The 57,900-nt window shown below is 34.1% G+C and overlaps 1 protein-coding gene across 1 annotated transcript; it reads left to right on the plus strand.

The window, feature by feature from the left end:
* Positions 1-17,051: 17,051 nt before the first annotated feature.
* On the plus strand, positions 17,052-50,569 carry LOC131150740 (uncharacterized). Its single transcript, XM_058101662.1, has 12 exons — positions 17,052-17,289; positions 17,370-17,497; positions 40,054-40,116; positions 42,776-42,897; positions 43,399-43,514; positions 43,607-44,414; positions 45,878-46,606; positions 47,497-47,718; positions 47,799-47,894; positions 48,008-48,202; positions 48,381-48,494; positions 50,034-50,569. The coding sequence occupies exons 1-12, from the start codon at positions 17,186-17,188 to the stop codon at positions 50,292-50,294; spliced, it is 2,958 nt and encodes a 985-aa protein (XP_057957645.1). The 5' UTR covers positions 17,052-17,185; the 3' UTR covers positions 50,295-50,569.
* The last annotated feature ends 7,331 nt before the right edge of the window (positions 50,570-57,900 follow it).

The raw sequence follows: 57,900 nt of genomic DNA on the forward strand, positions 1-57,900 counted from the left end.
GCAATCCACTGTCTAAATGGTACAATCGTGATGAAAGTTTGCGATTTAACTTTGGAACCACTAGTCATTCCATTAAATGATGCTGACAATTGAAGAATTGGGTTCAATACCTCAAGTACATGGGGTTATTGCTTTTTCAATTTGACAATCAACCAAATGAGGTTGAGAATCCACTGTCACAACACCAAAGTTAAGGAAGGTTTCTCACTGTTTTTAGTTTTACTCTATTAAGCCAAATATGCTCATGACAATGAAAAAAGAGTAAAAAAACCATGAAATGAATGTCAAATTTGAAAAGGCAGTTCAAAAGCAATATTTCAACAAAATATAGACTCAAACAACGTCAGGACCCAATCCCATGCTAAGTACGTAGGTAATTTGTTTCTAAAACAAGTTTAGTTCAAATTTTGTTGCCTTTAAATGTTAAACTACTAATAATAATGTTATGGCCAAATGGTGAATGATTGGGTGTTTTTGCCTCAGTTTCCATCATTTCATTTTACCTAACAAGCCTGCATTTCATCCTGAGTTTGGAAGTCAACCTCAAGGTCTCAAATCCTAATGTGATGCATGAAAAGTTTGTTCATGACTAATGACAAAAGAAAGAAGAAAGAGGAAAGAGAAAAATTTTGCAAAAATAGAATTCCTAGGCTAAAAATCGCAAGGGTGGCCTAAGCAAAAGTTAGAGTATAAAAGAATACCATTATTTAAAAGCCCTATTCTAAGAAGCAATATGACATATGTGGATGAAACAGTTAAAGATTTCATGAATGCAACTAACAATAGAGATCCTTGGTCATTTGTTACCCTTATACACAATATATTTTTGTGCCAAATGTATCCCTTCTTTTATGACCCTAAGCTTAGACTTACATGCTTTAAAAGTCCATTCGGACCAAAGAGTGATTGCTTATGATGTAGTATAGGGTTGAGCATAATTTGGGTTTAACCAAATTAACCAACCGAGTTCGGTCGGTTCGGTTCGGTTAATATAGAGGTTCGATTACAGATTTAGATAATTTCGGGTATTCAGCTTTCGGTTCAGTTATAGGAAATTTTAATTCGATTAACCGAATTACCCAAATTACTAATTAGTTTAACATTAAATATAAATTAGTAATATTAAATATAACTGATATACTATATATTATATAATTGTTCGATTTTCTTAATTTATTTATTAAATCAATGTCATTCTCCTAATTCAACTCTTACAATAAAAAGAAAGGATAAACATTAATTTTATAATTAATTTTAAAACTTGCAATCATATTTTGTTTTTATGATTATTTTTAAATTATTTCAGTCAAATTCGGTTAACTAAATTACTCAAAAAGTTGGTTCGGTTGGATACAGCTTGGCTACAACACCTAATTTTGTTGGTTCGATTAGAGATTATTGTTAACTGAAAATTTCGGTTAATTCAGTTAATCAACCAAATTAGATCAAACTAACCGTTTGCACACTCCTAATGTGGAGGATTAATCTCAAGCTATGCAAGGGAACATCACCGTCATTACACCATTACTTTGAAATTATGACCTAAGTACATGTTGTTTATTACTTTGTGGGCCCGGAGACTGAGATGTTACCAATCGCAAAATCACTTACATCTCAACCTTACTTGGAGTAATCTTCACCATTTACTCCACTATCATTCCACCCCAACATTCACTTTCGGATAATCTCTCTATCCCCTTTCTCTTAATTATTATTTTTTGTTATGCATGCTTTAATTTTTTATAGTGATGGTTGGAATTTAGAGTGTAGCATGGAGTCGGCAAAACCCTATGATCACAAGACATGGGGGTAGGTATCCTGTACTATAGGTGGGTTCAAATATCTTGATTGAATTACAATAGGATTCTTATGCATGTAATGAGGTTTGGAGCTAAGTATCTTGGAGGGCTTGAAGTTTCTTTTGCAAAAGACTTAATTGGATAGCCTTGAGACTATCATAGAAGGCTTTGGTGCAAAACAATTTTAGAAGAGCTAAACTTTGGTTGGGGGGGGGGGGGGTCATTTCTATTAAGTGTGTTTTTCTTTAATAAAAGCATCATTCCAAGAGTTTTATCATTCCTTGCATCCAACATCATTTTAAGCATATATATATATATATATATATATATATATATATATATATATATGTCTTTTGCTCACAAACTTTGGGGGGAGGGGGTTATGGCTTCCCTAGGTTGTCATTTCTTAACATAATAGGTCATACACTTGCACCATTACATGATTACCATCTTATGTGTGGTCCCATTGGTTGTGATCCTCTATCAAATCAATACTTTTATTTTATTTTTTTCTACATGATTACTAGACTATGTGTGGTATTCTGGTTGTGATCTTCATGTCACACCAACACTTTTTTTTTTTCTTTCTTTTTTACATGATTACATACCACACTATATGTGGTCTCTTTGGTTGTGATTATTTATTACACCAACAATTTACATGATTACCACACTATGTACTGTCCCTTTGCTTGTGATCATTAGTTATAACAACAATTTTTTTTTTTCTTGTTTAACATGAATACCATGCTATCCATGGTCCCGATAGTTATACAACTGTGTGCATGGTCTCACTAGTTGTGATCATCTATCACACTAACACACTTTTTTTTTTTTTTGCTCTTTTTTAACATGAATACCATGTTATATGTGGTTCCATTGGTTGTGATCATCAGTCACACACAACATTTTTTTTTGCCTTTTTTGACATGATTACCACACTATGTGTGATCATGTTGGTTGTGATCTTCTATAACACCAACACCTTTTTTTTTTTTTTCCTTTTTTACATGATTACTACCTTATGTTTGATCCCATTGGTTGTGTTCTTTTGTCACGCTAACACTTTTTTTTCCCTTTTTTCTATATGATTACCACCTTATGTGTGGTCTCGCTGGTTGTGACCTCTATTGCCCCAACACTTAACCTTTTTTCCTTTTCATATGCTAAGTTGGCAATTGGATACATTGTCATAACATCTTCTTTCTATTACGATGCATTTTGGAAATATTTTGATTCTTATGCTTATTTGACTATTTGAAATTAATCCTGAATAAAATTGAAAATTTTAACGTTATTGCACTCTTCTAGACTAACGAGGTCAACAAAGGGGGTTGATGTTGTTATCCATTTTTGTCCAGCTAATTTTGAACCACAATTTTTTGAGTTTCAAGAGGTTGATATATTTTTATAAGTTTCTAAAATCCAAATTTTGTTAATTTTGGGTTTAATTTCACTATTACAACAATTTGGTGAAAAGAAGGCCTTTGCAGGGGCATTTTAAGAAAGCATAGGTTCTTAGGATCAAACGTTAATCCTTTGCTTATAAAAGCTTGGGAAAGGGGACACATGTTAAATATATTGAGAGCATAAGGCACACTTATAGGTTCAACCTTAATGATACACTTTAAATTGGAGGTTCAATTGGAGAGAGAGGCCACATGTCCACATAAAATGAAATATTCTCTAGAAAACCAAAATAAATTGTTTTGCTGGGCATTTATTATTATTATTATTATTATTTGTTGTTGTTGTTGTTGTTGTTGTTATTATTATTATTATTATTATTATTATTATTATTATTACTATTGCTGCCGTTGCTACTGCTACTACTACTGCTGCTAAATACTATTATTATTTTGATTTTGATTGTTTTTTTAATAATTTTAAATAAAAAATAATAAAGTTGTTGAAATTTTGTTTAAAAAGAATTAGGATATTTTTTTTGGTTTTATTAGACTCTCTATGATTTATTTATTATAAATTAGGTTTTCAAACTTGCCAAAAATCACAAAATAAAAATCAAAGAAAATTGAAAAAAAAAATGAAATTCCTTGTACATAAAGTTTTGACTTTTGTTTGGTTTCTTAATTTAGAAAATTAGAGTCCTTTAATTTAGCAAAGTTGTGCTCTTAATTTCTTTCTGCAATTTGAATTATTTTGCAAAAATTTAAGTTGGTTTCTTTAGTTTAAAAGTAATATTTGATTTACTTTTTAAAGCATTATTGCCTTGAAATTCATTTTGAATATTTTAAAATAAATTATTGTGCTTGATGCTTCACGTATTTTATTTCCTTTGTGAATGTGTTCTTGTGTAGTTGTATTTGAATTAAATTCAAAGAAACCCTAATTTCATTAATCCGATGATGGATCCTTGGAAAGAAACAATGACCTTATCTAATGGTTTCTTGACTTTAGGGAAGTCTTGCACTCTATATGAGAATACCATGTAATGCTAAGTGGAATGATATCAAATGAGAGGTAATAATATCTAATTAAAAGGACAAGTGACGTATTGGTAATTATACATGGTTTAGTTGGTATTGTTTGAAAGGAAGATGTGTGTAGAGGTGCTAGTACCTACCCCCATGGTCTTAAATTTCCACGAAATTATCGAAATTTCCATAGAAATTTCCGATTTCTGTCACCCTTGAAATCAAAATGGCAGTCGATTTCCGTCTTACATACTTTCCATCGAAATCTCAACGAATCATCCAAAATTTATCGAAATCTCGAAATTTTAGCGAAACTTGTCAAAATTTTAACTATACAATGAAATTTCGTCAGAATTCAAATGAGAAATTTAGGAGTGAAGTGAAATTTCTATATTAATTTATTTTATTCATTTTATCGAAACAAAAGATTATTACAAGTGCTTTTGAAATTATATGAAAAAATAAACTTACATTAACATTTTATTTAATCATTAGTGTCTATATTATCATTATTTGTATAATAAATGATATTTAAATGATTTATGAATTTCATTTGTATTAACTAAATATATTTAATGTACATTATCTTACAAATATGTTTGATACGCATACTATTTTACAACTTTTCCACCTCATACAAAACATAAATGTATTTAATTTGTAAAATATTAGTCCTAAAACTTATATTATTATGTTTGCTAACCATTTCTAAAGTTCCACAAAAAATTTCATGCTTTATTACAAATTTCCATTATTTTTTCAAATCAAAATCAAAATTTCCTTTGAAATTTTCATACTTTTGGAGCTTCGAAATTTGAGTCGAAATCAAAATTTAAGACCTTGCCTACCCCTCGCATAATTATACTCTCGAGCTGAACTCTGATTAGTAGACCACATTGTTGGTTGCCACCTTAGAGACCAATCGATCACTAATAATTAGGTGAACTTAACCACACCTAAGTAAATAAAAGGTTAGTAGCGACTCCATCGAATTCTTAAGATGATTAAATCCCACTCATCATTTTTAGGGTCACCATCTCAATCAATGCATTGGACCCTGGTGTGCATATGTTGCCACAACGATCTAGACAATAGGAGATTATAAAGTGAGCAACACTTGCCCCTCAATTTCTACCTAACAAAGAGCAACCCTCCCTTCACCCACATATCACTATAATTGTGAATGTTACTTCACCCCACACCCATGTAAAAATTAAGCCAAACTACAATAAAAACTTTCATGGTTGCTTATGTTGTGGTTTGTAAATCACTAAATATGTCTTTCTACATGTTCTCCATCTAAGATCTCATTTCGACCTTAAATAGTGAAGCACAACTCCATTGTAATCATTACATGAGAGATGTGAGAAGTCGTATGAAGACTTTCTTCCACAATTTATCATGGAATAACCACCAAATAAACATTAGTGAGTCTTATTGGCACCTACAACATATCTATTGATAATCTATATTGCACCTCCAATAATAAGTGGCATGAAGGGTCATATCAAGTGTGTCATAATGATATTTATCAATTTCTAAAAATACCTTTTAAATGGTAATGAAATAAAAATGGGAGGATGGTAATATGGGAATCTTATGCCTGCTTTCTCAAAGATGTAGAGTTCCTTACAACATAAAGGAGTACCCCATTAGATAAAGGTAATAGGGAATTTGGATTTGTAGATATGTAAAATTTGTCAAAGAGAGAAAGGAGGGAGGTGATAGAAAATAGATTAGAAGAGTAAGAAAGGAAGAAAGGAAAAGATTGAGAGAATTGTGGATGTTGTCAGTTATGGAACCAATTTTATAATTGTTTCTTCCATAAAGCAATGAAATACTAAATGACTTTTTTTTGGGTTATCCTATTTTGTTATGTTCTTTCTTTATTTTTATTATTATTTTTTAAATTGTAGTGATTGCCAAGCTTATAAGTTGCCCATCACTTGAAACTCTATGTATTGTCTTCTCATGTGGCTTTTGGGACTTTAGTTTTCGTCAAGAAGTAATCAAACTAACCATGATTTATCGAAATAAAGTGGAAACTTTATCGTACGTGTGTAGTGAGGTTTATTGCTTTTCATGCTTCCTTTGAGCATTGCTAGCCACATTAGGCTCTTGTATTCCCCATTGAAACATTGTATGAGCCTGATCAAGTTGTTACCCTTATTTATATGATGCTTAAAAATTTTTGCTTGTTATATTGTAAGAATTGTCTTTCGATTTAGCTGATTGTTTAATCTATTGTTTCCCTACTTTTCTTATATGCTAAGCCAAATGCTCCTCACTTTCACCATGCACCTAATGTGGTGACCCGGAAAATTTCATTCAATTTCTCTAATACCACTTGTAATAACTTGAATATTTCATATTATAGTAATCACTGAAACAGAAAGCCGAAGACCTTAAATGCAAATTACCAGAGTACTAAACTATTCCAATATAACAATATCAATCTCATTATTGCAATAAAGATCTAAATTCATTACAACATAAATAAAATAATATAATTCTAAACATGACCTTTTATCCCACCCACGCTTCACTGTGCTACTCAGATCACTGTTATACTCCATATAGCATCTGAATCTGAAAAATATTGGATAATCATGGGGTGAGACATCTCTTAGTAAGATGAAGTAGATTATTATCAGTGTGTGGTAACATGAGTTTTAGTATATAAAAAACACATCCATTAAATAATTAACTTTAACTTGAGAAATCATGTAGAACTGTACTCACACCTGTATATATATATATATATATATATATATATATATATATATATTGATAATACATACTTTTCTCAAATACATGCTTTTGGTTTAATAAATTTCTCTGTGTTCATAAATCAACATATATAATTATAAAGAACCTCCCTGAATGGACAATCATATAACCATCATGTAATAACCCCACATGATCGGATTGTACTTCCTGAAGGCTGGACTTAGCATTAGCTGGCCTACCAAGTTAAGTTAAACTATACACGTCTATAAGTACAATTGGCTTACCCAACCTTGTAACAACCTGCTATTTAACTGGGAGTTTTTTTTTTCCAACCATCAACCTAAGCAGCAAGAAGCAGAAGTCAAATAAACATAACCATATATAATTATACAATACCAGAGTATCTAAATATTCCACAAATATTACATATTTCACTGTACTCTTAAGAACTACTCTTACTACTACCAGGACTAACAAAATTGAATCCCAAAAACACTCATCCTCAAAAAGGGCAGACTAATAGCTCCTCAACTTGCGAGCCTGCTCCGCTCGCCCAACTGGCTCACCTGAAAAACAATTCAACACTGGGATGAGCCAAAACTCAGTAAGACGAAACATGCTATCACTAGTGTGTGGCCACTGAGATGTGGATCTGTAAAAATTAATCCGAGTTAAGAGTAGTACAAATAACTAAAATTGAAAATGCTGATACTACATAACATATTATAAAACCTTTAACTACATAATTTAACATGTCAAACTGTATGAAATTACTTTTCATAATAATAATACTATTTCAAAAAATCTGATAATATCACAATATCTGAGAATATTTCCCTAGATGGTTGTATGTCATGATTTAACCCCTCATGACAGGGTTATGCGGCCCGAAGGCTGGATCTATCCTGGCTGGCCGACCAGGGTAAACCATTCTACTCCTCGGTTAGATCGGCCCTCCTCAATCTATATCTGATGGGGAGCCTATCCACAACTAGGCACAATCGACCTCATACCACTTACTATCTGAGTTAAGTGGTTGCACTCTGAACTGAATATCTGTATATCTGTAGCTACGGTACCGTGTTCTGCTGTCTGATCCATCAGGGTCTAATACCATATAATACGTTTCTATATACACTAACTGTTTTACCATGATTCTGTAATAACTGTATAAACCATGATATTGTAATATTCTGTAACTATATCAACTATATTTCTTTGAGATAAACTGTAAATCTACCTGTTATGGTGCTGTAAAACTGTAAAATCATGGTATTCTGAAAGATACTGTAAACGCATTTCACTGTCTGTATATTCTGTAAAATAAATTCCTGAAAATACTGTAAAAACATGTTTCTATACTGTTTTCATACTTTCGTGCCACACCATAATTTAAAATATTATTAGAATTGGTGTATTCCCAAGTGGGGGGTGAATTAGAATTTAAAACTTTTTCACCTAGGTTAATTTATCCAACAACAGTACACAAACTAGGGTCAGTCTATACAATTTCCAAATGCGTAGATAAGTATAGTGTGGAAATTAAGTCATATACATCATTCACCCATAACATACATGTGCGGTAAGTATAAACTGCAGAAATATAAATAAACACACAATATGTTATCAGGGTTCGGCCAACTGTGCCTACATCCCTGCCTCTAGCTCGCAAGCCAGAGGATTCCACTAATAGCTTACTTAAGGGTGGAGCGGCACCGTTTACAACTAGGTCAAATTAACATAGGACTGACCTCAACCTTAACCAGGTCAATTAGCAGGGATGACCTCAACCTACACGCCTTAACAGGACGACGTACCTAACTTTCCTAACTGAGTCTAAGCCAATTTGGGACTATTCCAGGGCTAGTCTCCCTCTTCAGGCCCGTGCCTGGATATACAACAAATGTGTATATAATCAGGTGATACAGTGATTGTGCTTTCGTGTAAGCAGATATGTACCCAAATGCGTGCAATAACATACACCATAATATGATTTAATATGTAAGCTCAATGTGGTCCAAATGGTTCAACTTTCAAAGGTATTTTCTATCAATGTAATGCATACGTGAGAGTGTCAAACAAGTAATCTTTGTATCACAAGATATTCAACAAATAAGTTCACACAAAGATGTCAAGTCTCCAGTATTTCAATCAGCAAGATATCTCAAGCATGTTGGTATTAAATGATGTATATGCTTGGTTTGCAAAAGATATTCAATCTTTGTATTCAGCAAAGGATATGTGAGTTGATGAATATTGCCACAAAGATCACTATCACAAACACAAATATCTTTTCACAAATATATCAATATAAATCACACAAGATATTTGAGTATGTTTTGAAAATGATTTTGCAACCCAAAGACAAATACAAGCTTCCTAAGAAATTGCAACACAAATGCAATACTCAGAAGCTTAAGCAAGTCTTCTTAGGATAGGCTTATTAGCAAAAGCCCCCTAAGAATCCTTAGGTTTGGCTCTCACGAAAATCGTGTCAAACAAATACAACCAAGAGAGCAAACCTTCCCAAACACACACTCAATCCACTTACAAATGATGTAGGCAACAATAGAAGGCAAGTATGAGTGATTTGAGTAAGAAAATGAGTAGTATAGGGTTTTTATTTTTCAAAGAATTCTTAACTAATCAAAGTGGCTAGTCACCCCTAATTTTCTCAAATGAACTCATATATATAAACATAGGAGAAAATATGACCGTTAGGGACCTATTAGGTAATTTTAGGAAAGTTTAATGATGTTTAAAGCATTTTAACCCTGTTTAAAAACTATTAACTGCGATAAAAAAATCAGGGCAACCCGAGAGGTCCAGTCGACCAAAATAGGTTCGGTCGACCAAGTCTCAAATGGTTTGGTTGACCAGGGAACTTTTGAACTAAGGTCTCAGTCGACCAGGAGAAGAAGATTTCTCAATTTTCCAAGGTTCAGTCGACCAAGCCATTTTGAACTGGCTGGTTTGGTTGACCAGACTGCTGGGAATTCTCCCGAGGACCCTCTAATCGACCAGGTAGTTGGAGAACAAAAGTTCTCGGTTGACCAGATGGCCAAATGTTGACAATGGAGGGTTTCGGTTGACCAGGTCTCTTTGAACAACATGGTTTGGTCGACCAGGTGATCAAACTTTTGACCCAGGGAGGTTTCGGTCGACCAGGGCTTTTTGAACTATCTGGTTCGGTCGAAAGATGGTCAAACTTTTGATTCAGGGAGGTTTCGGTCGACCAGGGCCTTTTGAACTACCTTGACTAATCGACCGAGAGTGCACCTTGTGTGCATTTCGGTCCCGTTTCGAAACAGACACACCCTATTCAAGTGCCTAACAAACAAATGTGTAAATGTGTGTGTCCTAGGGTCACTTTGGGTCCAATTTGAAGACACCAAAAAAGTCTGGTGTCGGTCGACCAAAATCCTAAGGTCTTTTTAAGGTCCTTTCTCATTCATGGTTTGTTTGAGCTTACGTAATAAATCATACATGTGATGTGTGTGAGCTTATTACAAACCAAATAGCCCTAATTAATATTACAGACCAATTAAATATATTACAATACTGAATTATAAATTGGTCTTCAGGCTTTGTTTGCTTTGTGCACATCTTGATCTTAAGAGTCTTAGCTCCTGCACAAAAACTCAAACACTCATTAGATACAATAAGTATTTGTCATAATCAAAACCGGGCATAACCAATAAGGTCAACAAATATTTTAACGTCAATAATAAATTACATAAATTTCTACTTTGAATAATAATCTGGTACAACATAAACTTCATACTGAAATCATACTAGGTTTTCCTAGCATAGCATGTTTCCCTTACCAAACTGTCGAAAAGTCCTTATCGTATATTGGTCCTACACCCACAGGGCTTCCTATTCCACACCTTGAAAAGCACATTTTCTAGAACCAAATATCAATATTTCCTGGCCTACATCACTTCCTACAACTGCCAAAAGGTCAAAAACTGAATAAAATACGTTACCCTGATTCTAGGGAGAAACTTGACTCAATCCCACCGATGATCCGCCCCAGCAGACTTGAAGAGAACTCCGCCAGGAGCGTCGTGGTAGCCTCAGATCGTCGATCCGGCAACTAACGGGGCTGAAATCGAAGAGAGATAGAGGGGAGGCCGTAGGAGAGAGAGAAAGGAGAAGGTTTGCTGTCATTTTTTCTGCGATTAACTCAGTTTAGGGCTATTTATACTGCAGGATTCGTCGACGAGTCACGTCACCTCGTCGACGAGTTTTATAGAAAGTTTGTCGACAAACCTGCCCCCTCGTCGACGAATTTCAGATATCCTAATAATTCTTTCTCGGTATCTTCTCGTCGACGAGAAGAACCCTCGTCGACGAAACCCCTGTGTTCGTCGACGAGTGCTTGGAAAATTTCTGGGGTTATTATATCCAAAATGCAATGTCGTCGACGAAGTTTGCTGCCTCCTTCTGTTACTGCTTCCATTTCCCTCCCTCTTAATTATTTGAATAACATTATTCTTCGGGTCACTACAAACCTAGTCCGAACTTCCAAGGAGGTACTCCACACTCCTCTGGACTAAATCGATTATCCAATGACCAACACTCTTGTTATAGTGTGGTTGCACTGATATAACATACTAGCAACGGTACCATGCTCTGAACATAATTAGTCCACCAGGGTTCTCATTTTCATAAGTCTGTATAAAATCTGACATGTTCATGATTATGTATAAAAATGTCATATCATGGTTATGTATAATACTGTCATACCATGATTCTGAATAATATTGTCATATCATGAATTTGAATAACACTGTCATATTATAAATCTGAATAATACTATCATATTATAAATTTGAATAATTCTGTCATATTATAAATCTAAATAATACTACCACATTTCATATCATAACTCTGTATAAATTTGTCATATATACTTTGTTGTACATTTTCACAAAATATTCTAATAGATTTACTTATGCAGAAATATATTCATTACTCATGCCACACAATTTGAGTAAATATTTCATAATATAATAATCTGCTTGGGAAAAATATATTTTTATCGAAAACAGGGGTATGATTAATTTCACCTATTTAATTTAATTCCAAAATATTCCCAAAAATCTGATATAATCAAATCCTTGTAGTTTAATTTAACTCAGACATATTTTTAAAATAAAACATGAAGATAAATATAATTAATTTCACATGCTCAATTAAAATTGGGCATATTTTAATTAACATAAATCTAATTAAATTCACGTTCCCAAATTTAATCGGAAATATTTTAAAAATAAACTAACATAATCTATTCCCCTTACCTTAGCCCTGGAGTGGTGTCTATGATGTAAAAACGACGAATCTACTCTGGTTAAAATGTTTAGGAGTGGAGTTAGGACCTGGATATAATGTTCATTTTTCGATTGGGTCGAAAAATAGCTAAGAAATTGAAGAGAGAGAGAGAGAGAGAGAGAGAGAGAGAGAGAGAGAGAGAGAGAGATAGAGAGCTTGATGAGAGAGACAGCCAGGGAGAGTTTGAGAGAGAGAGAGAGAGCACGACTGAAATTGAAATGTCCTCCAGAAGTCTCAGGAAGGTCCTAGACTTCCATTATGTAAATATATATTATTACTATATTATATTAATATTATATATATATATATATATATCTTATTCCAATAAGTTTTTATTATCATTATTATACTATTCATTTTATTTAATTTTTTATTTAATTGATTTAATATAATATTAATTATTTATTTTTTTTACACTTCCATGCATATTATTTTCTGAGGCGTTACATTCTCCTCTCCTTATAAAAATGTCATCCTCGAAATTTGCTACATATAACTTTAAATAAAATCCTTGTGAACCCAGCAAGTTTGAGTTGATCTCATGGACAATTCTATTAAAACTAGTAACTAATATGAATCGATGGATTATACATCCTATCCTAATATTCCTTGCTTCAGCACCAACAATCAACGACTTTAGTTCTCATCTCCAGTTGTCCAAAGATCTAATACCGACATCACTTTTCTTTCTCAACAGATAATATATTCTGGATCCTTCTTTAAAAAAAATGATGCCTATAAAGTTCAGTAACCAAATTACAATACGGTTAAAATCCCTAGTAACGACCCCCTTATCATCCTCTAACTCTAAAATAAAATTTCTTCTGAATAAAGAGGTATTTAAGGCTTTTATCATCTAAATATAGTTCAAATTTGTTTCCATATAGGTATGAACACTAAAATTTTAATGAAAACATAATAGCAGCTAATTTCAGGTCATGGGTTGGATAATTGCACTTGTAAGGCTTTAAGTGTCATGATTCATAGGCAATCACCTTTTCCTTTTGCATCAATACATATCCCAATCCATTCAAGGAAGCATCTATAAATACAACATAACGATCCTCATTAGTTGGAAGAGTTACTATTGGAACTATTGTTAATTGATGTTTTAATTACTAAAACTCTCATTCTCGTTCTTCACTCCACACAAATTTCTTTCCTTTCCTTGTCAACTTAATTAGTGGCACAAACATTCTAGAAAAATTCCGCACAAACCTGTGATAATATCCTGCCAAACTCAGAAAGCTATGAATTTAAGCCACATTTTTAGGGGTTTTCCAACTCAATACAACATCATCATTAGAAGAATCAATAGATAACTATTTTTTTATTTATTATGACATGACCCAAAAATTTCGCACTAGTTGTCCAAAACTCACATTCCCTGTTTAGCATATAATTGATGCTCCCATAATATTTGTAAAATTAATCACAAATGTTGTTCATGCAGCTTCTTGAGTCTTTGAATATATCAAAAATCATCTATAAAAACTATAATAAATTGATCCAAGAATGGTTAAATAACTTGATTCATCATATCCATGAAAATGTAAGGTGCATTGGTAACCCCAAATGGTAACACAAGAAACTTATAGTGATCATACTATGTATTAAATTCCATCTTTGGGATGTTTAATTCCCAAAACTCAATTGGAGATAATTTGATTGCAAATCAATCTTCAAAAATTTTGGGATTTTGCCAATTGATCAAATAATCTACCAATTCCTGGAAGTCGATACCAATTCTTAATGTAACGTGATTCAACTTCCAATAATCAATGCATAGCCTTAAAGACCCATTATGTTTCTTAGTAAATAACACAGGTGCAACTCATGGTGATGCACTAGATCGAATAAATTCCTTGTTGAGGAGATCTTTTAGTTGCACTCTAAGTTGCCTTAGTTCAGCTAATGTCATTCTATATAAAGTAGTTGATATAAGCTTTGTTCCTAATATCAAATCAATATTAAATTCAATCTCCTTTTGGAGGCAGCCTTGATAAACCATCTAGAAAAATGTCTAAAATTTCATCACCTATGGATAAAGAAGTTTGGGTTTCATTAACTTGTGTATTTTCTTTCATTGCTGTTACAAAACCTTGGCATGTGCCCAAATTCTATCCTTTCACAAGCACTCAAGATATCAAACATGAGAGCTTGTTAGTTGGAAGGAAATTGTCACTCCATTTTGATCTCCGAGTACTACTTTCTTTTGGAAACAACCAACTAAGTGTATGGTAAATAGATTACCCCTCCATCTATAGGATTACATCATAATCCGCAATATTCTTGTTAATAAGTCAACTGGAAGTCATTTCCACCAATATTTAAAATGCATGTCTGCATATTCTGTCCACATATATAGTCTTCCCCAGTACAATTGGTTTATCTGCAAAATAACTTTGAACCAAACCTTATCATCGACTTTCAGTTCAACTTCTGGAACACAAGAAAATGGTGCACCACCATGACCTTCATTTTCTCTATTTATGCATTTTAAGTTTGAATACATTCTTTCATAAATATTTTATAAAAAAAAAAAAGTAAAATTTTTAAATATGAATTTCACAAAAAAATTGCCTTCTTAATATATTCAAGTATAAATACTATTTACTATACACATTTTCTAAAAAATATAAAACTTAAATTAATTCATACAACTTCTAACTTGTTAATATTCAATTATTGATGCTATTCATTATACATGTTTTGTTAACAAAACAAAAATTCAAATTTAATATCTATTGTACATCAATTTTTTTTATTTAATTAATATTTATGTGTGTTTCATATAAACTGTTCTTTATGTGTTATGATCCATAATGAGTGCGTAGTATAGAGATCTTGGCAATACAATATAGAGTATGTTTCTAAAGGTGCCTTTTGTCTGTAAAACTGGTAGGCCAACCAAAATAGACATGCCAAACAATACTTCGTGGGGATAGACAAGATCATTACATTTAATATAAAAGCCACCCCGAAGGGATTGTCAAATGGGTTTGTTATGCATAGAGTTGTGTACCACTTTAACAAGAGCATTAATGATCAGCGAATATGAAGAGTCTTTATAGGACTAAACTGGGAGGCTTTAATAAGCTAACATGGACAATATATGATAAAAACTAATGGTACTATCAAGTAAGTATGCTACACAAAGTGATGCATCTCCCTCCCTAATAAGGGCATCAGAGATCACTCTAAAGGTGAGACTCAAAAGGGCAAAATGAAGAATACCTCATCAAATTGCAAAGTATTATAACGTGAATATATTACATGAACTATGTGTCACTCTAACAAAGTATAAGAGATAAAAAGGGGTTTGAAATGTTTATTGTAAGACAAAATTGCAACAATTTGCTTATATAGGCAAAGATTTGACATTTTTCATAATCCTTATGTAAGGAGTTAATTTGCTTTAAAGAAAAATATGAATTAGGAAGGATTGGTTGATGAAATATAAATAAAAAATTGAACCTTGATATACCTTAAAATAATAAATTTTTATTACTGCGATATATAATAAATAAAAAGAAAAATAAGGTCATTCCATTTACCATACCCAAGTTCCATAGCTTCAAGTTTGCCATCTCGATCATGATTTTCTTACCTCCAAAGGGAAAGGACCATCCCCTTTAGGTCGATTATTGGAGAAGAGGAATTCAAACTCTTGACACTATGGTTCGCAACCATGTGCTCTAATCCTCTAAGTTATGAGGTTAAATAGGCCAAATTGGATATCTTATTAAATTTTTGTGGATATTGTTATATTATGTACCAACGTATCAAACCCTTGATTATCTTAACATTGCTAAGGCAGTAGCATGAGATGACCTGTCATATATTATCTTGATATTCGGTGAATTGGCAATCTATGTTGCTAAGGAGCGAGCACATAGATGCTCAGGTTCTTACTCGACATGGTTAAGGATGGTTGGGGCCATGATCTTTGACAAAGTTGCTATAGTGATTGGTTTTGGTTGACATGGTTAGATGGTTAATTCAACTATGTCAATTGCCTCATTCACATATGGCGTTGCTTGTATTTGGGTGAGTCATAGTTAAGGAAAAACCACGCACGACACAAGATGTTGAATCATAGCTATGTTCAATGTTATTATGTCAAATATTATAGTCTTAACATGTTCATCAGACATGGTAGTTGCTTGATAGGTTTTCTTATAAGGCTAACATACAGGCTTGTATGAAAGGTTAACTCAGGGGTTGATACTTGGACATGTTTTTAACCACATAATTGTATACATAGTTGGTTATGCCTTATTGACAAATGCTAGTTGTGTTTGACACAACTTTAGCAGTTGAAGTTATCAAATTGCAAATCCTAGACAACGCCCGAGGGGTGTTTATTGTATTAACATGACATGTGGGTGGCATAAGATACCGGAGGAAATTGGTACATAGTATTTGTGCATATGTAATAAGTATATAACCCTCACTTTGAATAAGGTTGAGAATAGTAAATTATTACTTTGTTTATGCCATTCTTCTTTACATGTATTAGTAAAAGTAACCAATAAGTTCAAATTAATTGTCATTGGTTTAATCAAATGAGACTTGACGGTTAGTGTCATCGTAGTGTTAAGACGTACAGTGCAAGCTTAGGTCTTGTAACATCACGTATCGTTGAGTGTTAATTATAGATTTATATAGGGTGCATGATGTAAATTTTAAATAGTTTTTGTTTTGTGTGGTGGGGGTGTAAATGATATTATCAAAAATTAGGTGGGGGATTCTGATTTGCAGTAGATTAGCAAGCCGGCCTCTTTCTCCCTCTTGCTCAAGCTGCCTCCGAAGTCCGAACTGTGGTTCCATAGATCTCTCTTCGCACACGGAGGGAGAGGGAGAGGCAGAGAGCTAGTTGTCATGGCGGTGGCGATCAGGGTTAAACTTTTCCTTCTTCTGCTCTTCTTCTCATTTTCGAACCCTGGCTTTTCCCTCTACGGGGATCAAGTTGGGCTCCTGGACTGGTAAGTTTGTGGTAATTGCCGTTTGATCGATCAGGCCTCCGTTTCTATTCAATCCAATGGTGTTCTCTACGCATTCGCAGGCATCAGCAGTACATAGGCAAAGTAAAGCACGCGGTGTTCAACACACAAAAGGCTGGCAGGAAGCGCGTTATCGTCTCCACCGAAGAGAACGTTATCGCCTCTCTCGATCTCCGCCGTGGCGAAATTTGTAAGCCTTCAGTTGTTAAACCGAATGCATTCGTACATAAATAAACTTTTTTTTTTTTTATGAGTTTCACACTAAAGCGCGTGCATGCTTGCGCAAATACACGGATAAACAAGGACGAATCACTGAATTGTCGGGGCATGAGGATTAATTGAATTTCCTAATTGTTCAAATTATGATGAGGAGTTAAAGGACATGTGAAATTGGATTGAGGACTGGGGCAGTCAGTTGATTATTTTTTGTTCTCCAAAAAGATAGAAAATAATTTTTTGGACTAGGGATTTGAAGTTCAGATAGGCTATGTTTTTTTTTTAGTACATGAGTGCAAGTGTATGTTTTATATGTAGGGTTGAGAGTTTTAAATTTATGAGCAAATTGAAGTCTGTGAGTGATAAACAGTTGGAATAAGGTGGTTTTTGGGGGATATTAGGGTGAGGAAATGAAGAATACATTTTACTGGTGATATGGTAATGAAGAGTGGATTGTTGGACCGCGATATTGAGGCCAAATGTATGTTCTTGAAAAATCAAATGGAGCTTAGAAGAGGTTTCTTGACAGCGGATATGAGTCTTAAGGTAGAAATATTGAATTAGGTGATTATAATAAAAAGATTGCAATATTAATCTGTTTTGTGGAATCGCTATGGGAGGAGGAGGAACAAGTTTATTAAGGAGTTGGATTGGATTATGAAGAAGTCATATGGGATAAAAGGATTATTTATGGGGACGATGGAATCTTTTGGGTGTTTATAGAAGACACTCTGTTTAGACCCATGATTGAGGGGTTTGGTTGGTGCTCTATCATTTCCTTTTAAAAAAAAAATTCATTAGGGAAGGAAAAGTGAAGTACAAAAAAAAAAAAGGGAAATAGGGAGAATAAGAAATCCCCCAAGAATACAATAAAAGAACCAAAAAAAAAAAGGATCAGAAGAAAAATAACTAAATACAGAACACCTCTACTGGATCAAGGCATTCCAATCACTGTAAATCTGCCAAAGGTAAATAAGAAACCATTAGCTGAAACGTGCAACAAAGTGAAAGGCGTCACTCTACTCCAAAATAAATTGAGAGAAGCAGCTTTTCTCTCTAATTTCTTGCATTTCTCTCCAACCAAAGACACTGTAAAAGAGCTATAATTGAGCATTGGCGCAAAGCCTCTCTCCTTCCTTATCATTGATGAGAAGCTTTGCTCGTTAGAGCGGCGTTTTGATGAGGAGTAGGTGAAAGTAACTATTTTTGAGATGTATAGGATGAAAAAATGGAGCTTGGATGGTTTCACTATGTTGGGAGGTTCTTAAGGATGGTACTATGTGGCTCTGCCAGTTTTTTAAATGTGGAGAAATGGGAAGAATAAATTTTTTTTTTGGGGCTAAATATATAGCAAAATTATTCCATTTTTTTATGACTAAACAAATCCATTAATAAAAAGAATAATTACAAGAAAAGGAGTATAAGCCATCCTTTGTCGTGGAAGAGAAAAAAAAAAAAAAAAAAAGGGAATTGCATCAGTCCTCCAAAGATCAGACAATGATAGGCCCCCAAAAACCTCAAAGCAATGTGCCCAAAAAGAAGCAAAAAACATAACTTTTTCCCAAAGCAAAATCGAAAAGTATCTTTAAAAATTCTTTTATTCCTTTTGAGCCAAAGAACCCACAAAATGGCAAATACTGTCATACTGTGCTATTCCAAAAAAATCCTCCCTCTACTCTTCCCAAAATCCCAAAAAATCGCCATTAAAAAAGTCATGGTCCCAACCACCCTAGTAGGGATTCTAACTAGGTGATCCCTCTAATCCTTTCTAAAGCTAGGTCATAAGAAATCTTTTATAATTTTTTCTCTTGGTCCTAACCACCCTAATAGGGATTCTAGAGAAGGATAAAAAATAAATGGGAGTATTAGAAAAGGAAGCACTAATGAGAGTGATCCTAACCTTCAATGAAAGATTAGTTCCCTTGCAGCCCTCTAATATCCTCTCTACTCTGAAATCACTAGATCCCAACAAGAACCCAACAAAGGATTGCCTCCCAAAGGAAGGCCAATATATGATAAGGCCAAGCCAAAGAGTTGCTGCTGGAGATTTGAAGCCCTATAACTCCCTACCACTCAAATTCATACCTGTCAAACTACTCTTAGACAAATTTTTATTTTCAGCCCCAAAATTTTCTTGAAAGTGCTCAACAAAGTCAGGACCTTGCAGAATTTCCCAGCGTTGCTTTCAAGATTTTTTTCCCCAGAACCAGCTTAATCAAACTTCTGCCACCAAAATTAAAAAAAAATAAAAATTGATAACAGATCCCTTGTCTTAAACCCCAATGATGCGGGGCAGCATCTAGGATCTGCAGTCATGGGAGAGAAGGAAAAATTGATGAGAGGAAGGAAGGGGAAAAGAGGAGAAAGGAGTGTGGTGGGGGGGGGGGGGACTCTTGTCGAACTCCAATTCAAATTCAACAACTGCCTACAACATGGCTTTCGCACACTATCTATAAGAAAGCCTCTAAACACATGAAATTACACATATACCCCTAAAACTACATTACATTACAAACATACCACTAGAAAACACAAATACTACAAACAAACCCTCAAATACACATAATATTATACTAATGAAACTAAACACATAATAAACTATAAACTAAACCCAATAATTCTTAAGCCCAATTCTTCGTAATTATTCTCCAACAAGGATCTTCTCAAGGTCTTGCTTCTTGTCCTACATCACCCAAGTAACCCCAGTATCTTCGCTGACCATTAACAATTAGTGACGTATTATCAGAGTAAAGGAGTCCCAAAACCTTTCTTTTGGAACATTTATGAAGGAAATCCCAATTAACCATGCGATAGGCTTTTTCTATTTCATGTCTCTCTTCCCTCTTTCGGCTTCAGTTGCCAATAGGCTTGAAGGAATTCATTGGAGGTTCCTATGGGAAGGCATGGGAACAGAGTTCAAATTTCACTTTATTAAATGGCGCGCATGATCAAACAACCCTTTTGTTCGGAATGCTTCGGGCTGAACCACACCCTTTTTGCCCCGCATCCTCACATCCTCCATCACCTCATTAGCTACCAAAACTGCGTCTAAGATTTATCTATCTTTAACAAAAGTAAATTGGGACCATCAATGCTGTATCGTTGAACACCTGTCTAATTTTTCCCGAGATAACCTTAGTTAACACCTTATAAACACCACTCACAAGACTCATAAGCCTAAAATCTTTCACCCTCCTACACTTATCCTTTTTTGGAATGAGGGCAATAAGAGTACATTTAATACTCTTAATACACTACTCCACTGTTATGGGAACCCCCCTGAAAAACCTCATGATATCATCTTTCAACACTTCCCAACTATCTTGGAAAAGACCATTGTAAAGCCATCGGGGTCTAGTGCTTTATCCCTATTCATGTCAAACATAGCCTTTCTAATTCCCCAATTCAAAGGCCCTCTCCAACCAATTTGCAGCCTCCTCTCCTATAGGTTCTCAATCAAGCCCCTCCACCATCAAGCCTGTTCTTGCACTTATCACTATACAACAGTTCATAAATATTACCATTCTTGTCCAATATGATCTCTCACCTCTCTCTCTGAATCGAACTCCAGCTCCTTAGTGAGACTTTTTTCGTTTTCTATTTGCCACTTGGAAGGCTGCAAAGGAGCTGAGTTGAGCTTTACCATGCTCAAGTGTGTTTGCTAAATTTTTAGCTGAACTCAAGCTCGAGCTGAGTTCTAATCGAGCTTGAATATATTTACTCATGCTTGTTCATTTATGCAAATGAATGAGCTGATGAGCCGTTAGTGAGCTGACTCACCTTAGGATTTTTGGAGACTTCATGAGCGATTTAGTTCTTTTGGAACCTCTAATTGTGAGAGGTAAGATGCTTTTAAGTTTGTTAGGCAAAAGGTGAAAAGGGGCTCTAATAATACCCCCCATTTGGTTTGTGGAATCAGGCCTAGAATGGAATCGAATCTCAAGAATGGAATCAGATTTCTGTGTTTGGTTTGTGGAATTAAGAATGGAATCATATTCCGGCCGGAATACGATTCCTGCAAATGGGGGGATCACGATTCTAGTCCAGATAGGCCGGAATCGATCTTCATTCCATGGAATTAGACTCATTTTATAATAAAAAAATTCTGAAAACAACAACAATGGTAATAGTACTAATGATAGTACTATTACAATAAAAATAATCACAAATAATGATAATTATAAACTAGTAATAACAATAAGAACAATATTAATAATAAAAAAAATCCAAAATAATAACTATTTTAAGGATAATAATTATTATAAAAATAATATAAATAATAACAACTAATAATAACAACAATAAAATAATATTTATTATTGTAAAATTATAATAATAACAAGAGCAATAATAATAAAAAAAGCAAAAGTAACAAAATTATTATTTTAAGGATAATAATTATTGTAAAAATAATAAAAATGGTAATAACAACAATAAACAGCAATAATTGCACTAATAATAATCACCGTTATGAAAATAATAAAATATAATAATAATAAAAAATAAATAATAATTCTAACTGTAATTATTATTGTAAAAACAATAACAATTAATAATAATTACAATAACAATAATAACATCTAATAATAATATTTATTACAATTAAACTAATAATAATGACAAGAACATTATAAATAATAAAAAGGCCAAAATAATAATAATTATTTTAAGGAAAATAATGAAAAATAATAACAACGAATAATAACTATGATAAGAATAATATTTATTATTGTAAAATAATAACAAGAACAATAATAATAATAAAAAAGGAAAAGTAATAATAATTATTTTAAGGATACTAATTATTATAAAAATAATTAAAAATAGTAATAACAGCAATAAAAATAATGCTTAAACTAATAATTATGACTATTGTTAAATAATAAAAAAATAATAATCAAACAAAAACGACAACAATAATAATACTAAAATAAAATGCGCAAAATAATAGTAATTATTACTATTTTAAGGACAATAATTATTTTTTAAAAAATAAAAAATAATAATAACTAATAATAATTACAATGGAAATGATAATTATTTCTATAAAATAATAATAACAAAAAGAACAATAATAATAATAAAAATGAAAAATAATAATAATTAATACTTTAAGGGTAATAATCAATGTTTTAAAAGGCGAAGGGGCGTACTTTTAACCCTTAAAAGGCATGGTGTAAACCTTAAGGCGTTGTGGCATAAGCCTTTTTGAGAATTTGTTTTTTAAGATAAAAATTTGTCAAATAAATTATATATATTTAAAATAAAGTAAAAATTAAGAAAGTCACAAATATAATGTAAAAAAGAAAAACTAGATGTACTTTGAAAAATACTTGTTGGCCATTCAAAAATTGCTAACTTGAATATAACATAAATCATGACAAGAGATAGCTATACCATTACAAGTTCAAACTATTTTCATGACGTAAGATATAAATCCAGTCATTTTGGAATGGTTGAGGTTCAAGAGTTTTACAAATAAACTCATATTATGACATTCCTTTTGTACAAACATGCAGTTAAAATTTTCTAATCAATTCTAACATGAAAATCACATGCCCAAAATGCGTAAGCCTCAACTAAAAAGGCGCAAAAAGCGTGCTTTTTGTAAAAATGTGTAAGCCTCAACATGTAATGCGTTAGCTTTTTTGGAATTTGGTACTTTAGATTGAGCCTCAAGGCGTTTTAAGCATGCTTTGCCTTGAGGCGAGCCTCGATTGAGCCTTTCAAAACACTGATAATAATTAGTTTAAAAATAACAATAATATAGAAACAATAAAAAAATAATATTAAAGCTAATAAAATTCACTATTGTGAAATAAAAATAATAATAAAAACTAAACAATTATGTATTAAAAATTTTTAGTAAAAAAAATGAATTATTTTTCATTCCATTATTGAAGCCATTGAAGAATACCAAATGTTGGAAAGAAATTGAAATTGGATTCTTATAGTTATTCCATGTTACTAACCAAACGTAGTAATTGTATTCCAAAAGCAATTCCATTCCTACCTTGATCCCATTCCTCCCTCAATTTCTTTCCTGCTTTAATTTCATTTCACAAACCAAATGAAGGGATACTGTCTTAGGATTTTTTTGCCTTACTAAACTAGTCTATTGACCTTCAGCGTTGGCCCTATCCCTAAATTCAGGTTATGGAGTTTGAGCTAAACAAGGCCACGCTTAGACAGTTTGTACTTTTAAGCTGACAGCCTAATTTGACTTTATTAAATGAGCTTAACCCAAGCCTATTAAATGAGCCCGACCAAGCCTGTAATTAAGCTGCTCATGAGCTGAAATGAGATGAGCCTACTCATGTTTAGGTTTGGCTTGTGTATTAAATGAATCTTGAAATTAGGCTTGGGAATCACTCATTTATATAATGAAAATGAGCCTAAACTAGTTTTTACCTGGCTGAGCTCTTGAGTTGCTTGTGAGCGGCTATTCATTTGCAACCCTACCACCTGATGAAACAACCTAGAGTTACAGCCCCCTTCTTTAGCCCATCTAACCCTAGACCTTTGGCGCCAACTCCTCTCTTCCCTAAACAAACCATACTCCTCCAACCTATCCATTCTAATAATATCATTCAAAATATTGTTTTTCTTCTCCTTGATATTCCCAAACACCTCTTATTCTTCTCTTTTAGCTTGTTATGGACAAATTTTAATTTTCTTATCACTTAAAACCCCTCCCAACCCTGAACATGGCACTCCTTCCACTAACCTCTAATATTATCATGAAAAGAAGGGGGCAATAGCCACATTTTCTCGAATCCAAAAGTGTTAGTGTCCCCATTGAATTGGATTGGAATCTAAGAAACCAGACAATGATCAGAGACAGGCCCAACCAACACCTCTTGCGCAATATTGGGAACGATTCGTCCCAAGCATTGGCATAGAGGAATCTGTCAATGCAAGACAAAGCTTGTTTGTTCCCAATGCCACTCAAGTGAAACTACAATTGTTCAAGGGCTCATCCTTTGTGCCACAATCTCAAATAAAAAAGTCAAAATTCCTCATGCTACTACTCACCCTCTAGCCGCCAAACCTCTCCCTCAAATTTCTAATAACATTGAAATTACCCCACCACCCAATACAAACTAAGAAGTCCAAATTAAAAAAAAATATATATTGCGTTGAGAGTGCTGTGTCAGGCCATAAACGGATGTGAACCACCACTCCCCAACACCCTCACTTCTAATAGGACCAACAAAATATAAGATCCTAGGAGAGTGCCTTTAAACAAGCAAGTCTGGTATCCCAAACCACTATCTGGTCTCCTGAAGCTCTTGAAGAAGGAAAAGACACCCACTCTTTAAATCTAGCATTCTAAACTTGCCTCACCAAAAAAAAAAAATCTATCTCTTTTAGCATGGTCTCCTGTAAGAGCAAAACAGCCTGGCTGACTCTATTAATCAAATTCTTAACAGTTCTCATGTTATCAACACTCTTAAACCTCCAACGTTCCAAGCTAAAAGCTTCATTTAAACTCACCGACCTGCTTCCTTTCTCATAATTAACTGAAGAAGCTAATCTAACCAATTCTTTACTCAGTTTGTTCATCTTTCCTCCCCCTGATTCAGTCCTTTTAAACCTAACCTTATCCCTGGCGGGAATCACCATACTAAGACCCATCATCAAGGAGTTCCTGGGCTGCCTGGTTTTCTCCGTCATCCCCAAAATGGTCAAAGGGATTTAGTTCCCCCTCAGGTTTTAATTCCTTATGGCAATTCATCAAGGGGTTCCTGGGCTGCCTGGTTTTCTCCGTCATCCCCAAAATGGTCAAAGGGATTAAGTTCCCCCTCAGGTTTTAATTCCTTATGGCAATTCGGTAATTTAGAGTTGGGATGAGATGGAACAGGAGTAGAAGAATTACCTTCATGATTTGCAGTGTTTTCCTGCTTGAAATTCCACTTTTATACCACTTGCAATATCCTTAATAGGGGTGCCTGCTTGAGATCAAGGATTCTAGATATGTTAACTTGGTCACTGGTCTTTATACGATTTTAGCTTTAGTTGTTGTCTTGGAGATTGAGAAAAACCTCCAGTGAGAATGTTTTCATATCATGTAGTGCTTTTATTAGGAGTAGATTGATTTTGATGCTGTTTTAGTGGCTGCTTGTCGATGATGTGGCTGAAGATGTTAGAAAGAGGAGTCATGGAGAAATTGTGCTTAAGTTAAACCTTGAGAAGGATTTTGGCAGGGTCAATTTAATTTTTAGATAAGGCTTTGGAGAGGAAGTGATGGGCAATCGGGGATTGCATTGAGCAGAATTTCTGTGTACCATTGATGTAGGTGCAATTTAGGCTTTTGTTTGTCAGATTTTATTCTATAATTTTCAGTTTAATGATTTAAAATTGTTCTCTTATTTTTGCTTCCTCATTTAGTTTTTGGGAGAAAAGCTTATATAAATGCTCTATCTTGTAAAATTGGGCGGCAGAACTTGTGTTATTGAAATTGAGAACCCTATTGTGCTTGTATTTTCCCTTCATTCTCTATCAAATTTCTCCTCATTTTCTCTTTATTTTCTTTTATTTCCCATCATTTTCCCATTCCAATCAGTCCCTTATCAAATCAGTATCAGAGCCTTAATTCGATCCTCCCCTATGGTATCTTTAAACCACAATCACTCTTCTATCCTGCCATCGTCATCCATACCCTTCTCCCTACCCAGCTGTCCACCCCATCACTTTATCGGTAACCATGACCTTCTAAAAACGCCCCTTATCCTACCCCCTAAATACATAACCTATCAACTTCCACCAGCCATCTCTTTTTGGTTCATTAAGACATCATCTAAACATTGTTAACCCCTTGCTTCCCATCCATTAACAAACCAAAACCCCTAATCTCTTCTGTCATTTCAACCAGTCCAAAATTCGTAGAGCCTCCTGTATTTTCCTAAAGAAAAAGCACAACTGTCTGGGGATATAGGAGGAGAAGTAACAGTTATGGAAAAAAAGTTGCATTGTTGCTGTGAACAGCAGTGGGGAACCCCGGAGACTTGATCTTTACTGTTGAAACTCTGCATCGTTGGGGAAAGAAAAATACCTCCTGTTGCTGCCCTATTGATGGAAGGGAAGACTGTCACAGACTCACAGGCCTTTGTGCATATCTTCCCCACCAAAGATCCTCCAAATCTTTAATTTGCCACGTCAGACCTTCCTGGAGTACAACATACTCCTGCTGGAGCATGACCCAACTATACCAACCTAGTTTTGCCATATATAGTCTTTGATTCAGAGAGAGAGAGAGAAACCGATAGAAAAAAAATACATGCTAAAAGACTGCACTTCATTCCACAATCCTTCTCATGATTGCGCTATCTTCTTGGGGATCTTGCCTGTTTTAGAGCAATTGATTGCTGGATTGTTACTCCAAGTGCATCTGTTATTGCACATATTCATCTGGTAGGCTTTGAAAGCTTTGGGAAGGTTACAAGTTCCATCTTTGGGGATTGCGAATACTGTTCAATTTGATTGGTAGTTTGTAGCCTTATCCTAGTCATGCATCCTTTGCAATTTCTTATTTCCAACTAAAAAATACTTAGTGGGGAAAAAAGTCCTGCATTGCTGGACTTGTTAGGACTGCAAGCACAAACATAGGCACATCATTCATATCATTAGTGGTGAATATTGTCATTGCACGATTGAGTCGATCAGTATGCCTTGTGTGTTTCATCATGGCCATTGAAAGCTTAAAAGATGTCCATGCTGCCATACTAAAAGAAATTGAGATTGTTATAAATAACAAAATGCTTCTTCAAGATGCCATTACTGTCACGCCCTGAACTCGGTAATGGGACCCAGCGGTGAACTAGTAACCTAACCTGTCCCTGTATCATACAAAACACCAATGATAAAATAATGAATGAGAGTTCGACGTGGGGTTCTCGTACACCCTATACACATTCTCATACAAGACATATACACAACGGAAATTTTTCTTTCTAGACATACATTGTACCATACCAGAGTCTATACAAAAATAGTCTGAGCTCCATAATACAAAACGTAAACCCGGGTGCTAGCCAAAACCCAAAAGACAATCCGATATAGTCCTAGTACTTACACAAGTACTTCACGCAGTACACCGACCACTACGCTCCCAACACAAGGACGCTAGTTTCGATTACTCGAAGGACCTAAAAACATGTACGTACGATAGGGGTGAGACACCTCTCAGTAAGGAAGATATAAGTTATATCAGTGTGTGGCATATGAGTGTTATCTTGACATAAAACATATACAGTTCAATACAGTTCTAGTATTTTCACAAAACAGTTCCAGTATACCAATGATACAAAGCAATATGATATGGTGTCGTCACACCCTTCGGCCTAAGTCGGACTGTCTGGTGGTATTTCACACCCTTCGGCAAAAGTCGGGCTGTTTGGTGGTATTTCACACCCTTCAGCAAAAGCCGGTGCCCTCGGTAACCTGGCATAGCATAAGCCCACAATGTTGAACTGATGCAGATTTGGTGTTTTCACATCCTTCGGTAAAAACCGGCCGATCTAGTGGTATTGCGCACTCTTCGGCAAAAGCCGGACATCAAAACCTGGTACAATTCGGAACCCCGTTCCTATTTCATTTCATCAAAACACAACTCATGCATGTTCATATAACAATTCAATCCACACTCATTTGGTAATCCAAAAATCATGATTTTCCAAAAATACAGTTTAAGCTAGTCAAGGCACGACCATCTCCATAACACATATATAACACAATATATATTCACAGTTTTCCAATGAAACCAGAGATGCAACTCAATGTCCCCTTTTTTTCAAAATTGTAACATGAAAATCTTGTAATTTTCACCCGTTAGATTTCCCTAAATGAGTAGCCAAAACACATGCAAGACCGTGAACCACAGTTCTACCAAATCCGATTTCGAAAATAACCGATATAAACAGAATTCCCTTACCTTTCTCCAAAAATCCAAATCCGAATTCTACGGCTCCTAAACAGTGAACTGAGTTTCCAAAACCTATAAACCATAGTACAAAACATACTTACAATTCCATTCCCTATAGAACTACTAAAATGGAAACGAAAACCGAGCCTTACCTCAATTTTGGGTCAAATCCCAAAAATGCTCGAAATGAAGATCTATTCCATAAATCTCGAAGAGAATCCTTCCCTGATCCTTGTAGTACCGTCGGATCGTCGATTCTAACAACGTACAACGAAGAAATCTAGAGAGAGAGAGAGAAAATTTCGAGTTCCTAGAGAGGGAGAGAGGGAGAGGATTTTGATTACTTAGTTAAGAAGCAACCCAAATAGATATTTATAGCACCTTTGACTCGGCTAACCTCATCGATGAGGCAGCGTCTTCGTTCCCTTCAAGAGTGGCCTCGTCGACGAGCCTGAGATTTTTGGATTTCCTGAAACCCCTCGGCTTCTCCTCGTCGACGAGCACCTGCATTTCGTCGCTGAACAACAGAAGGGCCCTCATTGACAAATTCTAGCTTCGTCGACGAAGCCTGCTCAAATTACCGTTTTACCCTTCTCTTACTTATTTATTCCATATATCCCGGTTCAGGTTCTTACAATTACCCTTGTACCGAACTCCATAATTTAGTTAACAAACTCCAGTAAACCAACATTGATTTTGGATAAGAGAGGCCACTTCCCTGCGCTGACATGGCAACTTTCATAGATCATCAAATTGAACGTCACTTTCTCTGGATGAAAGGTCTGTGGGAAAGCAACATGTAGAAGAGACTCAGGTATATCCCCAGGATAACAAAGTTTTTGAGTCATCCCAGTTAACCCACCACTTTATGTAGATTCGTTTGATCTCTCAATCTGCTTCAGCAAATTCCTTTGAAAACGCACCATGTGTGTGAACTTGTACGAGGGAATTGTAGGAATCATCATTCAGAGCATGTTGCCTTTCTAGAGGGTTTCAACTTGATGGGTTAGCACTAGATATTGTCTTCAGCAGTTGATTTGGGTAGAATGATTCCCAGTAAGAAAAGGAAGACCGAGGCCTTTGCACCAAGTAGTGTGATGTTGACCTACTTGCAAATGGAGAAGGAGGTATCCATCAGACCACTCTCGGAGTAGCCCTGACAGCAGCCCAACAAGAGGTGTGTTCTTGCCCCCGCTGTGGAAACTCCCTAAGGATCTCCTTGTTCATTGAGCTGATACAGGATAAGCAAGGGTCAGGGATGACTGGTGGCATGCACTCCTTTGCAAGCATCATTGGGCAGGGAATTAGAAGGACTGAAGTTTTCAGTGAATTTTGAGAAGATTGGGGACACTAACATGGCAGAGGCTAGCAGCTGGGGTCTTATCCTGAACTCATGTTGAGATGGCTAATTTTGTGGAATTTTAGGGGACTCAATGACAGATCAAGGAGAATTTAATTTTCTTAAATATTGGAGAGGTGATATTGTTTGTTGCAGGAAACTAAAGTGGGGGCCGTGGATGATTTTTTGGGCATAGCTTTATGGGGCAGGACTGCAGGAGGCTTGCAGATGGATTTTCCTTGGAGCTGCTGGTAATTCAGGGGTCATTCTTGTTTTTTGGGAGCATAATGTCGTGGAACTACTGGACCACTCTGTTAATTCCTTCTTGGTTTCCTGCTTGTTTAGGAACTTTGAGGATAAGCTTCCAGTGGATCCTCACTATTTTCTACGGCCCAGGTGATAGACAGCTTTTCTGGAATGAACTCTTGGGTGTTAGAAGCTGTTGGGATGATCCTTGTATCATTTGGTGGAGACTTCAGTATGTTTGTTTATCCTCATGAAATAAATGGGGATAACTCAGAAAATTTGCATGAGAGAGTTTCTAGACTTCATCAATGGGAATGTCCTCATTGACTTCACTCATGGGTGGCTCTTACACTTGGTTCAACTCTAGGGAGTCTCCTCTTTTTTCAAGGATAGATAGTTAGATAGTTTCTTAATCTCAGCAGATTGGGTAGTTCACTTTCCAAAAATTACTAGAAGCCTACCTAGGTCCATCTCAGATCACTTCCCTATCCTCGTTGACATGGGAGACATAAGTGGTGACCAACTCTTTTTTTGATTTGAAAACATGTGGCTCAAGCATGATGGTTTTAGGGACCAGGTCAAGCAATGGTGGCCCATGCTCCACTTCAAGGGGAAAGCTGACTTCTTGTATGCCTCAAAATTGAAGGCTGAGATGAAAAGGAACTTGGTCAAGGACTGAATAAGGAAAGTAAGGTTAGAGGATTTTCACTCAAGAAAGAATTGGCTGAGGTCATTAAGATTGAAGAAATCATTTTTAGGCGGAACCTTATGGCTCAAGGAGGGAGGATCAAAAGTTTGGAACACTTGTTTTGCTTACCAAAGATTCAACACAAGGACCTTTTTACTGAATCTAAGGCATATAGACCAGCAGTGGTTGGAATCAATTTCAGATCTCTAAGTCCTTCCACTGTGGCATGGCTTTAGAGGCCCTTTGAAGAAGTGGAAATTTACCAAGCCCTTAAGGATTGCCATGGGGATAAAGCGCCTGGCTTAAATGGTTTCTTAGCTTTTATCAGGCTAATTGGGGCTTCTCAAGCAAGACATGCTCAGCATTTTTGAGTTTTTTTTTTTGGATTTTTTTTCTGGGATAATAAAAAAATTTATTAAAAGGAAGAAATAATTACAATGAACCCTCCCAGATAGACTGCATCTAAAAAAAAAAAAAAACTAAAATATTACATCAAAGATGCCTTCCTATCCCTTTGAATTTTGGACAGTTAAAGACTAGGAGTGTGCCCAAAAAGAAATGAGGAAAATAACTTTCTCCCGAAGCAATCTTGGAGACATCTTCTGAACTTTGAAAACTCTGGCATCCCTTTCGAGCCAAAGCAACAAAGAATTGTGAGAAGTTCTAGTCCCTTTCCTTCTTTCCAAAACCCCAGAATCCCATCATAAAAAAAATCCTCAATAGTTTCTTGACTGCTCAATCCTCATCAGAATACAAAAACAAGTTGTTTCACACAGATTTAGAAAAAGGAAATTGTGAGTTGTTACCTGATTCTGAAAAAATATGGGCTTGCAACATCATAGATTTCCGCCCAATCAGCCGCATGGGAAGCATCAACAAGATTTTGGCCAAAGTCCTTGCTGCGTGGCGGGTGGGCAGATCATGGATGCAAGCCTTGTTGCAAACGAATGCCTATTTTAAGGATAGGAAGAGGGGGGGGGGGTTGGTTTGTAACCTCGACATGGAGAAGGCGTTCATGTTAACTGTAATTTTCTTCTTTATATTCTTAGGATAATGGGCTTGGGGAGCTGCACATTGCATTAGTACCACAAATTTCGCAATGCTCATCAATTGCTGTCAATCTATCTTCTTTTGCTCCTCTACAGTTTTGAGGCAGGGTTATCCGTGCCCCCTTTTTTGTTTATTTTGGTTATGGAAGTGTTAAGCCCAATGTGAAATGATCTTTCATAGGTAATTGTTTTATCCTTCCATGACATCTTGATACACAATCAGTCTAGGGGGGAACAGTTGTGTCACCATTTTGTGGTTTTTGTTGCTCTTGTATATGCTAATATGGATGTTAACCTTTTGAAGTGTTTCTCTTGGACACTTGTGTCATGTTATTAGGGTATGTCATTTCTGCTTGTTGATCTTAACTCTTGAGAAGGTGAGAGCTATTTTAGATTGGCCAAAGCCCAAATCCATTTTTGGGTTGCATAGTTTCCATGAATTAGCCAACTTATAGGTGGTTAATTAGGAATTTAGCATCATCATGGCTCCCCTCACCAATTTTATGGAGCATAGTTGTTGAATTGTACAAAATCAATTCAACACTAAAACAAGACAAGTTGCATAGGAGAATTGAGTAGCTACCTGAATCGTACCTGATTGGATGGATTCCTATATAAATTGACAGTGAATTGTTTGATTCTGTTGAATCACAACAGTTGGTCACGTCCAAAGAAGAACTTTATGTTTTTTTTCGAAGAGCTTCCATGTGACTGTTTCCACTCTTGGAGTACAACATTGTTCTATCATTGAGAATAAAGGTTTGTTCTATCATAGTTCTGATTGGCTGCATTGGCTTCGTGGTTTGGGATAGTTCTGAACATTGAAAAATTAGTTTTTTATTAGTTTTTGAATTTTTTTACCAGTTCTGTTTAAAATTTTTGATTAGTTTTTCTTGCTTATTAGTTCTTAGAGAAAGCATAATACACATAAAATTTGATTTTAAACACCATGAAGTTAATTTTTTAAGTAATTCACATTGTTTGTTCTTGTATTTTTTTTTTTATTGTTCTTTTTGGGAGGATTTCTTATCCTTCATCCATTGTAATTATTTCTTCTCATTAATAGATTTGTTTTGTTATCCTAAAGAAAATATTTTTTTATTCTATCTTAGTTCTTTTGATTCTTAAGCTTTGAATATAAATCCATATTTGTTAAAATATTTCATTTTCAGTATATTTTGTGCATGCCATTTTGGAATTGATTTTGGAAATTTGTGCCAAATTGAATCATTTGATATTGATTTCCAAAATTGGGATTTTGATTCACAATTTGAATCTCGATTTGACAACTATGGTATGGAGAAAGAGGAGTTTGATTGGTCCATTGCTACTACAACTTTCAAGGTGATAAAGCTTAAAATGGTTGAGGACTTGTTTAATCACATCCAAATTTCTACAAAAATTCTGCGAGTTTCCTTTGACAGATCTGTCCATGAAACATCACAATTGCAGCAATTTGTGGCTAATGCTTTTCCACAACCACACAAGCAATATATTATTCTCTTTCATCAAATCTTCATAACCTTTGCCCCTTGTTTGGTTTGTGAAATGAAATTGAAGCAGGAAAGGGTTGAGGAAAAAATGGAATCAAGGCAGGAATGGAATTACTTTTGGAATGCAATTATTGCGTTTGGTTAGTAACATAGAATGATTGTAGGAATCACAGTTTCAATTTCTTTCCAACATTTGGTATTCTTCAATGACTGCTATAATGGAATAAAAAATAATCATAAATTCCCTTAGTACATAATTATTTAATTTTGTAATTATTATTTTTTATTTTATAATAGTAACTATTTTCATGTTATTATTAGTTTTTTATTGTTGCTATTACTATTTTTATTATTTTATAATAATTATTATCCTTAAAATGATAATAATTATTTTGGCCTTTTTTATTGTTATTGTTGTTTTTATTATTTTTATAATAATAAATACTATTGTTATTGTAATTATTATTAGTCGTTATTTTTTTTATAATAATTGGTATCCTTAAAATAATAATAATAATTAATTTTTTATTATTATTGTTCTTCTTGTTATTATTTCTTTTATAGTAACAAATATTATTGTTTTTGTAATTATTATTAGTTATTATTTTTTAATAATAATAATAATTAGTATTATTATTTGTTGCTAATTTTGTTTATTATCATTGTTTTTATTATTTTTATGATAGTGATTATTATTAGTGTAATTATTATTATTTTATTGTTTATAATAATTATTATCCATAAAATAATAATTATTGCCTTTTTATTATTATGGTTCTTGTTATTATTATTCTATAATAATAAATATTTTTTTTATTTTACTTATTATTAGTTATTATTATTATTTAATTATTTTTATAATAATTATTATCCTTAAATAATAATTATTAATATTTTGACCTTTTTTTATCATTAATATTGTTTTTGTTGTTATTGTTGTTATATTTATAGTAATAAATATTATTGTTGTTGCAATTATTATTAGTTTTATTATTATTTTTATTATAATAATAATTATAATTAGTGTTACCCCTATTTCTTATTGTTTTTATAATATTTTTATTATAAAATGAGTTTGATTCCATAGAATGAAGATGGATTCCAGCCTATTTGAACTGGAATCACAATTTAGCTGTTTGTAGGAATTGTATTTTGGCTGGAATGCAGTTTCCGCCCTTGATTTCGCAAACCAAAACCAGGAATGCAACTCAATTATTGAAATTTGATTTCATTCCAGGCTTGATTCCACAAACCAAATGGGGGTTTGGAGTCTGGAGACGGAGTAGAATGCAGCAAACATTTGAATTTCTGTTTTGCATTAATATGCACACCCAGTTCCTGAGATGACAACAAACAGTTAGAAGATCCAATCAATTTTTGATGGCTGTGATTTGTATGCTAGCAGTATCAGCTGAAGCTCTCTTTATAGAGACTGTTAGAACCACTCCCAATACACCACAGCACACACCAATGTTGGGAAGCAACACAGTGACATGCCAAATCAGGTGGCACACAATAGCAAAGAACAACATCTCAGACCTTTAAACGAAGGGATCATTTGGAACCACTTATAAAAAATTATTTTTTTTTTAAGGAAGTGCTGAATTTTATAAGTGCTGAACTGTAAAAGTGCTAAAAGTCACAACTATTGTTTGGTTGTGTGAGAAAAAAAGTGCTGAATATAAGTTCCAATTAAATAAATGTTGTTTGGATATTCACTTTTATTATTAGTGCCTTTGAATCTATATTATTATCATATGAATAATATATTATTATCACATGAATAATATTATTATATTTTTTAACATAGAATTAACATATATATATATATATATATAATAAAATATGATTTTTAAATCATGTTAATATTATATTAAATAAATTAACACTTCAATTAAGGTTTTCTACTTAATATTTTTTTTAAATATTCTTAAATAAAATTTTAATTAATATTTATATTAATTAACATTTAATTTCTTCTGTTAAACAAAATAATATTTGATATTATTTTCTAATTAACAATAATATTATTATTAATTTCTGTATAGTCACTTCCTACCACTATTATTGATTTTTTTTTTAAAAAATTTTTACAAATCAGACTCTACACAGCACCTCCTTATCATCATCATCATGATGGGTTAAATTTATGTTTTTAACAATACCATCCAGAATTACAAAACTAAAATAACAAATCATCAAACAACTTCACAACTTCAGCCTTTTATTTTTGCTTCACTTGTCCTGTGCCCCGTGCCACAGCATCATCTTTCTGCCAGAAGATGTTCAGATCCTTTGTGAGGTGGATCCTCCACCAGACACCAGCACCATCTTCCTGATCATCACTTGTTTCTCGTTGATGGAGGGCAACAACAGCGTCATCAGCAACAACAATGTCCATTCTTTGCTGGCTTAGAGGTTGTTGTGGTGCAATTGGAGGCGGGATCCAGCGGAGTTCAAGCATGTTGGGCATTGGAGACTGTTGGTGATGCACATGCAAGGGAGGGAGGATGGAGAGAGCGTCTCTGCGCACAGTCGGGAAGAGAGGAGAGGGAAGGGGAGGGAGAAGAGAGGAGAGTGGGCATGTAGATTTTAAAAATTAGACTGAACCGCCACTGCATCTCTCAGTGGCACTTATAAGTTCCCAAAAAGCAATCCTAGATGGCTTCTAAAAATTCACTTAAAAAGGCCCCACTTTTTCAACACTTTTTTCAGAAAGCACTTATTTAAAAACATGCAAACACCACTTATTCACACACACACACACACACACACACACACGCACGCACGCATAAACACTTATTTTAAGTGATTAGTGCTATAAGTGCTTGTGCTATAAGTGCTGCCAAATAGGGACTAAGAGGCAGCTATGACCTCAGAATTGAAATTGTTATGTTCTAGGAGGAATCCCTTGACCACAGACCACGACAAAGCACTGCAATCACTTAATAAACAACCTGGCAGCAGCTACAGGCATTATGGCTGGCAGCAATTTGAAGTGAGTGTAGGCATTAACAGGAAATAGAGTCAATCAAACCCAAATCATAACCAACCAGAAACTGATACAAGATTGCAATCAATCAATCAATCAGGAACACACACAGCATCAGAACAGCCCACAACCAGCCAGTGGAATAACAGAACAGCAGCAGTATATTAAAACCATTGTGTGACACTTCACATCAGCAACTACCCTGAACACACACAGCACCCAAACAAGGGTGCTGCACAGCCTAATAGAGGAAGTGTCCCTAAACAACTTTAAGACCAACCAAATCAGATTAGAGAGCTGATTAAGGAAAGCTAAGGGGAAAAATGGAAATAGAGTATCCATGAAGAAAAACAATGTCCAAAATCAGAGGTGATAGTGCTCTCATGCAATGTTGTATAATTAGAGATGGAGAAGAGAAGAAGAGAAGAGGAGAAGAGAAAAAGGACAAGAGAAGGCAAGAAAAAAACTGGTGGCAGTTTCCCAGAGCCCTATATAATGCTGTAGGTCTGCCATCTTATATATTAATATTAATAATGAAAAAACCCACTTACACCACATAATTATCTTCTTACTAGCATAATTGCTTAATACACACAGGCGCATGTTTATATGCATATGTATGTACCTATGCTGTATGTAATTACCAGAAAACACCAGCATGCTAGTGAATTGCGTATTTTGCAAAATGCGAAATCTAGGGATCCGAAGTTCTTCAATATTTTTCACATAAAATATTTATTTTTTATTTGTTAACGTGGAGAGTTATCACCTTATAATTCCATCTTACGTCATTATTAATCTATTCACAAGAGAAAATCTTTTCCAAATTTTGAAGCACTTTGACGTCCGTCCTCCCCAAATATACTAGTGCCATAACATATTCTTTTACCAATATATCTATATAAGTATGCACCTAATATTTTACATTGCTGTACCACAATCCTGTTTTTGTTCCTGGTCCTGGTCCGCATTCTAGGTGACATTGGTATGCATATGTGAAGTATTTTTGCCGGATCGAGGTGGGGCATATTTGGGGAAGGAAAATACACTCTCGTTGCCTACTGTCTTGAGTCCACCTCGGATTGCTAAATTTTGCCAACTACTGGACCGAGTCTGTAGGAACCCTAAATCAGGCCCTGATAGGGTGCAGATTGTGGTGGGATCACACTAATCTAGATCCATTTACATCCCTAACTATGTGATGTTACATATACTTGAGCATTACCCCAAACATTCTTTTAAGAAATTACAAGCCTATACTTCTGATCCTTTTTTGCATATCCTGTCGGCTTGGCCCCTATGCTGTTGTGCTTGAGCTGCTGTTAGGTAAGAGCATTAGTCCTATTTTCAGTGTTGAGTAATTAACATCTTATGGAAGAACATTTGAGTTTCCATATACGAATGCTAATATTTCTCTTAGTGGAGCGGTTTCTTCATGAGCGTCAATTCCTGAACTTCTGCCTCTTTCATCATTGTATACTGATCACGTTGTCAGTATCTTAGAGAATGTGCTTGTTGCATCTGGATTAAGTGGTTAAAAATGGTACCTTGGAATGGAAAGGACATATGTGCATCCAACACTGCATGGATTGTTGAGGATGAGTTGCGTTGCGTTAATCCATACATCTTGGACCTTTATATTGTTTTTCCTCTCTAGAAGTGTCTTCCCCACCCCACTGGTTTAATTTAGGCTTTTATTTGTCAGATTTATTTTGTAATTTTTAGTTTTAGAGACTTGATATTGTTTCCTATTTATTGTTTCCTTATTTTGCTTTAGTAAAAAAAAAAAAAAAATTTATAAAAAGGCTTTATCTAGTTACGTTGGGCATCATTTGCATTATTGAAATTGGGAACCGTATTGTGCTTTTGTCTTTCTCCTTTCATTTCCCCTTTGTTTTGCATTCAGTTTTCCTAATTTTCTGTTATTATATTTTATTTTCCACCACTTTCTCCCTTGCTAATGGGTCCTGTATTGGTTTTGGGATGGATTAAGTATTGTATTTCATTAATGTCTATGGCTGCCCCAAAGCTTGGTCTGCTGCCTCCAGGGGTCTTAGGCTAGGTGATTTTTTTTTTAAATTACTTTTTTCAATGATGATTATTGATGTGTTAAGTAGAATGATGATATTTGCATTCGAATTGCATATTATTCTGGATCTTATATGGGGGGAAATAGGGGGTGGAGGTTTCTCATTTGTAGTTTGTCGATGATGCCTTTTTTCTTTTTCTTGTAAGCTGATGATAGTTAGTTTGAGAAGTGCTTTCATTGCTTTTAAGTTTTTTCAGGTGGCTTACAGGATAAAGATTAATATGATTAGGAGTGGCGTGCTTGAAGTTGGTTTGCCTTTTCACTTTGTTCGTGATTTTGGTAGGATACCTGGTTGTGGGCTGGTGGATTAGACTTTGTCTGCTCTTAGGTCTTCCTTTTAAGAAGTAATTCTTGGTTGTTATCTTTTTGAGATCCAGTGGTTAAGAGAAAATTGCGAAAATGACACAGGGTATTCTAGTTAGCTAACAGAGATGGGAAGAATTCATCTTGTTGGATGGGAGATGGTTTTTAGTGCACATAAAGTAGAAAGGGCTTTGGCTCTTGGCAATTTGGTATCTAAAAGACATTTCACTAGTAGGTAAATTGTTATGGAGATTCCTTTTGAATTGGCTCATTATGGCATAGGGTTATTAGGAATAAGTATTGCCTTCATTTGAATGGGTGGGGTGTCAGAGTAGCTATCCATTACACACACGCAAGCCCTTGGAAGTTCATTTCTTAGGCTCCCTATTTATTTTTTTCACTTACAAATGCAATTGGGGTTGTGTGGTCCATTTGTTTCTGGGAGGATATTGGGTTGGGAACACTCCTTTTGTCTGTTCAGCTTCATATACCCTTGTAGGTTAATAATGTCCTTGTTACTTCTTTCTGCTCTGTCGAGAGAATTTCTTTTTCTTGCAAGTTTCATTTCTTGTTCTATTTATTGGGGTTTCTCTTTTCATTTGAAACCTCAAAGTGGAGGAGGTAGCTCATCTAATGGATTTTCTTGCTCCCTCCGATTCTCATTCCAGGTCAGATGTGAGGATCAGATATTTCTTCATTATTTCTCTGGACAATTATCTCACAAGCAGAGTTTCCTTAAAAGTTAGAGTCTTCACCTGGACTTTGATTCATAGTGGGGTTAATATTATTGATTTATTTCTATAAAAGATACTGTTTGATCTATTGTACGTGAGGTGGCCTTACAAGCCTTTTAGTCTAGATCTGTGTGTAATGTGTAAGCCTGGGCATACTGCACACCTCTTTTGTCACTGTGAGGTTGCAATTTTTTTGTGGAGTAAACCTTTTTCGAGGTTTTGTGAGCTGTGGGTGAGTCCAGCTAATGTGTAAGTTTTTATGAGGATAGAGTTTTATGGGTCCAGGTGAGGTTGGAAGAGAGGATGTTTTGGAGGTGTGCTTGCAACATTCTTTTGGTGTCATGGATATGAGGAAACAAGAGGATTTTCCTGGATAAACTCACTCCTCTTTTGCTTTGCGATAGATTTGTATTCTTTTTCCATGCTTTGGGTTTTTGAGTGTTTTTGGGAGTAATCCTTTGGGTGATTTGCAACTTTATTGAAGGAATGCTTTGATGTATTCTCTGTTTTTTTTTTAATATATATTTTTTTAAGGATGTTTTGTCCCCACTTTTTCTTTTCTTAGGACGGTGGCTTGCCCTACCTATGTGTTTTTCTTTTCCCTCTCAATAAATCCTTTTTTTCTATCTCAATTTTCCCCCTTGAAGACTTACATGTGTTTGCTTGTGTGCAGTTTGGAGGCATGTTCTTGGGACCAATGATATCATTGATGAAATTGGCACTGCACTTGGAAAATGTAATTATGATTTTCTTTATTATGTATAGCTGCTTCACTATGTTACTTTTGCATGAAATTTGCAGAGATGGGCTCTCTATGTATATGGGTGGAGAATTTTTTTTGTTGTGATACTTCTATTCTATGTATATATCTTTCATACTTTGACATGTTTATAAGGAGTGTTCATTTCAATTTTTACCAATCTTACTGGATTCTTAAGCTATGAGATTTATGCAGACTATTTTAAGTTCCTCTGTGATAAACTTATTCCTCAAAAACTTAAAAAAAAAAAATCAAAATGAAGAAATGCCTCTATGGAAGTTTTTTTCCTAATAGTAAATTTGTCATGCGCATTAGATGTGAATGCATATATATATATATATATATATATATATGCATGTGTGTGTGTGTCTATATATATATATCTGTCTGAGCTACGAAGTGATTGCTAGATGATTTCAAGTAGTTTATACATATATATATATATAAACAAATGATCCATATGTTGCCATAGTAAAACTTTGAATTAAAGTATCAGTTTTGTATATTATTTGTAGAAATGTTATGTTATGCATCTATACATTATACACACTCATGCAAGCACACACACATAAATTGCCATAATTCTATTTTGAGATTAAATTGTCTTGATTTATATTGTTTTATATGAACCTATAATATAACTATTAATATAATCTGTCTAATTTTTTTAAACATATTGAGAATACTTTATGGTAACTTGAATTATTCTTATTTTAATATTTGTAACATATGTTTTCTAGGAGATTTTATTATCCTTAAATTAGAATTAATGTTTAACATGCGCCTACCTAATTCTAGAAGGAAAAAATTTAAATTTTATCATGTTATTGGATTATATTATTCTATATGTACATGTTCTTTAAATGAATTGAAAAATACCTTATCATATCTGGAGTTATTCTAATGGATTCTATTATCCATGACTTCAAATATATTATGAGAACTTCTCTTTCTTAGTTTTATCTTATTTTTATTTTTTAAATATATTTATGTCAAATACATAAGTATCATTTATGTTTGCCTTTTTTCTTTTTGATTTTGCTCAAAGTGCATGATACTGTTGTTTGTTTTGTGCCATCCCCTCGGTTCTTTTTGAAAAAGGTTCAATGAATTGAGAGTCTTTGACTTTATATTAATTTTTACTTAATTATAATTTGGAAACTGACTATAATTTGCTATATTAGTTGAATACTAGAGAATTTTACAATTAGTTGCTTTATTTGATTTCTTTATCTATGGCTCAAATGCCTATTTAAACGTCCGAATTATTTTATAAATGTTGGAGGATCACTGATTGTTGTGGTGAAGAAGTATGTAGAAAAGAAAAAGTGAAAAAAGAAGAGAAAAGAAAAGAAGGAAAGAAATAAAATAATTTTTTTCTTAGACGAGTTGCTGGAGCCTTATTATTATTTTAATTTTTTTTTTTGTTTTTATTTTGCCTCTTAAGATTTGTGACTAATCTATACCAGATAAGTGAATTTGTTTTTTGGTTTGATTTTTTGTTGGTTTTACACTCAATAGTTTGACATCCCGTTTCTCAGTCTTTTTTAACTTTAATTAAAACGTATTGCCTCCAGATGTGAGTAAAAATTTGATAATGTTAAAATGAAGAATATTTGATTAATGTTTAAATTACATAATAGCATGGTGTATACTTAACTGAATTATTTGGATTTTATTTTTTTGTGTCTCCACTTTGTTTCAAAGATCATTATTTTAATTGGTCCGAGTTTTGTTTATAATTTTTTGTATCATATTTCATATCAACTATATCTATTTTGACTAATATATCTGTTTGTTTAAAAACATTATGTGAACTGTGATTTGTTAACTATAATTGTCACTTTATGACTTTTTTTTTTTTTTTGCTACAATAGAATCTTGACAGTTGGTTTTTTTTTTTTTAAAACTTTATGGTCATTTAGTAAATTTTTATGATTTTTAATAAATTTAATTTTTTTTGATTTTGAGTGTACTTTTAGACATAAAAAAGCCGTACCCAGTGCACAAGGCTCCCACTTTGAGTGGGGTCTTGGAGAGGTGGATGTCGGCAAGCCTTACCCCCATTTTTGGAGAGGCTGCTCCCAAGTCTCGAACTAGAGGCCACCCGTACCGAGGCGGAGGCACTTGCCATTGCACCAAAGTACTTTTAGACATGTACTTTGGTAATTATTTTTTGAATGTTTTGTCTTACTTTCAAAAGATAAGGATATTTTTAACCATGGATGATGTATATTATTTGCACCTTCATATATGATATAGAAAAAACTGAAATATAGATTTTCCTTATTTTAAAAGATAAGGATATTTTATCAGCAGAATAAATTACACTATTGGTACTTCTATTACTTTATACATAACATAGACAAGGGAATATAAGAAATATCTGGTATAAGCTATGTAATCTTTAGTGAGTTACGTGGTTTGTTTAATGAGTACTTGTTGATTTTGATTGCAATTTATGGCATTATAGACACCTTTACAGAATGTGAATGTAGTATTTTTATTTTTACCTTTTGCAACATTGTTTTGCCTTTTTGTCTTTATAAAGGGTGTGAACATTGTCTACGACACCCATATTTGTCTTGGGGTTTTAATTAAATATTTTATTAATTGTTTCACGTTCTATTTACAGATGTTATTACGCTCTCATCCGAGGGAAGCGTTGTGAGAGCTTGGAACCTTCCTGATGGGCAAATGGTGTGGGAGTCTTTCCTTGAGGGTTCAGAGCCTTCAAAGTCATTATTATTAGTACTGGTTGGTGAATTATGTTCTTCATTGTCTTAATTCTTATATACCCTTCAATTGACCACCTCTATGTGGTATCTCCATAAACTTTCCCCATCTGCTCCACTTTCTGACCTTTGTTTTGGACTGAAGCTTTCAGTTTATGGGAAAAAGTTATTGGTTTCCATGCCAAAATTATTTCTTTCATTGCATTTAGTATTCTTGATTAGGTTTCATGGATAGGGTAATCATAACCTTCTGCCATTTTTTATTGTAGTTATGAAATTAAGTGTCAATGTTTTGCTTATTTTCTGCCAGTGTTCTGTTACACTTTCCATTGAAGCTTATATATATATATATATATATATATATATTGAATATCTCATTTTTACTTCAACCAGTGTCCTCTTGGGGTTTCCTTGGTTTCTTTCCTTGTAGTTGTTTCACAGAAATTTTCTTTAATGCTGTGGACTATGTATACAGTGTTTCTTTGAAGTTAGAATATGACACTAATCAAATTGTATTGTGTAGACAAATTTGAAAATTGACAAGGACAATGTGATCCTTGTTTATGGCAGAGGGTGTCTCCATGCCATTTCAAGCATGGATGGTGAGATTCTTTGGAGGAAGAATTTTTTGGATGAAAGGTTTGACGAATTTCAAATTTGATGTGTCAGGTGTTCTTTTGTTTTTCATCACTCCCCTGTTGATATATTACTTTGTTTTCTTCTACTTGCAGTGTAGAGGTACAAAATGTAATTCAACCTCTTGGCAGTGATATAATATATGCTGTAGGATTTGTGGGTTTGTCCCAGGTTGCTATATATCAAATTCATTCTAGAAATGGAGAAGTCTTGAAGCAGCAGAGTGCAGCCTTTCCTGGTAGCTTTTCTGGGGAAGCGTCACTTGTTTCAAGTGACATGCTAGTTGCTTTGGATGCCACTCGATCAATTTTGGTATCAATAAGCTTTCAAGATGGAGAAATTAGTTTTCACGAGAGAAAAATTTCAGAGCTTGTTGACGATTTTCCTGGGAAGGCAGTGATATTACCTTCAAAGCTTACTGGGATGCTCGCTTTAAAAATAAATACAGTAACCATATTTGTAAGAGTGACAGTTGGAGGCAAGATGGAGCTTGTGGACAAAGTCAATCATGCAACAGCTATTAGTAATGCTCTTTCACTTGCAGAGGGTCAGCAAGCGTTTGCTCTAGTTCTACATGGAGACAGCAAACTTCACCTTACAGTGAAGCATGGCGATGACTGGGCTAGTGATTTTCTTAAGGAGAACATTGAAATGAACCACCATAGAGGCCTTGTGCATAAGGTTTTCATAAATAATTATGTCCGGACAGACAAGTCTTATGGTTTCAGGGCCTTGATTATCATGGAAGATCATTCACAGTTGTTAGTACAGCAAGGTGAGATTGTTTGGAGTAGAGAGGATGGGCTTGCCTCAATTATAGATGTAACAACTTCTGAACTCCCTGTGCAAAAGGAAGGTGTATCAGTAGCCAAAGTGGAGCACAACCTCTTTGAATGGCTAAAGGTATGAATTTTAGGAACTGTTAATAATTTAGACTCTTTTTCTTCAAAATAGTTAGGCACCAAAGTTGATGTTCTTTTCAATTACTGCGTGATCTGTCTGTTGGGGGATTAAGTTTGAACTATATGGTTTATAATTAGCAATTCATGAATTTGATCAATGTTTTAGAAACGCGAAGGCGTAAGTTGAGGTGTTTTAATCCCTGAGAAGTGCAGTGTAAGCCTTAAGGCATTGAGGCGTAAGCCTTTTGAGAATTTTATTATTTTTTAAAGAAATTGCATATATTTTTTAAAATAGAGAAAAAAAAGAAAATTACGAATTGAAATGTAAAGAAAATCAAGTATAATTTGTAAAGTACTTGTTTGCCATATAGATAATACTAACTTGAATTCATTAAGTAGTCATGCCAAAATATAGCTACAACATTGCAAAGTTCAAATTGTTTTCAAGATCTAAGATTCAACTCTTGATTATTTTAGAAAAGTTGAGGTTCAAGAGTTGGAATCAATTCATATGAGGTTCAAGATTTTTAGGAATCAACTCATATTACGACATTCCTTCTATATAAACATGTAGCTAAAATTTTATAGCCAAATCTAAGTATCAATTGAGATTCACACACCCAAAATGTGTAAGCCTCAACTAAAAAGGAGCAAAAGGTGTGCCTTTCGTACAAATGCATCAGCTTTGTTGTGTAATGGGTTGGTTTTTATGGGATTTGATATTGTACATTGAGCCTCACCCTCAAGTCGTTTTTGGTATGCCTCATCTTGAGGTAAGCTTCAATCCGAGCTCAATTGAGCCTTTTAAAACATTTTGTATATCACAGGCTCAATTTCAAATTGTTATGCAGTTCACTCACAAACTTTATAAATAGGTGCAGCATGTATTCTATCTCTAGAGCTTTATATAGATTGACGAAATGAGAGTGCTGTGGAAGTTGGAAGTTTATCCCAGAAAAATGATTGTTGTGCAAGAAATCAAGAATAATTGGAGTGCTGGTGTCCTATGCATGATGCATCATCTATGTAGAAGTTTCTATACAACGTAGGTTCTTGGTATTAATTATCAACTAAAAGATTGATATGAAAAAAGATGCTTCTTGTTAGTAAACATTCTGTGCCATTAGTGTTAGACCATGGGTTTGAACTTGCTAATCTGCAGAAAAGAAAAAAGTAATATAATAAGTTCATGCATGCCCACATCCTGCTCTGTCTTGTACCATTGTGTAGAGGTATATTCCTCAAAAGATGATCATTAGAGGATTTTGAACTTTTCCCTCTCTTCTTTTTCATGAAAAATCAGATCCTTGTCCATTAGTTATAGTCGGGCAAATAATTAAAATTACAAGAATGGGTATGTTGTTTCTTAATAAATTATCTACTGCTATTTATTACTTGAAGGTTCAACTCATTGTTTGACACCTTCTGACATGGGCTTTTGATGTGATTTTCCATTATTACAAGGGGCACATTTTGAAGCTTAAAGGAACTCTAATGCTTGCAAGCCCAGAGGATGTAGCGGCCATACAACAAATTAGGTTAAAAAGCTCAGAGAAGAGCAAAATGACCCGTGACCACAATGGTTTTAGGAAGCTTCTCATAGTACTTACTAGAGCAGGAAAGCTATTAGCCCTGCATACTGGAGATGGACGAGTTGTCTGGTCTCTCTTACTGCAATCTCTTCGTGGATCAGAAGCATGTGATTGGCGTACTGGGCTTAATATATATCAGTGGCAGGTTCCTCATCATCATGCAATGGATGAGAACCCATCTGTTCTTGTAGTCGGCAGGTGTGGACATGGTTCAGATTCCTCAAGTGCTCTTTCATTCATTGACACGTACACAGGGAAGGAGCTTAATTCTCTAAATCTTGCTCATTCTGTTTCGCAAGTTATTCCGCTGCCATTCACAGATTCAACAGAACAACGCCTCCATTTACTCATAGATGCTGGTGGACATGCACATTTATATCCTAGAACTCCCGAGGCCATTGGTATCCTCCAACATGAATTCCCAAACATATACTGGTATTCAGTTGAAGCTGATAATGGCATTATCAGAGGACATGTTTTAAAAAGCAATTGTGTTGAAGTAGCGGATGAGTATTGCTTCAACACCAGAGATTTATGGTCAATAGTATTTCCATCAGAGTCAGAAAAGATTATTGCAACTGCAACAAGAAAGTTAAATGAGGTATAGTTTCCCTCACTAATGTTCACAAAGTTTTTGTTATAATATTTCAATCAATTCTTGTTGATTATTCATTTCTTGTGTTTCTTTGGGTTTAAATATATACAACCTTACTGGTTCAATTTCTAGCCTGGTTATACTTGGTTTGGACTCTTTTGTCATCACACTTGTCATAAAGTCCATCTCAAAACAGGCTTCTGGTTAACTGGAAATAAGTGCCTCTCTAAAGGAAAATTAGGATGCATTAGGACATGGTTGGAGAGATTTTATCCATAAAAATTCTGTTGTTTATTTATTTTTATTTTTATTATTATTTTTAAATTAATCATTGGCCTTGTCTGGATGATTTTCAAGCATTTCTTTTCTTGACTTGCAACTTTTGTGCATAGTTAAGTTACTTCTCTTTTGAGATAGATTTTCTGCTCATTCTTGGACCTGTTGAAATTTGTTTAGCCTTCAGTAGTGTAAATGTTGATGACAGTCTTCATGTTTCTGGTCTATAACGTGGATCATGGTTTATGCACACTTGCAGTGCTAAATGTACAGAGCTATGAAAGGTAGTATGGAGCTTGGGTATTCCCACTTATTTGGTATCTTGTTTCCTTTGTTCACTTGGTTTCAATAGAAAGTGTTCAAGAGGTCTAGTAAGCCTGATCATCAGTTAAGAGAGTATATTGCTTTGTTTTATAATTCACTGTGAAGCTAACAAATTAATATTACCAAACTAGTTTAGCCAGTTGACCAAGGTGTTGATAATAACTGCAGATGATATTTTTTTGCACAGTTTCATGTCCTGCTAATTGAGCTTTTCTTGCTTTCTAAGCTTTTTAACGGGCTTATTCATGCTTTACTGCTGTATTGTGAAGTGTTAATATCTGTGGTGCTCATTTTAGATTGTTCATACCCAAGCAAAGATAACTGCGGACCAAGATGTGATGTATAAATATATATCAAAGAATTTACTCTTTGTCGCTACCGTTACACCTAAAGCCAGTGGTGAAATTGGTTCAGCTACCCTGGAGGAATCTTGGCTGGTTGTATATCTTGTTGATACTGTTACTGGTCGCATACTGCATCGTGTGACACATCACGGGTCACAGGGTCCTGTGCATGCAGTAAGTTTTTCCATTGTGTTGATCTTCTGGTGTTCTTGTCAATGAATAAAATTCCCTCATACATCAATTCTCTTCTGAAGGTTATTAGTGAGAACTGGGTTGTCTACCATTATTTTAATCTCAGAGCACATCGATATGAAATGTCAGTCATTGAGATCTATGATCAATCTCGAGCGGTATATTTTTTCAAACTAAATATCTCTGCGCCCCCCCCCCCCTCTTTCCCTGGTATTATTGTGCATCTCAGTTCTGTATTATTTATTTTTCCTCAATTGAATATTGTTCACAGGACAACAAAGATGTTTTGAAGCTTGTTCTTGGAAAGCATAATCTTACTTCACCCACTTCTTCATATTCCAAAGCTGAGGTTATAACAAAATCACAGTCTTATTTTTTCACTCATTCTGTGAAAACAATAGCAGTAACATCAACTGCGAAGGGTATTACTTCAAAGCAGCTTCTTGTTGGTACAATTGGTGATCAGGTGAGAGACAATTTTGAAATAAACCTAGATTTATGTATGTTCACTGGGGTTCATTTTATATGAATTGTTTTTTTATGCTCTGTTTTTTGTTTTGGTTGGATATTTTCTTTCTGCAAGTTTGGCATGTTTGGTATGGTGTTTTGTTTGACTAATGGCACTCGAGTTCAATCTTGTGCAGGTTTTGGCACTGGATAAACGCTATCTAGATCCTCGTCGATCAGTGGATCCCTCGCAATCTGAGAGAGAAGAAGGAATTATACCTCTGACTGATTCTTTGCCAATCATTCCTCAGGTATGTTGGCTATGTTCCTTGTTCTTAAGATCGTTGCTTTTCTTAGTTATCAGGAGTCAAGACTACTATTTTTGGGGTTCCCTACCCTTGAATAGTGTACATGTTTGTGAACTTCTATGTTTTAGAATCTTGAACCATTAGATGAATATTGCAAATATCCATTCTCTAGCTGTATGCAACTAATTGTGTTTTATTTGAGCAAATGTTTTAAGTGGAGTTGACAGCAGGCATGGGCTGTGTTCCGTCAGGCTTCTTCAATAGGTTATAAACCTACCCTACCTGAAATTCACACATTTATCACATTTTAATACATGACCAACTGCCAACCCATTTGACTTCATATATTATGTTAAAATAAAATGACTTCACATAAAAATTCTAGTGTTCTTAGGTTGGTTTGTCTGGAAGTAATTTGAGCTAATGGTTTAGAAAGGTTCATGTTAGATCCTTCCAGCGCTAGGCATAGTTGTTTTTGAAGATTTATACTTGGCATTAACTGCTAATAGTTCTTTTTTTTGTGGAAATCAAATCTAAACCTCGATTCGTTGGGTGTTGGTTTTAGTCTGAGCAAGCATTATTGCAGTTTGATTTCAGCCCGAAGCTCTTTATATTGGAAGCCTGATTTGACCAATTATGTTTGAATTGTAGTTCTGATTATTGAATATGATCACTATATATATGGCTATAGAATGTGGATATCTAGCTTTAGGTATTATAGATAATTAGCTGTGGGCACGCACTACTTGCATGCTCCACGACTCTTATTTTTTTAAATTTTTTTAAAAAATCATGAAGAAAATGATAAAGAATTAAAGAGTATAAGTGGGTTTTGGAATAGTTGTAAATAATTACTGGGGTATTTTGAGATAATTATGAGTAGTTATAGGGATAAATTTGATATAATTATAAGGGTGTTTTGAGATAATTATGGATAGTTAAAGGAGTATTTTGGTTATAATTATTGGAAGTTATAGGGATAAATTTGATATTTTTGATAGAAGACATCAAAGGGGGAATCCCTTTTATAGTATTAGAGAAACGAATAACCATAATCCGTCTAACTGGATTGGTTTTTCCCTATTGTCCATACACAGACGTGATTGACAATAGGAAAGCTCAATGGTTTGTGTTTTGTATCCAGATGAACATGTATCTGTCTGAACCTGGTTTAATACAGTCTGGACAGGTTCCATAGGTTGGACAAAAGAGATGTCATTGAATCATCCCTTTTGTTTTTTGTATAAATTTCTTTTGAATGTCCGCAATCCAATTTATGATTGAACCAAATTATGTTTGCTGTAATGAGCTGCTTGAATCTTGTGTCCTCCATATAAAAGCAAGGACAAGCAGGTGAGGTGACTCAATTTCCTTTGAGGCTAGCTTTTAGCTCACGAGCCTCGAGCAATCTCATTTTGTTGACATTAGATAGGACTCAGGTTGGGAGATCTGGGGACAATTTTTATATTTCAAGCTGTGTTTACCATATGCAGTGATGCGTTCTGCAGATTATTCGTACTGATTTAAGGATTGTGTATGCAGTCGTATGTGACACATGCCCTTAAAGTGGAAGGTCTTCGAGGCATAGTAACAGCACCAGCTAAACTAGAGTCAACTGCCCTTGTGTTTGTATATGGAGTGGATCTCTTCTTTACTCGGATTGCCCCCTCAAGGATCTATGATTCACTCACTGAGGATTTCAGCTATGCTCTTCTACTTATAACAATTGTTGCTCTTGTTGCTGCCATCTTTGTGACATGGGTTTTGTCGGAAAGGAAGGAACTCCGGGAGAGGTGGAGGTGAGTTCATTTAGTTTCTAGTTAATCCGTCTTCCTATTTTTTCTCTCAAGCTACGACTAATTTTTGTCTTAGAGAGGAGCTTGGCTTCTGCAATGTAACCTAAACTTTATTTTGTAGCAATCCCCCTTTCTATTTGTTATTTTCTTCTTATGATTATGTTAAGAGGATCCAAATTTAGTGCTGTAAAATTGAAATTGTGATAGAATACACCATTTTTTTTTTGCCTTTTATTTTTTGGGGATTAATCAGCGTTCTAAATTGATGTTGCATAACAAAAATTTCAAGGTTTGATACTGTTAGGAGCCTCTACGGCCCCTGTTGTAAAGCTTAAACTACATGCTATTTTTTCCCACCTTTTCTTATTCTCCCTCCCCCTTTCGTACGCTGATCCCGATTGGGCATGTAAATGGGAGGGGGAGGGGGAAGGGCAAAAAATGGGGCTGGGTGCTGGCAATGATATGCAATTATTTATTTGTTATTGCAGCACTTATGGGGTGGGGATACATCAATTAGGAATTTTATTTATGAATTTTTTTTTTTATTCAACTTAAACTTTTTGTTTTCTTTGTGGTTTTTATTTTGTTTAAGATACTAGTAATTATTTGTAAAAAATAGTTTTATTTTCAAATTTTTAGTTTAAAAAAAATATTTTAGTGAGCTTTTTAATGTTTTGATATTCATGTTGAAAAGATGAAAAACAAAGTGCTTGTATAATTGTGAAAAACAAACTATATTTGAAAAAAATTGCCATTGATACCTTGTTTCTCAGAAATTGAATAACATGACACTTAAAATTAAGTGTTAAGTCTTAAATATTGAATTTAAATAGGTTTTCTGAGCTGGTTTTGAATTGAAATTGAACCAATCACTGAATCTAAAATTAGCTGTTTTAGTGTATAATATCTAAATATGATGTTTTTTAATTTTAATATTCTCATAGTAAATAATTGAGAAAATTAATGAATAATTACATAAAATAAAGCTTAACATGAACACCACTTTCTTAACATATATTGAGTTAATAATTAAAATACACATAATATAGTTTATTATTTTATAAGATTAAAACTTATTATTTTAATTTTAATCACCTGCATATTGATATTTTTGTTATTTTCATATTTGAAAAGTAATATAATTAAAAAAAGAGACTTCTGGATTTGGATTATATATGTTTTCTTATGCGATTAATAGAGGAATTTTTTGAAAATTTTAAATTGTTATTTGATGTATAATGGATTCACTTATTTTGTGAACTAGTTTAGATAGCTTTTATTCAAAGATCATTGAAGTCAAACAAATGTTCTCTTCAAAGATCTCTTAAAGTTGGATTTGCAAGACTTAATATTATTTTATAATGTATTTATTTTTTCGAAATCTATACAAATTTAAATTTAAAGTTTGAATTTTATTTTTTTAAATGTAGAATAAGCAATGAAAAACTTAAAAAAAAATAAAAAATATTTTTCAGCTAGTTTATAAAAATTTGAAAATTGAAAAGTAAGGTGATATATTTGTAATTATTTAGAAGTTTTAAAAAGAATAAAATTATTTTCACAAGCGAATAGTTTTTTTTTTAAATTTTTTTATTATATATATGTTGAAAATAAAAGAATTGACTACTTTTTTTTTTTTTTTTCTGTATTTTTTTTTTAGAATCTTAAAATAAAAATTAAAAATTGTTTTCAAAACCAAACAGGGTCTTATTTTCACAAGCGAATAATTTACTGAACTGAATCAGTCTCACTTACAAGGTTGAGACTCCCCAATTCGATTTCGGGCTGAACCCAATCGGTACAATAAAAACATTTTTGTACATATAAAAATGCTTCTACAACTAAGCTGAAATGTACAACACGAAAGCTCTATAACATGCACTTTAATATGATATGAGTTATACTAAGTGGAGTAAGGGTGCTTTTCTAAAAATGATTTTGCATTCTTTGAAAAGAATGTACATAATAAAAAGCTTCAAGGATTTAAACCCTACAAAAGATTTTCTCCAAACAATATTTTTTCAAGAACAAACCGGAAGAACTTAGGGTTTTGGTTTCAAATGATTTTACACAACGAAAATGCCTATACAAATTACTCTCTCCTAAAAATGATTTACAACTAAATGAAAGAGAGTTTTGAAGAGTAAAAGATTTGCTCCAAGAAAAGAGTTTTGCAATAAAAACGTGTTTTGGGGAACTTTGATTAGGATAAAATTAGAGAGAAAAGTTGGTTAATTAAAGTTGCTAATCTAAGTTATGAAAGAGGTATTTATAGTTTTTCAACAAAATATGACCGTTGGGGACAAATTAGGAAATTTTGAAATATTTTAATTGAATTTTAATCCTAATTACCCTGTTAAAAAATTGGCAACCCAAGAGGCTCGGTTTGCTGACCCTTAGGGTTGGTCGACCGAATAGGCTCAGAGAATTTGAATTGAAATTCATGTTCGGTTTGCCGAAGGTAGTGGCTAGTCAACCGAATAAGGCGAAAATCTAAACCTTCGAGGTTTGGTTGCCCATCCTCAAGTTTGGTTTGTCATATCATAAGGTTTAATCGCCCGGAGCTTTTTTAAACTACAAGTTTGATCTCCCAGGAACAGTCGAAAAGCCAGTGACCCGGGTTCGATCGACCGTGGAAGTTACGTTCATTTTGGTTCAGTCGTCCGAGGCATGGTTAACTGTTGACCTCCAGCCAGTTCGGTCGACCGAGGCATTTTATATTGCCAAGGTTTAGTCGCCCAAAATAGCACAAAAATGACATTTTAATTAAACCTAAAAACCCAACACCGGTCGACTGAAGTTTGCCGTAAGGTCAAACTATGGCCTTTGGTTCCCTACAGTTAGTCTATAGTTCTGTCTGAGCATTCAATTCATATCATGCAGATACATGCATTATTACAGACTAAAATATAACAATAAATGCAATTACAAAAGAAATATTATGTCTTCTTCTTCTTCTTTGCTCTTTGACATCATGGAATACACCAGATTTGAGCTTTAAGTCTTATCTTGGCGCCCATGTTCTCTTAATCTTATGTGTGACCTGAATTATACCTGTTCATGCACAAAAAACACACACATAGGAGACACTTGTGTTTGTCAGCGTCAAAATAGAGATCAGACTCAAAAAGCCAACACGCGTTTTGCTACGTGGCGAGTGAAGTCATGCTCACATCACCCTATTGCAAAAAAATTCAAAATAAAATAAAAAATGAAAGTAGTGCCATGTGTTGCCACCGCTGGCTGACACGTGCCACTCTTCCCAACCGAGTCAAACCCAGTTTAGACTAGTTGAACTAGTTTGACTTTTTCGAACCGTCGGTTCATTTATTTATTTTTTAAATTTAATTTTTAATTCTTTAAAAATTGAAAAAATAATAAAAATATTTTTTAAAAAATTAAAAAATAAATAAAAATTATTTGAGTCATTTTGACCCAAAAAACAAAAAAGGAAAAAAAATACCAAAAATGAAGAAAAAGTCTTTAAAAATCCTAGAATATTTTAGAAAAAATGTTGGAAAATTTTCAAAAAACTCTAAAAAGTTTTGAAAAAACATGTGAATGCTTTAAAGAACTTTTTGATCAAATTTGATGAATTTATTATCTGTATGTATTTATTTTTATGTGTGTGCATCCTAATAATTTAAAAAAGAGTAAAGAGGTATTTTAGACCCTACCTCTATTAGTTTTGAGGGGATTTATCTAATAAGATTTCCTTATTTGGAGGATTTATTAAACATTCCTAAATCGCACTTTATTTCATATATCTCTTATGATATTTTAATATTTATTTATTTTTTAAAGTAGTTAATTAAAAACTGTTAGATTTAATTCAGGGATAATTCATAATTAATTAGGTATCGTTTGCTGAATGGTTGTGCATGGGGAGTTAGTATCTTCCCCTCACATAACTGAATTCTTGATCCCAATTCTTGTAAATGAAGATTGAGACTACTGGTTTCTTGGCCTTAAGATTAGTTTAAAGACCAATCAACGAGTAGTAATTAGGTGAACTAACCGCACTTAGGTAAATAATAGGTTAGTAACAACTCTAGCAAACTGATAGTTATGGTGCAACCCCAAGAGGGGGGGTGAATTGGGTAATTAAAAATTGGTTGCCTAGGCCTACTGATTTTAACAACAATGTAAATTAGCCTAGGGTTAGTCTATGCAATCATCAATACACATACATGTGTAGTAAATGTAAATTACGGAAATGTAAAGAACACGCACGACATGTTATCGGGGTTCAACCAACTATGCCTACATCCCTGCCTTGGCCACACCAACACAAAGATTACCACCAAAATTCTCTCTTAACCGGGTGGAGCGGCACCTATACAACCAGGTCAATTTCAAGGGGCTGACCTCAACCGACACGCTTTAACAGGATGGCGCACCTAACTTTTCGAACCGGGTCTAAGCCAATCCGGGATTATTGCGCAGGTCTAGTCTCCCTCTTCAGGTCCGTGCTTGGAATACAACCAATGTGTATAAATTGTTCATACACGTAAATACGCTTCAACATAAGTAGATGTGTGCACCAATATAGCTTAATCAATAATGCAAGCACGGATGATATGTAAATATGCTCAGTGCTTTAATGTGTACTAAACACTCAATCACGTATATATTTTCAGTCCAGATCTAGAGTGTATATCAAAGCAAGATTTGAAACATGCTATTTGAATATCACAAAATCATATCAGGGTTTCAAATATGCTAAGCAAGATTAATCAAACAAAATCAATAGTATATTTCAATGTATAACGCACAATGAAGTTGTTTGAAAGACTAGCTTTTTGATAAAAATATTTTGGCACACAAAAACTAGGTTTAGGTAACTTGCAACAAAAATGCAAGAACTTAAATCCTCAGAGTCTTCCCACACAAGATTTATCAAATGAAATCCGTGGAAGAACTTTAATGCTAAACTCTCAAAGAAAATCAATCAAACAATAATCCAAGTGAGAGTTCTAGTTGAGTAGGTTAAGCACAATAGCCTTAAAGAAATACTCACAATGCTTAGAGAAATCACGAATGAGAAATATGTGAGTGCTTGAAAGAATATTTGGCTAATATAGGGTTTTTAGGGTTTTGAGAGTTGAGAGAATTTTTACCCTAATCAAGTTTGCTAATCCTTTTTGCTAATTAAGACAAATGAACTGGTATATATAGGCAAGGATGATTTTTTGACCGTTGGGGACACAATGGGTATAATTAGAATTTTCTAAAAGATCATTAAGAAAATTAACCCAGTTTACCCCATTTAAAAAATCAATAAAAATTATTTTAACCCGCAAGGTTTGGGTGCCCGGCTTAAGGTTCGGGTGCCCAAAAAGACAATAAAAAATTCAACTCTAGGAAGTTCGGGTGCCAGAGTTAAGGACCGGTAGGCTGAATCAAAGTCAGTAGCCAAATGTCTAAGGTTCGGGTGCCCGAAGCTGAGTCCAGTTAACCGAACCAGGTAGTTCAGTCGCCCGAGCCTCTATTTGAACGTAAGTAGACTATTGCCCAAGTAGTTGAAAAATGCCCTGAAGAGCATTCGGGTGCCTAATGAAGATATGTTCAAAAGAGGTTCGGTCGCCCGAAGCTAAGTCTAAATGTCGACTTTGATCGGTCGCCCGAGCCGCTTTACATGGCATGGGTTCGGTTGCCCAAACCCTCTCAACCTTTTCAATTTAAGTCCATATTTTGGCCAATTGTAATTCCCCCTGATATGAAGATGATAATGAGGACTTTTTGTTCATTTAGAGACCTAAGGACTTTCTAATTTATCGGGAAAAATCCCTAAGGTTTGTTTAGGTACTTAAAGTACAACTGTGGTCATTTTGAGCATACCTACCTACCATGCATGATACAAATTATTACAAGCCATACACGCGCACAGTTCATAATAAATTACATCACAGAATGAAGAGATAAATACATAAATACAAAAATAGTACAAAAATCTTCACTCTTCGGCATGAACACCGCACGCCATCATGATATGTCTTTCAGTCCAAATATACGTGCACGGTGAACTTGCATGTAATTATCAGTACAATCTTAGTACCAAAAGTATTTTTCATAATCAAAACTTGGTGTGACCAATGTGGTCAACAATCTCCTCCTTTTTGATGATGACAAATAACCTTTACAAAAGTGTGTTCAGCTAAGAAAGGCTCCCTTTGACTTTATGCATAAAGGTGATTAAAGTAATAAGTAATAAGAGATGTAAAGATAATTAAGCACAGTATTATCCACTTTTGCCTCTTCTCCCTCTTTTGGCAACAGCAAAAAGGGTTAAACAATAAAGCGCGAAGGCAAAGCACATTAATTAGACGCAAGAAGTATATTAGGAAGATTAAAAATTTCAGCAGCAAGCCGTCTGAAAGTAGACTATTCCCAATTTCGTACCTAAGTGACCTGTTTGGAGTTATAGTGAATAGTATATAGCATAATTTAATCAATTAACCCAAACAGAATATGCATCAAGGAAGTATAGGTAGCATGTAGTACATTAACAATTTTAATGTACTATACTCCCCTAATGGATGATTATGCAAGGATGAAGATTAATCTTTCATTTGGTTTTCACTCATCCTTTCAAAAAAAATATTTTAAAGTTAATTTTATCGTAATCATCTTTGGTTTCCAAAACAACATGTATGCCCCTACATGTGAGTCTGATACTAATCGTTATAACTACGTGATAGAGAAGATACTAATTGTTAAAACAATACCACTAGTTATAAGGACATAATGTTAGTTTTGAAATGAACATGATATCAAATATATATTTACCAAGATGTGCACATTGATACCAGTTGATATTATATTTTCCAAAAGATATAACGGTAAATGCAAGATATATGTATTTATATATTTATTTTCTCAGAGCCTAATGATTTTGAAATAAAGGACTCCCCCTAAGAATATGCATTTTCTTTATAAATCAACGAGCAAAATTCACAAATTTTCTTAGAAAGACACTCAAGTTTTAAGGAGTTTAGCATTAAGAAAATGATATTAAGTTAAGTGCAAAGGTTTCAAAAATTTGGTAGCATTTTGTCTAAAGATGTAAATAATCCATAAGAGTTTGCCAGTATTCTAAATAAATACACACAACCAGCCCCAAGGAGTTAAATCAGATAACGCAAATGAGACAAGTGTAAGAATTCAGATTTTATATGCAGATCATATTTGCAAAGCACATCATCTTAATTATTTTAGGCAAATGTCTACAGAAAATTTGGCAGCATGCTGGCTGTAAACATGACATTTCCCAAAATTAACCTGCACAAAAATGGTTCTTAAACAGGCAGTATTTCAAGAGTAAGACATGTGAGAACCTATAGACTACCAGCATGCAATTCTCAACCACTGCATCCACCATGCAGGAGGCTTTTTATACAAAGAATGTATTTTAACAGAGTAATCATTTAAACACAATCACATGCAAACCAAAGTACTGCATATATATATATATATATATATATATATATATATATATATCATAATCAAATAGCATAGTCACCATAACATGGTATCTGTGTGTGTGTGGTGAATGTGAAAGTTAAATAAGAACATACATATAAGCTGTTTTAAGCATAGGTACAGACCCAATA

Source organism: Malania oleifera, chromosome 3 (genome assembly GCF_029873635.1).
Source record: "Malania oleifera isolate guangnan ecotype guangnan chromosome 3, ASM2987363v1, whole genome shotgun sequence".
Classification (NCBI taxonomy): Eukaryota; Viridiplantae; Streptophyta; class Magnoliopsida; order Santalales; family Ximeniaceae; genus Malania; species Malania oleifera.

Coding starts and splice junctions, on each gene's coding strand:
- LOC131150740 (XM_058101662.1), top strand. CDS start 17,186: ATGGCGGTGGCGATCAGGGTTAAACTTTTCCTTCTTCTGCTCTTCTTC. Junction 44,415..45,877: donor ACCTCTTTGAATGGCTAAAG/GTATGAATTTTA, acceptor CATTATTACAAG/GGGCACATTTTGAAGCTTAA. Junction 48,203..48,380: donor TTGGTACAATTGGTGATCAG/GTGAGAGACAAT, acceptor AATCTTGTGCAG/GTTTTGGCACTGGATAAACG.